Source organism: Protopterus annectens, chromosome 2.part0 (assembly GCF_019279795.1).
Source record: "Protopterus annectens isolate FY-2018-M chromosome 2.part0, PAN1.0, whole genome shotgun sequence".
Taxonomy (NCBI): Eukaryota; Metazoa; Chordata; order Ceratodontiformes; family Protopteridae; genus Protopterus; species Protopterus annectens.
In genome coordinates, this window is record NC_056728.1 from 1,931,897,295 (window position 1) to 1,931,969,383 (window position 72,089).

The following is a 72,089-nucleotide window of genomic DNA, read 5'->3' on the forward strand; positions in this document are numbered from 1 at the left end:
ACGGTTAATTCACCATTGAGCCATCACATGTCCACGCCCATGTGGGCCGTACAATGTCATCACAGGGTGGTCACAATAGCAGGTGGCAAGGCAGACACGGTGTACCAGGTGATGTGTCATGTGTGCATATGTTGAGTAGCACAGCCGCTCACATGTCTGCAACATACTGGTGCATGATGTATACTGTTACATGATGAATGGAACTGCACTGTCACCCACTACAGGGCCAGCTGGCACAGGTGTGGTGTGACTGGTGTAACCCATGTTTGCACAGGATACACACTGCTGTTGTAGGCAGCCATGCTGGTGGCCACCAGTGATATATGCAGTGGTCATACAAACATACCGCATACAGTGTTCAGGCAGGAATGTCAATTGTCGTGGACGATGTGCTGCTATGTGAATGTGGGTGTTTGTTGTGAATGTCACACATGCAGAAGACACCATCTGGTGCAGTCATGGTTGTCAACACCGGTACACACATCCACAGCAGTCAGAACCCAGTCCCGACAATGTGTGTCAGTCACCCTTGCACCGTGTGACATATGTGCACATGGCGGAACACCTCCCACTGTCATCTAAGCTGGCTACATGATGGCTGGAATGTGCTGTAGAAATGTACAATGCTGGTAGCCCAATGAAGTACCTGGAATCAGACACAGTACACTATGTCAGCCATGTAAACCATGCACAACAATGACTGCCCAACAGACACAAACAATGCATTGACACATGGAACATGTGCTCATGACAACCCCCACTGAGGTATGTTGCACATATAGATGTACAATTGTCATCTATGGCCATAGCATGGATGCAGACACACATACTCCACAGGTAGTACCATGTGATGTCGGTAGGGGGCATTGCTTGTGTATATGTCACAGTAGATGTACACAGACATGTCCTGCATAGCCGCCATGTATGGGTAGCTGTGGTATGTCACTACTGGACATGCCCATACAGAGTACCATGTCCCGCAGGAGATGTGTTAGGTGTGTACCACATGTGACATGCTGACAACAATCTGCGATGTGTATGGCTGCCGGTGTACCTGTGTGACAATGTCTGTGATGGGTGCAAAGGCACATAGTATCGTATTGTATGCACACAAGCCCCACATAGCTGCATAGCCTGAACATACAGTACAAGGAGTGTGTGGATGATAGCAACCCACAGGTGGAGATGGGTATGGACGGCCCACAACCACATGTGTGTGTACGGTGTTCACGTCCACGACTCATGAGCATCTGAGAGGCTAGCGCCACAGTTGTACAGGGTCGCATGTACATATGTTCCGCAACATCCCTGTATGTCCCACCACTGGCCTGTGGACCGATGGACAACAAGCAAATGTGCAGGTATGAGATGTGCACAGCACATCACAGATGCCTACCATAGAACAGGCCTACCATGTAGACATGTGCACAGTAGGTCTGCGCCACCTGCAGTCAAACACGTTAGGTGCCAAACCACACCAATAGTCCCGCCAATGTCACAGATCGCGGTGCATGCCTCTGTCTATGTATGTCTGTGGATGGCTCCGACATAGCAATATAGCCGTGTCACCATTGTGAACAACAATATGAATGGGTCGTATGTGTGAGGGGTGCATCATATGTGTATGGTCAGATCGACGATACCATCAGTGGGCCTGCTATGTGAACATCCATGTCCCCATACACGGATACCTCTGCTGAGGCCAACACCACATTCACACAGGGAGGGATGGCGGTGTGTAGTGCAGCAGCAGACATGTGGGTGGCAGCGGCAATGTATGTACACATATGTGTTACCCACATCAGTTCAGGCAGATATCCATGTGCATGGGATAGCGGTGTGTGTACACATACAGCACTGTGTCGATCAACATCCCAGCACATAGCACCTGCCAGGGCTACAGTGTATGCATGGATGTGTGATACCTGCATGCACCACACACACCCTCAACAAGCAGCGAACAGCATACCTCGCTGGAGGACAGTGTCCACACCATGGTGATAAACATGTGGAATGTCCATTTTCACACAGCTATGACAAAAGCAATGGACAGCCACCCTGCCAATACCGTCAGCCCCTGAGTGGGTCACACCCATTGCCATGTATGTGGCATACCCTGCCATATCATGCAGAGATGACCAGCAAGGCTGCATGAGCTATCACGGTCCCACATGGTGCAATGGACAAAAGGCACTCTCACTATCAACCATACACAGTAGTAATGTGGTGGCGATGCACCCTGTCATGTTACAGGTGCTGTGTGATGCTCTGCACAATGTGTGCGTACACGCTATGCATGGCCTTTCCTGCCAATGTGTCATGGTTACACATTGCTCCATGTGTATCACATACGTAACACAGGTGAGCTGGGGCAAGTTGTCCAGCACCAGTACAGTGCTGTGTGGAAGTACATGGCACAACACATGCATGTGCAGGTGTCCATGTGTATGTGTACAGTGCCGCTGCTGACGCTCACAATGGACACAGACCTGATGTGTACTGACATATACACAGTGTACAGGTGAACAGTAGCACAGACGACACATGGGGACATATGCCAACTGATATGGACATAGGTGCAGCCAGGTACACATGTCCATGGCAGGCTAACATCTACATGGTGCGTGCACAGTGTGATGGGGTGGCACACAGATATGATGTGACACCCAGTGCTCAATGGTGTGAAGCCACAACATCGGCTGTGTCACCGCCACGATGCCCTTCACAGATCACTGTGCAGATGTCGCACATGTCATAGCAATGCATTTCCAACAGTATGCCAGCACAGCAGTGTGAATGTGACCTGCCACCATCATTATGTCTTCCAGATAATGCCACGCTCCGGCTTCCACCATTTAGCCGACAGGAGGAGGAGGTCATCATACCATACCTCCAGAGTAACTACAACGCCCTGTTTAGCCATGTGCCACAGCAGGCACAAGAACGGCAGGAGATGTGGGAGGAGTTGTGCAGGAGGGTGAACAGCGTGGGCGGAACCAACCGCAGCTACCAACAAATCCGCAGGCACTGCACAGACCTGATCCGCCATGCAAGACAGCGTGCCGCTGCAATCGCCAGGCAACAACGTGGGACAGGTGGTGGGCCACCAACACAGCCCCCACTCACAGCTACGGAGGAGCTCCTGGCTAGTCTGGGGACACCCACGGAACAACACGCAGAAACACCTGCGGCCATCGTGGAGGTGGGTGTCTCCCGAGCTATGAGCCTGGAGCTGCATGGTAAGTCAGTGTTGCATGTTTGTATGATAGGCGACGTGGGTGTGGGTGTCATAGTACAACACATGATATAGCAATACATGCCAGGTATATGGCCACACAAGATGCAAACCATTGTATGCTATGTTGTGTTAGCAGACATGTGCATAGCACATGCAACCACACACATGCATGATGTGTCATGCACAGTGCTGACCGTGGAGATAGTAATGGCTAATGTGTATACCTTTGTGTAATGCCTTTACAGGTACGGCTGGCGTCGCAAGGCCAAGGGTCTGTTGCAGGTAAGTCTGTTGCCAGTCAAACGCATGTTCTGCTGTATTGATATTCCCCATGTGTCTAGGCATGACATGCTCACCTGTGTGTGCCCCCGACACGGTATACAGCTCGCACCACCCGACATACACACCACCCATGTACAGTAGATACACGCTACATCAGAGTGGTATGACACCACACAACCAATTGGTGTGTTACGTGCATTCAGCTATGCATACAATGGTGTAGGTGTTACACAATGGCTGCATGTGTAGTATGCATTGGTATGCCAGTGCAGTATGGACACAGTACCACAGAGTGAGCTGTGATCTGGCCAGAGCACAGGTGTTACCAATGTGACCCATGCCCCTGCATCGGTGCACACGCCAGACATGGCGCATGCCATGTCCCATGCACGTGGATGTCTGGCTGCAGCATTGTCACACCATGATATGACCTATGCACAACATAGCAGACATACACACTGTCAGCATATCCAGAGAATGTGACACGCCACACTAGTATGGGTGTATGTCACATGGGCCACCACAGGGCCGTGTGCACAATGTCTACCACACACAATTGTCAATGAGTCAGACAGACAAGGCCATGGTTGATACCTACAGGCATGTTGCCACACAGCACATCCACAGTGGGTACTCACCATTGCACCCTGTACACACATAGTGGGTTCATCAATGTAGTGGACCCGTTGGACATCTGATGTAGTACACCAGTGACATGACATTCCTCTCCACAGCTACTACAGGTGCCTCCAATGTCCACCATATATGTGCTGCTGAGCAGCTGAACTGGCTTACAGACATGGCAATGTAATGCGCCCAGGTCACGATCGCACAGACACATAGCTGTGTCCTGCTACTGTGCAGTGGCACAGAGCCCGCACCACACACCGCACAGCTATGCACACAGCTCACAGCAAACGTACCTACACAGACATCACTGTTACACATACATTGTATCTGTACACTGTACACATCACACTGCACCATGACAGCCATCATGATGTGGTGCATGCGGTGGGACACCATCTTCACACGTCCACATGATACCGCACATGTTTGCGGTGTACATTACATACTGTTGCCAGCCATGTGTACTCCCAACTTGCCCGTGGCCACACGGTGTATCACGCTGATGCATGCAAACTACCATGAATGTGTGTACTGCATGCCTACTAAATGACACCTGCCTGTTGTACTGTCCCCACCAGGGCAGTGTACATACTGCCACTAAGAATGTCTGGTCTGCATTCACTGGTCTGTGTTGTGTGAATGCTGCATGCCACCTGCATAATCACATGCATGCTGTGTGTGTGTGTGTGTGTGTGTGTGTGTGTGTGTGTGTGTGTGTGTGTGTGTGTGTGTGTGTGTGTGTGTGTGTGTGTGTGTGTGTGTGTGTGTCTGTATTGTAACCGATGGTATGTCTTTGTATTGACAGGTGCTGTAGGTGCGTTACCCTCCCGCGTCAATCTGATGCTAGTGTCCCCACAGATACTAGTGGTGATGAGCATGTGCATGAGGCACAGGCAGGGTCGTCACAGGCAGAGACTGTGCCACTGGAGAACATCACACATACGTCCCTTTCATCCCTGCACACAGTTCAGATGCCGACACATACCCCAACACCACTGCCCATAGATGCTGGTCAGTCAGCGCCTGTTGTCCCCGAGCAGGAATGTGTGGTGGCTGCAGAAGGTGTGGGGACACACGATGTTGCCAGTGTAAGGACTGGTGCAGTGCCACGCAGGCATGTGGCAGGTGCTGCCCGTAGGGGGAGCACCGCTAGACATACACCTGCCGTCCAGGTAGCAGCAGCTGGTATAACCAGACGCATGTTCCAGACTGTAATGGCGGCGCAGGCACGCGTGCAACGGCAGAACCAGGAGGGGCAGAGGCTGCAGAGGTCTGCAATCCGCACTAAATGACAGCATCCAGGCATTGGCGAATGCACAACAGCATCTTGCCGATGTTCTGGATAGGAGATTGGGCGATATGGCTGGTCTCATCGACCGAGGCTTGGCCATCCTTGAGCGTGCGCACTCCGTGCAGGAACACCAGGTAGCGGTGAGGCATAGGGCACGTGGGCGTGTGCCAGCAACACCACCTGCTGCAGGTCAGCGCAGCGTGCCACCTCCCATGCCCACACAGACAGTGATGGTAGCAGTAGCACTGCAGCTGCTACCACACCATCCACACCTGGACAGAGCAGGCCACGTGGACGTGGCCCTGGACGGCCCCGTCGTGGGCACGTTTCCAGCGGACATGTGACATCGGAGAGTGGACAGTCTGTACCTCCACCCGGTCGCGTCCGCATGCGACCCCAGGCAGTCGAGGGTCACTTCGTCGCCGGCACACAAAGGGAGACGTAACACCTGCACTGTACAGTCAGGGGCTGCCAAGCATAGCCCGTGTAGGCATCACAGATGACTGAACTGTGTACACACACACCCACACACAGCAGACACAACTGTAGGGCTCCACCACACCCACATGCAATCTACATAGTCATGCCCACTCAATGCACTGGCCCTTACACACACACATGATGTCATCCATTGGTACAGCCCATGCCTGTGGCACACATATCACCCTGTGCAAATGATTAAGTCTCTGCCGCGATAACTGTGAGCCACACCATCAATGCACGGTTAAGCTGACATATTATGATGCACAGGGTGGACACGATAGTGAGAGGTGTATGTGATACCTGTGTCCGCATAGTACGTGCTGTGTATGTTGTGGTGTGTGTGTATGGCTGGTGACAGGTGTGTATGTGATGTGTGTTCTGCACGGACATCATGCAGCAGACATACCATGCAGGACAGGTGCACCATTCATTGATATGTGTACACAGTATGTGTGGTGGTTACATGTGTAGCACCATGTCGGTGCAGTTAACCCGTATGATACTGATGGTGTACTTGCACGTGCCTACTGGGAGCACTGTAATTAGTTCCCCACATGTAGTCGTGGTGTACCCACAGGCATGTCTGGCAAAATCAGCATAGCACAGTTACCCACATCTGGCATGGACCCCTACATAGGTACATAGGCACACATGAACGTGACAGGATATGTGCCCTACGACATGTGTGGACCTAGCATTACTGTGTGTGGCATCTAACACCCCTCAGGATGGTGATGCCATATCCATCAGTCCCCAGTCCCTGGTCTAGCAGTGACACACAGAGGTTGACTGGCGATAACTATAGTCACACATCCACACGCCAGTAGCAGTCCTGGACAAAGGCAGTCAGGGCCTTTCCTTCACATGGCCTGGCACTCCTCCCGTGTTGTAGTGTGTGTCTGGCTGTTACCCTGTATCCCCAGCACGTCCCACTCATCTTTGGGTTGAGGTGTCTGACAGTCGCTTCTGTGCCCGTGTTCGCATGGGGCCTGGGAGGTGGAATGTGCCCATGTCACCCAGGTCAGACATGGCCGTGTATGTCGGGCACAGATCACCACGGAGCAGCTGTGCTGTGCAGATCCACAGCCAGTGTCCCCTTGGCCGTGCACCTTGTGACACATGTCCCAGCAGCGCCATCCCCGTCTTGTGGAACGTTTGCGGGCCTTCCGAGTGCTGCAGGCGCCAGGTTAGCTACAGGCCACATGTGCCATTGTACGCAGTCATTGCACTGGTGTGTGATGTGTACAGGGTACAATGAACACCCCTGATGTGGTTGCCATTCCATCCAGACCAGGAGGCCACAATGGAATGTCTTCACACCCACATTGCCATTGTGTGTGTTGACAGAGGTTGCCAACAGGTGTGGTAGCCATTACCCTGAACATGTCCACCATCTTCAATGGCATACCTACATGTGACATTGGGACTAACATGTTCTTCACACTGGGTAGGGCTGCACCTTCTCTGGCATTTGTTAGCAGGCCATGGCTCTGGCACCAGTCAGCCATGTCTATGACGCCCTAGGTGGATGTACGGTAACATGGGGTGCTGGGTATGTCGGCCGGTGCGTAGTCATCTGCATACCTTGTCTGCTACAATCCCCTATGATTGCATGCACATTGGAAGGTCGGATGCCATCTGGCAGGGTGCACAGGAGTGAGCCCTGTGGCCTCCACTGGGTCCAGATATGAGTGTGACAAAGCACCTTCAGCACCAACCCTGTGTGGTGTGACCTCCAACCTGTGTGAGAAGCATCGGGTGACATATGTCCCCACATGTATGCTGGCGAGCCTTTACATGGGTCCCATGTGTAGTGTGCTCTGAACGCCCCACCAGGTCATGGTACTGTGTGCAAACCCACATATCCCCATCAATGGCCTTGGTGAACACTCCAGACTGGACGAGCAGGTTCGGGAGGCAGGATCCGCCCTTGACTATGTAGTTGTGGGTATGTTCCGCATTGGCTGTACACCGCTATCTGTAACCATGACCACCTGTATGGACCTCCACACAGCTTTGCAGACAACACTTGTCAAGCGTATAGGGTGTGGCTGTTGACAGTCCATAGGAGCACTACCCTGGCATAGTGGGACCACAGATGCCATATGGCATCCATTGGGGACATAGCCCATAGTAAGGCTAACATGACACAGTGGTCGCATGTGTGGGCCGAGGGCCTCAAAGAGGATGGGTAGCACACAGCCAGGGAAACCATCGGTGCCCATTGCTGACGTGTCAAACGCCATAGAGATATGGGATCACCCCAGGCCATATGACATGTTTTGGAGGATACACTCTGGTGGGATGGATATGTTCCCTGTTGGGGATGTATGCATGGAACATGTCCTGTGGTATGCAGACAATGTCTGTGGGTGCAGTGACTGTTGTACCATTCTGGACCATTTCCAGGCAGGTCTGTGTGCCCCAACCATGTTCTTACCACAGTTAGGGAAGGCCCTGTGGTTGTCTCATGTGCCCTCTGCAGTACCACTCCCACGAGCGACCTGGATGTTGGTATGTGGGGCCGTATGGTGACGCCGGTATGAATGGGTGATGGTTTCCTGGTACTGTCATTGCCCTGCCATGTAGTAGCTCCAACTGTTGATGTACAGGTAGTCAGTGGCTGCGGTCCACCACACCATGTGCCTACCTGTGGTGGACAAGGTCCTGATGTCATCATGTTTGCCTGTTGCAGACATGCATGTGGGTGGTCGGGAAGGCATTCGGTGGCGTTTTCCGGTCTGGCCTCTGTTCAACATTGGCATGGAGGACATGTAGGGTACCACACCGTCATATGATGTGTGTGGTTTTCTGTGGAGAGGTCATCACTGAGGTCCCCATGCTGGTGTTGGTTACAGTGAGTGGATGACCAGTGGATCCACTATACGGTCTTGCATCACCATTGAGGGCTGTACATCCTGTGTGGGGCCTATCCTCACCATGCGTGATGGGCAGAACTGTCAGACATCCCCTGGTATGTATGGTGCATGGCTGTTTAACAGTGGCCAGGTGTGTGAACACCTGGGACTGCTGGCGACTGTGTTGCGCCATGGGTAATGTTCCCAGGCTATGTATGGGTGGTTCATGTCACACAAACGGTGCTGTTGTGAGAGCATGCCCACTCACCAGTGTCCTCAGGACATCTGTGAAGGTATCCTGTGTTTGTGAGGGTTGTCTGTAGCATGCAACAAACTGTAGGCCAGTCCTACACATGGTTAATTGCACCTACATATTCCCCGCAGCAACAACAACGCCTGTGGCATGACCGGTTACTGTTGTGTGGCCGGACACACAGGATGGTCCGTGATTCCGCCACCCATGCCGCCGCACCATGTGTATGCATGTCTGATCTGTGCCGACTCTAAGTGTCTGAGCATGCCCAGTAGGCAGCTGTGTAGATAGACACACAGCACAGTGCACACCGCAGCCGCCTGCAGTAATACCCCGGTGCATGCCTCTATCCCTACGCAACGCCACGCCTGTGGCATGGCCAGGTTTCTGTTGTGTGGCTGGACACACACGACGGTCCACATTACGCCACCCATGCCGCCGCGAACATGTGTATGCATGTCTGCCCTGTGCCGAGTCTAAGTGTCTGAGCATGCCCAGTATGCAGTGATGTACTGATCAGTAGTTACTTGTTATTCTCGACTGCAGCACTAACGTGTTAGTGTACGGCGACCTTGGGATGGTAACAGACTGCGTGACTGCGCACTCTGTCCGAACACCCGAGCGGGCGCATTGCCTTTGCAAATGATACCACTCACGAGGGGTATGCCTCCTGACAGCGCCTGCTCAGTAAACTCGGTAGCGCTGTGTAAATGGTACATGCTGTAGTGTGTTCATGTAGATAGGCGTAGGTTCGTCCCCCGTCCTTTCCGTGTGTGTGTGTGTGTGTGTGTGTGTGTGTGTGTGTCTGTGTGTGTTTCCATCTGCCTCTGCGACTGATTATGCTTTTAGACGCTCCGCAACACATGCCTTGGCTATTGCCAACTATTGTCTTGCGGCTGTCGCCAGCAGCCTACAACTCTGCCTGTGACAGCTCTGTTTAGCAAACTCGGTAGCGCGTTCTGTAAATGCTTCATACAGTAGTGTGTTCATGTAGATAGTCGTAGGTTCGTCCCCCGTCCCTTCCGTGTGCGTGTGTGTGTTTGTTTCCAGCTGCCTCTGCGACTGATTATGCTTTTAGACGCTCCGCAACACATGCCTTGGCTATTGCCAACTATTGTCTTGGCGGCTGACGCCAGCAGCCTACAAGTATGCCTGTGACAGCCCTCTGTTTAGCAAACTCGGTAGCTGCTCTGTAAATGCTTCATACAGTAGTGTGTTCATGTAGATAGTCGAGGTTCGCCCCCGTCCCTTCCGTGTGTGCGTGTGTGTGTTTGTTTCCAGCTGCCTCTGCGACTGATTATGCTTTTAGACGCACCGCAACACATGCCTTGGCTATTGCCAACTATTGTCTTGCGGCTGACGACAGCAGCCTACAAGTATGCCTGTGACAGCGCTCTGTTTAGCAAACTCGGTAGCGCCTTCTGTAAATGCTTCATACAGTAGTGTGTTCATGTAGATAGTCGTAGGTTCGTCCCCCGCCCCTTCCGTGTGCGTGTGTGTGTGTGTTTCCAGCTGCCTCTGCGACTGATTATGCTTTTAGACGCCCGCAACAGGTGCCTTGGCTATTGCCAACTATTGTCTGGGGGCTGAGGGGAGCAGCCTACAAGTATGCCTGTGACAGCGCTCTGTTTAGCAAACTCGGTAGCGCTGCTCTGTAAATGCTTCATACAGTAGTGTGTTCATGTAGATAGTCGAGGTTCGCCCCCGTCCCTTCCGTGTGCGTGTGTGTGTGTGTTTCCAGCTGCCTCTGCGACTGATTATGCTTTTAGACGCCCGCAACACATGCCTTGGCTATTGCCAACTATTGTCTTGGCGGCTGACGCCAGCAGCCTACAAGTATGCCTGTGACAGCGCCTGTTTAGCAAACTCGGTAGCGCTCTGTAAATGCTTCATACAGTAGTGTGTTCATGTAGATAGTCGAGGTTCGCCCCCGCCCTTCCGTGTGTGTGTGTGTGTGTTTCCAGCTGCCTCTGCGACTGATTATGCTTTTAGACGCCCGCAACACATGCCTTGGCTATTGCCAACTATTGTCTTGCGCTGACGCCAGCAGCCTACAAGTATGCCTGTGACAGCTCTGTTTAGCAAACTCGGTAGCTGCTCTGTAAATGCTTCATACAGTAGTGTGTTCATGTAGATAGTCGAGGTTCGTCCCCGTCCCTTCCGTGTGTGTGTGTGTGTTTCCAGCTGCCTCTGCGACTGATTATGCTTTTAGACGCCCGCAACACATGCCTTGGCTATTGCCAACTATTGTCTTATGGCTGACGCCAGCAGCCTACAAGTATGCCTGTGACAGCGCTCTGTTTAGCAAACTCGGTAGCTGCTCTGTAAATGCTTCATACAGTAGTGTGTTCATGTAGATAGTCGAGGTTCGCCCCCGTCCCTTCCGTGTGTGTGTGTGTGTTTCCAGCTGCCTCTGCGACTGATTATGCTTTTAGACGCCCGCAACACATGCCTTGGCTATTGCCAACTATTGTCTTGGCGGCTGACGCCAGCAGCCTACAAGTATGCCTGTGACAGCCTCTGTTTAGCAAACTCGGTAGCGCTCTGTAAATGCTTCATACAGTAGTGTGTTCATGTAGATAGTCGAGGTTCGCCCCGTCCCTTCCGTGTGTGTGTGTGTGTGTGTGTTTCCAGCTGCCTCTGCGACTGATTATGCTTTTAGACGCCCGCAACACATGCCTTGGCTATTGCCAACTATTGTCTTGGCGGGTGACGCCAGCAGCCTACATGTATGCCTTCGACAGCGCCACGCCAGTTAACTCGGTAGCGCTGTGTAATTGATTCATACTGTACTGAGTTCATGTAAATAGGCGAGGTTCATCTCCGTCCCTTCCGTGTGTGTGTGTTTCCCTTGCTTTAGACCATACATCTGTATAAGCAATTTGTTTCTGTGTTCACATTCAACTCTGTGATATTTTAAATCATGTTAGGACTCACATTGTTGTTTGTGAACATTCAGACATAGCATATGTCCTGCACACGCTGGAAACAACGAAAACGCTGCATGTTTTCATGAACTGTTCAAATGTTACGAAGACTTGGGTTGTGTCGAACCACGTTGAGTATTCTTGCTGCATGTTTCCGGTTTGTGTGTGTTGGATAGTACAATATCATGTAATAGGTGTTCATAGTATGCTTTCTGTGATGGTGACATGTGTGTGTTTCGTTAGCAGTACGCCTCTGCTTTCTATGCTGTGGCTACATCCCCATTGCTCGCATAGAAAGTGACAAATGGAAGTGTAAGGGTGGACATTTAAAGCCTGGATACTTCCATGTTATGTGTAAGTCTCACGGGCCAACGGGTGATAGCGCATACATGTCTATGAAGTACCTTTGGATACCATATGCACCTGTCGTGGACGAAATGTTTATGTTGACTGTTCCATCTACCTATGTGTGACATTGTTTGGGGCCATAGGGTGCCAGCAAGTCTTCCCTGTTCATTGGGTGTTTGCCATGTTGTATTGACATCAATCCTATTAATTCACACAAGGATGTCTTTCTTTGGTGTCAACGCCATAGTTTGACCTTCCTATGTCATTCCCAGCAGACGTGGAGATTGTGCCATTGGTATCTTTACACAGGTGACCCATCTGTTCCACTGTATGGAAGCGTTGGATCCCCATAGATGTGCTGGCACATGGTGTGTTGTGTACGCCGGTATCTGCCCAGCGGTCTTTCTTTGAATGGGGTGTGTGTACTGTACACCGTATCTGTATTCCCTGGGTTATGCCTTGCAACAGCTGTGGGATTCCCCCAGGTTGGCAGCTATGGGTGCCATCTTGGCCGCACGCTTGTCCATCCATGGGAACTGCCTACTGACACTAGTATCGGGCTGTCAACATTTCACAGCTGCATTCTCCATTTCCGTGGATGATCGGTATTAGTATTGCGGAGTAACGATATGTTATGGCCACGCCCCGCACACGGGCGGACGGTGAATCATCTGCCAATCCACACCGACACCCATATATGCATACCCACGATCCCATGTCTGCAACCGCCGACAGTACCCTTGCACACCCTTCATGTGTGCAGAAATGGGATGTGGACGACGTATGGATGCAGCAGCCTGGGGAGTCCTATTCATATGTCCTGCATTTCATGGACGGCTGTCATCACCCTTGAAGACACCTGTGGTGCACATATCTACCTGTGCCGTAGTAACGGCTGTCACCTCTTCCGTTCACACTATGTTGCTCACACTCACTTAAGGAGTAATATTTGGGTCCTGCAATGGACACCGATGTGCATATGTAAAGTTTAGGACATGTTGGACTGTGTCCATTCGCCAGTGGGTTTGACTGCCGCCATATGTTCCCCATTCCCGGATGTCTGTCCGCCTACCCATATTATGTAGTGCTACGTAACCCGTGTCCTTCCACAATCTACCCATAGGGTGTTACTGTAGTCCTGCAGGTTGGCAACAGCTTTACATAATCCTCACAGGTACCATTGTGAACTATCCGCCACTGAATTGTCAGTATAACACAGCCGGTACATGTAGAACCTATGAATTCATGACAGTATGTCGGTTATGTGTGTGAACTCCATATTTTAGCGATAGTATGGCCTTCCTACTTCACGGTGTTGGTGTGCCATTAATATGTGTTCCGCAGGTCGCAGGTATGTTCCGCCGAGTGGAGGCGGGTGATCCCCACATACTGGATAGCACCTTCGCTGCTGTGTACGCTGGGATTCGCATGGCAGGATGGATGTCTACGGGTGTATGTACTGCTGTTTCCATGTTTATGTCCTGTGTCATGCCCTACTACGGCTGTGTGATTCCACCAGGCTTGCTATTATGGGTGCCATCTTGTCCGTGACGCTTGTCCATCCTTGGGAAATGCCTACTGGACACTGATGTAGGGCTGAACACATTTCACACATGCCTTTAGCATTACCCTATGGGTGCTTTGCATCCTTACTGGGGACTAAGGCACGTCCTGTACCCGCAGCCTCCCACGGGCGGACAACGGATTATCAGCCAAACAACACCGAGACCCATTTTGCATACCCAGGATACCAGGGCTGCAACCCCCACGGCACGCATGACACATCCTTCATGTGCGGAACTGGGATATGGACGACATGTATGGACACGGCAGTCTGGGGACCTCTGTTCATATGTCCTGCATGTCATGGGCAGGTAGCATCAACCTTAAACACGCTGGTGGTGCATATGTTCAGCGGTGCCGTAGTCACGGTATGTACCGGATTGGCTTTTTCTGGCGATACTGGCAAAACAGTCAGAATTTTTGGAGTCCTACAATGGACACCGATGTGCATTTGTAAAGTGTAGAACGTGTTTGACTGTCCCCATCTGGCCAGTGGTATTGACTGCCGCTGTATGTTCCCCAGTCGTGGATGTCTGCTTGACTACCCATCGCTTGTATGACATGGCCTATCTATATCCACGCGTTAGTATGTAAATACAGCAAACCTTAAGGCCCTGCCCATCTTCATAAACGACATTATGGAACATATATCGGCTGAAACAGACACTGTCAAATACGATAGACTCCACAGTGAAAGGATACTGAGCTCTCTCAACTACTAACATGGGGCACCGCCGAGTACGGATGTCATGACATAGCCGCCCTAATTCACTTCCTTCAGAGTCGGTTTAAAGCGAATTAATCAATAAACCTGCTCATAGTTAGGTGGACAGTGCTCCAAGTCTTGATTATAACGTGACATATACATATCAGTGTTGCATGCCTTACTTCATGGAAACAATAATACGGCAACAATGTGTTAATATATCTACAATATTGGTAAATACAATCAGTATCCGGACACATAGTTGATAATTGGTGAGAGTGCACCTTAGGATGTAGTGTGTTGATCAGGTTATTGTATATCGATGTGTATATTAGTAGCATTACGATAACAAAGCATGGAATCAATAGGTACTATTTAAGCATATATTTCACAATTATGAATGTAAACGGGTGGAGGAGACATCGGTAACCTTCCCTGGTTCCACTGGATCACACACGACACGCATACCTCGCATGTCCGGATTAGGTTACGCGCACGCCGCATTACGCATATCCGTATTCCGCTTATATATGTTTACAGTGTCTGTGTGGTTACGTGGTTTTATGCTACTTGTGACTATTCCGTAACATATGTCTGATCCGTTGACGGACGGTGCAGAAAGCACTTACAGCTTTATATATGTAACAGTCTTTGCAGCATGGACGCTTTTACGCATTACGCACATCTATATGTTCTATAGTCATAATTCCAACGTGACTGCAGTCACGCTTGAGACTTACTGTGACCAGTGCACGTTAGCTGTTCGCTGTCATTAATATGCATACCCGGTACCTATGTACATTTACATATCACCCCCGCGCACACACGACGCCACAGGCATCCATTCCCCTGCTGGGAAAGGTGCGGTACTGCATGTTGAACATTCCTAATTCCCTCGCCATGGCCCAGGATGCATATGTCGTCACCACAGGGCTGTTCAGATGACAGCTGCTTATATCCCATATGCATACAGGCCTTCGATTGTCAGGGTGTTGCTGTGGTGCTTTGGGTTTGGTCTTGTCCGCCCACTGTACGGGACCGCCTGACCCTGTACGAATGTTAGATGAGTCACATGGGCACGCTTTTGTCCGTGTCCATGGTACCATGTCACGCCCCCAATTAGTCTTAACCGTGCGCCGATTGTCCGTGTATCCGCTGTAGATCTCGCTATACTAATTGCACACGGTCTGATCGAACTAACCTACTGCCATTACTAACCCTCCGTATGTATGGGCTGTGTCGCAATATTACAAGGGTTTAACATTGCGTGACGCCGTTCCCTGCCCCCCAGACATGTCCGCTGCTTTTTGGCCCGGTTCCGCTGTGCTACACATTTAACATGGCGTAACAGGTTGAACAGCTCAGACACGAGGACATCGGGTTGTCCGTCGTTGTCTATTATTGAATGTCTCTGTGGAGTTTGTTTCACAAAGCGACACATTGTCGGCATTGTTAACGGACATCTCGCTGCAGTACGCCCGCGACCGACGCTGGTGACGATGTCTGCCTTTGGCCGCTTAACAGGCATTATGCTGTGCCATTATGTCTGGGGATATATGGTTTCCTTCCTTACGTAGATGATGTGCCATACTAGCAATGACCCTAGCGATGACCCGCCTGGGTGTGGGTACTGCGGTATTACGGACGAGAAGAGTGGCGTTAGGGTAAGTGGTGACCTAGGCAGAGGTTGCCACCGATACGCCAGCCGCTACCCCACTCCTGGTCTACCTACACCAAATAGAGTCTGGAAAGGTGCCCCGAGTAGAGCAACACCCTAGACGGCTACCTACTTGGCCTATGCCTAAGGCCGGCTATGTGTGTGGTCCCTTGGGCATCGGACTCGGGAACGTGGCACAACTGCCGCTGGTATGTCCAGCATTACCCACATCCAGCCCCAAGGCAGTTAACACAACATCCATGGGTCCACATGGTGTCCCAGCTGTGCACTCCGGGAACTCTATGGGGAATTTAACCCACACTTCGGACAGCTGTGTAATCCTAGCCTCACCTCAGGATACGAACCTGAGTAGTAGCACAGGGCGACTGTAGTCACACTCCACATAGATGGTGCCTCCACTGACCCTGGGTATTACCATACCATTAGTTTGACAAGCCTTATCTGCAAAGCCATGGAGATGGATCATAATGGGACACATAGATGAGGACATAGGGGACCCGCATACTTTGGATACAACCCAGTTTAGCTTGGTCATAGTCAGATCATGCCCTTTACACGTGTTTCACTTTGTAGAATCAGTCACCAAGGCCATTGCTGAGGGTAAACCAGTCCATACAGCCTACCTCAACCCGCAGAGGCCGCCGACACAATACCCCCTCGGGTATACTTGATAAACCCGCCATCTTGAATGTAAATCCATACATCGCCTATGGGTTGCAAACGGCTAGGTCACAGAACACACATGGCCATAGTTGCTGGCGCCATGTCATACTCACAGCCAGTCACAGGTGGTGTCCCATGGGGCTCAGTCCTGGGTCCACTATTTCCAGCATCTACGCTTCCAATGTACACGCACACAGGGGGTTATGGGTGACAATGTTTGCATACGACTGCAAACCGGATGCCAAGGTCAGACACACATCTGACACAGATATCCTTCAGGAGTGCCTCACAGATGTGGATAAGTGGTACCAGAGACATGTCCTACAGCTAAATGCCAGGAAATGCATAGGCATACCCTTCGGGATGAACAAGGTTACCCCGAGCTACCATATAGGTGGCAGTCCACTGAACACGGAGGGGGTTACCAGTGATCTGGGGACACGTGTTGTTAACCGTTCGTTAGACACACATGTTGCTAACATAGTTGGGTAGACCTTCCACATTGGCCACATCATCATGAAGGGATTCACATCTAGATCAGGGAGGTCATTGTCCCTTGTACTCATCACTCAATAGGCCTATGGTTGGGTACAATGCCCCGCTGAGAATGTATCTGACCCAACACCTGCAGCAGCTGGAAAGGCACCAACAGTTCTTCGACAAACGGATGCAGGGTCTCAGGTATATGTGTTATACTGACCGACTGAAAGGATTCCAGCTGTATACAGTTGCATACCACTTGCCCAGAGGTGACCCGTGCCTGGCATGCACGGCTAGGTCGAACCCAGATCTGATGACTATGCTTCACGAAATAAGGTAGATCCTCAGAACCACAAGGGCAGCTGACGACACCTTGACACTGTCATTAATCGAACGTGTTGTTGGGACGGATTCATCACCCAGACACTCACTATGCTGTGGAACGACATCCCAGTACATGTGAGGGCAAGCACCTCGCTGGCCTTCTGTTAGTATTTACACATGGATGTCTGGATTGATTTATTTCTGTAACCTTGTAAATGAATGTTACATTAGCACATTGTGAATCTTTACATTTCGCTGGTCTATTTTACAGTACTCATATTCATACGGTTTATGTGTATATATTATGGTTCATTCATATTACTAGGTGTCTGCAGTTCTGTTAATATATTGGCACAATCCGTAGGACATATACATGTAGCTTACACAGTCAGACATTTGGAAAACATTTTATGTTGGTTCATGTTTCATATATGTACATATATTTCCATTTTCCGATGAATACTGTACCTTCAAGCAATGTCTGTTGTCCTCACTGTGTGGGATGTGTAACCCAAGTAAGGTTTGTTCGCTTGTCTGCCTTTAAGGCATGTAATTAGTACCTAGCACATCTAATGTACCAACCAATTAATGCTTGTAAATGTAGTAGGTTGGACTACATTGTATGTAGTCTGAATAAGTCTGCTTATGAAGCAGACGAAGCGTGCTCCAATACACTATGGTGACTGCCTTTAATTCTTGGTGTGCTCTGGTTGGTCACTGACGGTCCCTACAGTACCTCGCCTTTGCTTTGGACTTCATCGGCTGGTTGTCTGTGTTTCTTGTATGGGGAATGTCAACTGTAGTCCCTATGTGTATGACTTGTGTAATGCTTTACTACGGCAGTGTAATTCCACCGGGTTTGCATTTATGTGTGCCATCTTAGTCATACGCTTGTCCATCCATGTGAATTGCCTACTATACACTGGTATGGGGCTGTACACATTTCACACCTGCATTTTGCATTCCCGGAGTATGGTGTGCATTATTAGCGGAGAGTGACGATGTGTTACGCGACACGCCCCTCCCACGGGCGGACAAAGGATTGCCTGCTAAACAACACCGAGGCCAGATTCTACATACCCAGACTCCCTTGACTGCAACAGTGGACAGTACCCATTACACATCCTTCATGTGTGCTGCAGTGTGATGTGGACCTGGAGCTGTATGGACCCGATACCCTGGGTACTTCTGTGCATGTGTGCTGCAGTTCATGGCCAGCTATCATCAACATTGAACACGCTATGCGCCTATGTGTACCTGTGACGTGGTGACGACAATTAGATCACATGAGTAATGCAGGAAGCTAGCAGGCATGCTCTGAACAGAATTTTTGGGTCCTACAATGGACACCGATGTGCATATGTCAAGTTAGATGTTGCTGGACTGTGTCCACCTGCCCAGTGCTTTTCACTGCTGGTGTATGTTCCCAATCGCGGATGTCTGTTTGACTACCCATTCCACATGGTGCTACATAACCGCCTGCGTTAGTACTGTGAACAAATGACATACATCCAAAGATGGTGGTTACCAACTGCTTCATATAAACCTCAGACATCCCAATGGGACATATCCGACACTATATTTCCAATATAACACCACCAGAACATGTTGCTTACCTATGCATTCATGTAACCATGTTGTCTTCGTAGGTGGGAATGCCATAGTTTACACATCCTACGTGACGGTGTGTGTGTGCCATTAGTATGTGTTCCACAGGTCCCACATCTGTTCCGCTGCACGGTAGCGGTGCTCCTCAGTCTGTTGCTGGCAGACTGAGTGCTGTGTACGCCGGTGTTGGCACGAGTCCGCTCTGTATGTGGAATGTCAACTGTGGTCCCTATGTGTATTTCCTGTGTCATGCCTTACCGCTGCTATGTCATTTACCCGGGTTTGCAGTTGTGGGTGCCATCCTGGCCATACGGGTGACCATCCATGACAATTGCCTACTGGACACTAGTATAGGGCTGTACACATTCCACACCTAGATTTAGCTTTCTCCGGAGTATGGTTTGCATTATTAGCGGAGAGTAAGGCAGGTGCTACGACACATCCCTCCCACAGGGCGGAGGAAGGATTGCCTGCGAAACAACACCGAAAGCACAGAGTCTACATACCCAGAATCCCTTGACTGCAACAATTGATAGTACCCATTACACATCCGGCATGTGCGGAGGTGTGATGTGGATGCAGTTGTATGGACCCGTACCCTGGGTATTTCTGTGCATCTGTGCTGCATTACATGGACAGCTATCAGCAACATTAAACACGCTTGCGGTGCATATGTGTACCTGTGACGACAATGAGTTCAGGTACGTGGTGGAATAACACATTATTCGATTCTTTCCACAATTTTTGGGTCCTACAATGGACACCACTGTGCATATGTAAAGTGTAGAGCTTGTCGGACTGTGTCCTTGTGAGCAGTGGGTTTCACTGATGCTGTGTGTTCAGCAATTGTGTATGTGTGCTTGACTACCCATACTGTGTTGTGCTACAGGAACCATGTCTTCCGACACCAGAAACCAATGCTATACATCCATTGTTGCAGGTTAACAACCACTTTCATACCATACCCAGAGGTCACGATTGGGAGGTATTGCCACTTTATTATCGGAACAACACCCCCAGACTGTGTACATCATGGGAACTTTAGGCCAGTCTTACCGCCATTTCCAATTGTAATTGGCAGACACATGTCAATACATGTATGATAACACATATTGTCATGCAGAAGTTGATCTATGTTATTTGGACATTGGCTTCTGCTTTTGGCATCCGCTGCTGTGAGTGTTGCCAGTTAACATACACATTGCTTGCTCAGAGGCAGACTACACACTACTGCGCAGTACTGTGGTCTCCTTTAAGGACCCTGAGCCAGTGGTCAATGGTACAGCAGCCACTGCATAAATCACATTTGCCATCTACCAGTACCTACAGGACTGCATGAGCCAGTCATTCACTTACCCAACTGTGGTTCACTGTACCAATGCCAAGCATCCAGTGTGGTGTACCCCAGCCATACACAAAATGTACAACACGAGGAGGTGGCTACTACAAGGTGGAGCAGACACCTTGTGAGGTGTGACACCCTTGGTCATCATATGTGTAGACTTACACACTGTCATGAAATAGTCCAGGGCACATTCCACAGATATACCTACATGGACCTGGCTAACAATCATACCACCTTCAGTTGCTATGCTGGACACCTGGGAGCTCAGTCCCACATATGCTCTGACTGGGTTCACATAGAGGTGGGGTTTACTCAACATACACACATTGCCAACATACAGGCTGACAAGTCCAGTGAGGACATCTCCACACCCTCCCCACACATGAGGAGATGTGTGTACCACTGGTTTGTGGTCACCTAATGTTCTGTGACACACAGGTGGGACATGCTCTCTCCAGGGTAGTGGACATAGCATCGATGAGACCAGCTGGTGACCCCGCTGTGTACTCCACTATCTCGGTTATGAATTAGACCCACAGTTAGGACAGCTATTTCTTTGTAGCCTCACCTCAGGTAGGGTACCCAGGTTGTGTCACATGGCAACTGTAGTCCCACGTCAGAAGGCCAATACCTCCACTGAGGCTGGTTATTACTGTCCCATTACCCTGAGGGGAACTATCTGCAAAGACATGGGGAGGGATCATACTGTGGCTCGTACCTGACTGCATAGGGGACATACTTACTTTGCCTCACACACGGTTTGTCTTGTTCAGGGGCGGTTCATGCCTTTAAAGCATGGTTGACATTTTCAGGACAGTCGCCGAGGCCACTGATGGGGGTGTTGCAGTCCATACAGCCTACCTCAACCTGGCAAAGCCCTTCATCACATTACCCCCCTCAGGTATCGTTGATAAACCCATTGGCTGGGATGTGAACACGCACATCACAGAATGTGTTGTAAACTGTCTATGTGACACAACCCACACGGTCATAGTTGCTGGCAGCATATCAGACCTACTGCCTGTCAGAAGTGGTGTCCCATGGGGCCCTTCCATGTGTGCACTCCTGTCATACACCTACATCTTCATGGTACAGGCACACACAGGGGTGCTATGGGCAACAGTGTTTGTAGATGACTGCAAAACAGGTGCCATAGTGGGACAGACATCTGACACAGATATCCTTCGAAGGGGCCTCCCAGGTATGCATATCTGCTGTCAGGGACATGTCCCACAGCTAAATGCAACGTCATGCAACATCATACCTGTGGAGAAGTACTAGGTCACCCCTGTCCAGCATATAGGTGGCTGTCCACTCAGCACAGGGGTGTTTACCAGGAATCAGGGGACAGTGTTGGACGGTCACCATTCATTCCACACACACGCTGCTATCGTGGTTGTGTGGGTCTTCTACATTGCCCACCTGTTGGTGCAGGGATTCACATCTACATCAGGCTAGGTCATTGTTCCCTTGTACCCATTACGTGTTACACCTATGATCTACTACGTTGCCCCATTCAGACTGTGTCTGACCATACACCTACAGCAGCTGGGAAGCCCACATAGGTTGATCGTTGTACAGATGCAGGATGACACCATTTTGTGTAATGCTGCCCCACATGTAGGACCCCTGCCACATCATGTCACATACCTGCTGTTTGGTGTTGACCTGTGCCTGACATACAAGGCCATGTCAACCCATATGTCATGTGTATGCTTCACCTACTGTATCCACATCCCTCAGAATCACTAGGGCAGGTGACATTTACCTTGTCACGGTCATTCATGGGATGTGTTTGGGTGACACATATATCACCCAGACAATCATTATGCTGTGGATCTACATCACAGTACATGTGAGACAAACATCCTTCCTAGCCTTGTTCGCAGCTATGTTGTCCATTGGATGGAGAATTGCAGGTATAGGCCAGGGATTACATCATTATCACTGCTTGACGGAGATACAGCAATATCATGGGTATTTCATCTGAGGCACAGAAGGTTGGCAAAGTCATCCTAACTATGGTGTAGTATTATGGCTGGGCCTGGGACGATGGCCTACCCTGTACCTATGGCCGTGTGAACCTATATTCATAGTTTGTCACATGTACAATTGTCTATCCACTATAGTCTTTCGCCACTGTATATTTCTGTGGCACATGATTGTCCTCTGTATTACATGCAGGTATGCTGTGTACGTTGCACATACGGCACAGTTGATGACAGTGTATCTGTGTCCCTAACACTGTGATACTGAGGACTACCACACATCCTTCACAGCATTACATGCATATGTCCATTCTATTCTTCTTTGGCCTATGGGGTGTTAAGGCAAACATTACTCAAGTCCCTGTTTGTGCATGCTTCATGTTGGTGTTTGACCAGGCTCCGATGCAGTCATGTGTTGGACAGTAGTGTGTCTGTGTGTTTGCCATGTGTTTTTATTGCCAGTACATCTGTGGGAGGTGTAGTTGGCACATGTTCCTCTTTGCAGGGACACCCATCCTGGTGTTTGTGTCATGCATCTGCACTTGGCACGTGCCATATGTCCTGTACTATTCCCACAGTCGTATGCCTTCATGCACTACTACTGCGTGTTACTGGCTGTGTGTATGTGGTACACATGGACATTGTGATGTTTGTCTTGACCTATTCCAATGCTAGAACGTAAACATCTGTCAATTACGTCTTTTAAATCAAACTGTAACACTCATTCGTATTTTCAACATGACACTCATTAACACAGGAAGCTGGGATTAATAACATTTTATTGCTGTGCAGCAGGAGGCAAAGGAGTATGCAGTCAAAGTTTAGACATTTGTTCAACTCTATACATGTTACATCTGTATGAGCATTCTGTATACTATCATCCTTTGCACACATTAATGATGTTGTCAGTCACAAGGCATTTACATTGCTAGAGTACAGAACATTGTATTCCTACAACAGTGCTCAGGTAATGCTTATTACATGTTTTCCCATGAGGATAGCCCAACCTTGCAAGCCACATATTCAGTTAGACTGTACTTTGGTAAGTTCTGCTCTGACACGGTTCCAACACTGTTCATATTCAGTCCTCACTCCGTGTCCTACTAGGTTCCTGTGTCTCTCTGCTGAGCAGCTGTACTCTGTGTTACAGCTCACAAGCCTATCCTCCTCAGTAGAGGGATGACAGATATACCTGTACATACATGTATTATTCTCTGACCGAGCAGATGACTAATGCTGACTGACATACACCTGCTGCACTGGTTACTGCTAGGGTTAGGGTTCAATCACACTGCAGCTACACTACAAGCAATTACATGCATGAGAAGCTGTACTGCTATATTGTCAGGTAGAATAATATGCATTATACACTATTAGCTTCTAAATTTGCACGTCATATTATGTTTAAATATGTATTTTGCTAACATTCTCCCTCCTTTGATTGCTTCTACTCTATCCAGAGACATATACAACATTATTTCATTCCCTGGCGCCTTCCTCTGTGGAACGGTTAACTAGGCAAGTAATTTCATGTACATTGCAAGTAGGATTGCATTTTCTATTGACAAATCCCACTACAGGTCTTGATACATAGTCGCGGTACAGGTATGTTGCCAGAGTCCCTGACTAATACTTACATGCACAGTATCCCGCACTAGACACATGCTCCCAATATGAGCAGAACAACACAAATGGCAATCATGATATTCAGTATGACTGACCCCATCCACCCAATGGTTTGTGGAAATGGTTCGGCAGTGGGTTTGGGCCTGGTTCCGCCATGGATGACACCTGCTATATTACCTGTAGGTGGGCGTTGCTTTTGGTCTCTTCATGTGGTAGTTGGACACAGCGATCTTCTTCAGTAAGCGCCAAGACGCATCAATTCTCAGCGCCACGGTGCAGTCGCACTATTACATTTTGTGACACAACAGTTCTCATTGCATCCAGTTCATCAGTCACATGTTCAGGAGCGTGAAGTCACATTCATCCTTCCTCCGACAGTTTTTGATAACTTCCTCTGTTCCCTGATTGATTTCACTACTCCAGAAGCTGGGGGTGTTCCAGCCCATGTTGTGACGCTGTCACTGAAGTCCATATGAATCGGTATTCCTTTATCTCTTGCAGAGGACTGACATGTCAGAACAGCTTCCATTTCACCCACTGGCTTAGTAGGTGTCTCGACTGTGTTCCCAGTTCTTTCAGCTATATGTGTTATAGTTCGTTTCGCACCCACAGGCAATTGTACAGTATGTCATGTGACTGGAGCCAGATAACCCAAATAACAACTGCCGGACCAATTCCCAGGTAACCATTGCTATGCTTATTTCCCACAAACAACATTACTATATTCTACTTTATTACTGATGCGGGTTACCTCTGCATGTAACAAATTCCTGTCTCGAACAGAGGACTGTTTTACAATTCAGGATGTTTCTGCACATCCTTCAACATTGTTCTCATGATGTTTCAATACAAATTAGGAATGGTGCTACAAGTAGTACTGTGATCTTTGGCTGTTATATGACATTCGTAAGACACAGTTATGTTACAAATACTCCCACCAACTGAAACTGTACCATGTTTATGATAACATACAATTCCTTTTTGTGTAACAGGTAAGTACATTGCCACGTTGTCCTGTGATCTCACAGAACCTGTATCAAAGTGTAGATATTCACAAGTCTCAATCTATCCCCGAGGGGACAACATGCATCGGAAGTCCTCCATATGATGTAGGTATGGCAGTACAAACACAGCAATTTCATGTGTTCCTAGTCTCTATATGCACACGCATCATGCCTAGGTATCTGTTGAAGTGTGGAAGACACTCTGTGGCCAGTTCATCACGTATCAGTATTTGTATCCGTGTAGTTATATGCAGGTAAGGTCCCAGAAATTGTAACGTAAACACAAACATGGTTAATAGGTGTATAATCATTAGGACAGCAAACATAAATGTCTTTGGGGTTGCTTTGTATTGTTATACAGTCTTCCGGGTGATTCGGCTCTTTGGTATATCAGCTACAAGATGTCAATCAGACTTGATATCCTTTACCAGTTTGAGAAATGTGAGCTGGACCCAGGACGACCTCTCTGCAAACTTTACTGCGGTAGGCGCTGCCAACAGTACCCGTACAGACATTCGCACTGTCCACATGGCAATAATGTTCTTTGGATAACAGTGACATACACACAGGATACTGGTGTCAGCTATGCTTCCGCCTTCGCTTGCTCTTATCTGTAACAGACTTTAACTGAAGAACACTGTTACTAGTTAACAATCCTCTCATGTCACCTACTACTGAGTCATCGACCGCTCTGCAGGCATGACAGCTTTCCACTCTGGCACATGATATGCCATTCCACATACTACTTCAAGTGGGTGCAGCACTTTACATTTGGAACTGTTGTCATGCTCAGCAATGCTAGAGGTAGACAGCTCATGTAACTCGCCTGGATGTCACCCACCAAACTCCTCTACTTATTTCTCGATCCCATTCTACGGCGGCAGCAGTCGTGTTGAGGGTGGGTTGTACATGCAATTGACATTCATGGTAATAAGTAATACCCCAGGTAGCGTGATTGTCTGGTTAACTACATGTGTTCTATTGTCACTGTAGCTTCTTTACAGCATGCCAGATCTAGGGATACTTAATTTTACTGGCACCTTTGCCACTGCTGCTGCATCCGGATTACTGGTTGGGAATGCTTCTACCCATTTTGATTATATATATGTGTAATCGCTAAACAGTATTTGTTCCCTTCACATTGATGCAGATGTATGAATTCCATACAAATAGTACGGAACGGTTAGGGTGGTGTGGGTAAACTCACTCCCTTCGGTTTAAATACTCCCTGTGCATGATATCTACGGCAAACGTGACACGCTGCTGATGAGGTTTGTATGTGGTTCGTAATTCCGTATGTTAGGGGTATTCTGTTAACCAAATGTACCATCCCCCCTGTTGAGACATGTCTCTACCCATGGCTCCACAAAGCCGCATATCTGAATATATTAGACGTTAATATTGGCTTTATCACTGTGGATATGTGCAGTCCGTGGTTCAAGGATTGCTCCTCGCCATAACCACGCCGGCTTTTCTGCTTTCGTAGTTGCTGTTTGCATTGTTTGTACAGTTTCTACATCTAAACAGTCTGAGGTTTGTCATTCCTCATTCACACAGACACTTTCCAACTGTGACGCTGCTTGTTTTGCAGGTGCATGAGCTCATGCCTCAACTTTCCTACTGTTATCCTGTTGCTTTCTATGCCCTGCACATTTACAATTACCTACTTCAGTGGGTAACTGCATGTAGTCTAATGCATTCAGGTTCGTATGCGCATGATTAATCGATTTACCAGTGGATGTTATCATTCCCCTATTCTTCCACTGCTGCTCATAAACATGCACTGCACAGACAACAGAATGACTATTGGGACATATGTCCACACATCATTTTTCCGCTACAGTACAAGCACGTGTTAAAGCTATCTATTCTGCTGCTTGAGCAGACACGTTATGCTGCAGGGTTTGGCCGTCTACAATGTCATTATCAATAACTACTGCATAAACTACTTCATTCATTCCTGTAGGACTCTGTCTACATGATCCGTACACATTAACTGTCACCTCTGCATCATCTAAGGGTATACCAGTGTTATCATGTCTGTGTGTAGTTATTTAATCCATATCGTATAGGCAACTGTGTGGTGTGCCATACACAGGTGTCAGACGTGACGATGATAGGTTTCATGTTGTACAACGTCCAATCACCATGTGAGGTTGACTCAGTGGTATGGTCAGACATGACAAATGTCTAGCACGAGTCAGGAATTCTATCTTCTCTTGCAGCGGATTGATCGCAACTGCATGACACATTCTCACAGTGAGAGGGTGGTGTAGTAACATTACGGCCGGGCCTGTACTGCCATGGGTGCTACAACAACTGCCTGTACACAATGTGGCACTGACCATGCCACAGTGTCCAACTGCAGTGAGTAGTCAGCTATTTAGCGTTGCTTACTTCCCTGCTGTTGCATCAAGACTGACGCCATATATCTCCGCTTACAATCTACGGTCTGACAACATGTGTTATGATTATTCACGAGACCTACTACAGCTGTTGAGGCTATCAATCGATCTAGTCTGCATAACACTGTTTCTGCTACTGTAATCCGTGTACTATGTGTTGTGCTGCCATAAGTGTATTAAAGGTTAAGGCAAACAATACAGCGGATTCCACAGCATTGTTTGGTATCCAGATTTAACATGTGTTAGTCGGGCCAGACACGACATCATTCCCTTCTTGTTAGTTGGCTTGGGTGCTTATTATATTGCTACCTTCCTATCGGCATGTGATGTTCTACCCTACTTGGTAATTGACCTGTATTCTCTGTAGTTGCAATTTATGCTTGCTTACTTTATGTCCCTGTTCTGCTGATAATCTCATTAATGCTATTGTATCTTCCTTACATTGCTGCTGGGTAGGGGCCGCAAGCAGAATATCATCCAATTAAAGTGGAGCTTGACTGGCCCCGGGTGGAGTTGACACCGAATGTAGCTGGCCATCCCCTGCGCGAACATCGCTGTACTTTCACAGTAGCCCCGCGATAGCCGGGTATGGCTGTATCTGTCACCCTGACTGTACAAGCAAAGCAATACGGACTATGTGGATGTATAGGTATTGCAAAGTAAGCATAGCTTATATGTACCACGGTAAGATACTTCTGTGGCATGTTCATAGCATTGAATATAGTGTGTGGGTCTGGCACCAACGCTACCCTACGTATTCTTACATGATTTACAGCTTATACATACTGTACCATCCGCCATTCCCCTTTTGGTTTCAGATCAGGAGATACAGGGGTATTGCATGGTGAATAGCGATTACTTTGTGGATGGGGAATTCTCTATGACTTTGCAGATATCTTCTGGTGTCCACGGTCTATACGCCACGGGGTTGGGTCCTGGCCTTCCTGTCCTGCCTGATGGTTCGGTACTTCAATTAATTGACAGATATCCTCACTCTGTTTTAGTACTGTGTTCTTACTCGGGTGTCCCTAGGTATGTTACGTGTTCGGGATGTGGTTTCAATAGCTTCTATTACATTTGTTCGTTGTGCTACCTCTGTTGCCACAGGATACCGTGTGGGGACTAGCCTGCCCTCCCGCTTAATATCCTGCATGTGGTATCTGCGGTGGTAGGGTGTTGTGGGGGGGGGGCGATCGGTACTACTGTATTATGATCTTCTCTGTGTATGTATGATGCTTAGCCATTTGTAGTGTTCTATTCCCTTCGGTACACTACCTCAGTCCACCGATGTGCATGACGGATACCCAATTGTCGCTGTTTTGTCGCCTGCACATCTTAGGGCTGCCACCTTTTCCAATGCACAATGTGGGACATTAGTGTTCGGAACGTGTAATTTGCCTGGGAAATGCATACCCACGGCCAGTACATACGACAGGTATTCACGTTTTGCCAGGAGAGCGAACAATTGTTGTAGCATTTCAGTTGCTTATTCTGTTTATTATTATATTTTGCTGTTCCACATACAAATTTACTGTTTTATGCTACCATTTTGATATATATCTGGGAAATGTTTGTCCTGAGATATCAGGACATTTGACATTTGTTCGGTTTATTTACAGGACACGGCTGGCCAGAGAGGGCATATCCCTCTCAGGGTGGAACAGGTGTTTACCTTGGAACATATGCATCAAATTTTCAGGGATTACAATGTTTCAGTAACGATATGTTGCCTAATATACCATCAATGTCATATTTATTAGCCCATTTTGCTGCGTAACTCACATTATGTGCTCTCTGCGATTGCATATTCTTCACGCCACCCGTCAAACGCGGATCACATGATCTGTTGCTCCAATAATCTCCCATATCCTCTACACGATTGCTACGCATCTTCTGTCATAACACGGTGTCTCCTTCCCTGTATCCACTGTAGTGTCTATAATCACTATTTACTCTGCTGTGTGTTCCCCTGACCTATGTTCAGATTTAACAGTATGTGGGTAGGTCTTCGACCCGATATCACTACTGTTAACAGAAACACAATGTAGTCTGGTCCCTGATCTACAATAGACACAAAAGGCAGACACTCCTTACCTGGGCCTCCTGTTTAAGGCTGCACGTTTTCTTCTTGGGATCCAGTTTTCCGCTTTTCAGCCACAGATCAGACAGTAAACAGCCTCTTTACACACAACAATTCAGTCGGAGGTCTTTTCATTCAAGAAGAACCATTTCTGCATATTCTCCAGCGCACATGTCTAACCAGCCATGCACTCTGACCTGTAGCTTACCAAGGGAATTCGGATTACAAGGATCACAATGTGAAATAAGTTGTTAAAACCAGACTGTAGTTATCAGTAGGCTTTTCTAAGTGACAGCCGATAACACAGGAGGCTCGGGTTCAGAAAGTTTTAGTACTGTACACAGGCAGGCTAAATAATATACAGTCCAAGTATGTGAGTTTTGTCTGACTCTATACAGTAAGCAGTTTCTTTATATAGTGTTTACAATCAGCTTTTGCCCACCTTACTGACGTGGTCGGTCACAGGGCATTTCCATCACTATGGTCCGCAATAGTCTATACATACGTGGGTGCTGGGGTCGTGCTCTTAACTTGTTTTCTCATGGGAATAACACAGCCTTGCAAGGCACCTTGTACATTACAGTATCCTTTTGTGATTGTAGCTGTTTCAAGGACCCTAGACTGTTACGATACAGTGGACAGTTAATTTCTTAATACGCTGCTTTGTCTCTCTGGTAGGAGTTGTACTGCTATCTTCGATAGAGCTCACAAGGCCATCCTCCTCTGGGGAAGGAGTGCTGTTATGCATGTACATACATTTATTGTTCTGTAACCCAGCAAATAATTAATGATGACAGACATGAGCCTGCTGTACTGCTTACTGCCAGGTTCAGAATTCCATCACAGTACAGCTTAGCTTCACCAATTACATGCAGGCTTAGTTCTACTGCCATATTGTACGGTACAATTCAATACATTATATAGTATTTCGAGTGTAAACTGGAACTTCATATGTGTTTCTATATATTTTACTTAACAACATCCATCCGCCATATGCATGTTGTTCCGCCCTTTACCTTGACCGTGTGTATTTGTCCGTCCAGCTACGCTTAATGTCCACATGTGATGTCCCAGTTTCCTTCTTTGCCTGTAGCACCCTGTTAGGACGCCCTGTTTGTTAGGCACCTGTTCCGCTTATATGTGATCGACTTCACAGCAAAGATAATCATCGATGCGGTGGTCCAACGACCCGACTTGTCCACATGTGTACAGTTATGTGCACCGTGTCGTATGCAAACCTAGATGGTTTGGACGGGTACATACTACATGCCGGATGTACACATTCTGCTGACACATTCACATGCAGCCATTTACATATCTGTACCTGCGGTGGGTTGGGGACATGTGGGCTACGATTTGCCCGCGTGGCATTGCCTAACACAAACATCTTAACACAGTTCAGGTATGCACATTGTGTGTGGTTGTATAGCTGCACACGGATGCTAGCAGGTTTGGGTGCAGGGGTATACATGGGTGTGACTGACATGTACAATGAGGCTATTGTGTGGTACATCCGAATGCATGGGTTCTGCTTCTGGATATTACACTTCATCATACACCATCCAGTGTATGCAACAGAGACGTTGCTGGGTCTGGGATATGTTGCTATGCACATGTTTGCCTGTGTTTGAGGTATCTTGCTTCCTTACTGTTGTTATGTCAGCACAGCTACCCGGCTATGTACTGTCACTACTGCTTGTGACCATTATGGTTGGCACCTTTTCCAATGCCCATAGTGGGGCATGTTATGTGGGCACTTCGAAATTTGCAGGACTACACATACTCAGGGCTAGTGCAGTTGACAGAACTTCACTTGTTTGCCATACTATGAGCTTATTCTGTAAGCGCTTGGGGTCCTTATTTATTTTCTTATGCCATGTCTGTGTTCCATATCGTAATGTATATGTGTTATGCTACTATTTAGATGTATATTGCGGAATTTATGGCAGGGGATCGGAGGTCATTTTCCATTTTACGATTGTTGCAGGGACACGACTGTCCAATCAGGGACTGTCCATGGCACATTGGGACAGCAGGTAACCCTGGTGACCATGCCCATGTCGCTACTGGGGTTTCCACCTTTTCCATTTTCCGATCTGGGATATTTCCGACTCACATCTGACTTTACAGGCCGACACATACAAACGGTCACTATATAGCATGGAAATTCACTTGCTTGCCTAAATAATATGCTTATTATTGTGGCAATTTCCTTGCTTATTCTGTTTTTGTGTCATTTAGGTATTTCTGTTACAGAAATAACCAATTCATGCTACCATTACATTAAATACGGGATATCATTGTGTCCTACAATCGTAGCACGCAAGCCATTTCTAATACGTTGTTTCGGGACACAACTGTCCATGGAGTGACTGCCCCAACCAAAGTGGGACAGGTGGTGACCTTAGTCGCTGCTCCTATGTCGGTGCGGTGCGCTGACATGCGGCTGTACACCTTCTCTGAGTGTAAACACTGACAGTGCATTGCGGGACGAACGTGGTCTTATGCGTATCCTTTACTCCTTGGACGGGTACACTTATGCCTTCGTGGCTTCTATTTGCTTCTCCATTAATTTGGGACGGGGACTATGTTGCATACTGTACATGCGTTTCATTCTGCACAGGACCTGGCTGCTGCCATTACTATTGTGGGCGGACCATGGCTGTCAGCACATTAGGTTGCTCACCTCATGCTGGCTTAGACACGCCTCCAGACGCATCCTACCTGGGCTCGCTCACGTACACTACGCACGTGTCTGTGATTCCGGTGCACTCTCATTATTATGTATATGGCGCTACTGCGCCGGATATTCCATGCACCGCCGGCGCAGGCCTTACGCCGGCCTTGCGCCGAGCTTCATGAATCCCGGGGATATTATTTCTGCTGCTTACATGCCACATGCCACAAGAAACAAATGTTATATGAGCAACATACCACAAGAATAGGCAATGTGAAATAACCTTCACTCAAAACACAAGGAAGAACACAATTTACTGATGCTTTAGTTGCAGATGTAGACAGTTCAGCAAATACTTTCTGCTTATTGTGCAAGGATGTAGCAGACAGTTATTCATATGGGACAGACAATTCGCAGTTATGTAGGCCAAGGTGGAGGAAGTATAAACTTTCTTCCCAAACCTATCCCAGGCTTTTCCCAGTTTTTCAGAGGCACAGGATTAGCTATGGTAATGAGTTTAGCATTTTACAAAGAAAATAATGCATCATCTAGCCTAGGATTAGCAAAAAAGCATTTGTTAGTTTTGGACACTTTACATAATCTATCTGACTTTCTTGGAATAGGCCATTGATTGTCATTAACTGTCAGACAATTTACAAGCTACCATAAAAGTGTCCTGTATGACTGATAACACAGGAGCAAACAAACCCAGTCAAAATTGAACAAGTAATGAGGAGAATCTGGCATACATGCACATTAGGGTTATCTCCCTGCCCTTATTTGTTCAGAACAGTCCCTATTTTGGGTAGTTTTGTTCTGTGGTAAAAAATTTACAATGGCAAGTGTCCATTGATTTTAGGAGGAAAAAAAGTATTTCCTTACACATCTGTTAATAGGATCATAGGAAATTATTAGGCTATTGGCCCTGCAGCCTTATAAGCCTAGCCACAATTTTAGCCCATGCATAGACAAATCAGCACCCAATGCCCCTGTCCAATAGGGACACAGGTGGAATCCCAGGGATGTATTTTCTATTTCCTATCCAGTTATCCAGGTTGTGCTTAAAAAGGGGTAAAGAGGTACTCTGCTTGATGTGTGGAGGGAATCTATTCCATAGATGGGGGAGTCTCTGGGCCACATATCTGTCCCTCCAGCAAGTCCTATTGATGTCACAGACCTGGTTGAGGCCACGTGTGTGGGTTACTCGAGTGGAGCTTGACTTGCGGATATGCAGAAGTCCCATCAAGGGATTCATGGGCTTATGCTAATAGTTGCATAAACAATTATTTTGAATATGAAACTCCTACTTATTCTGTACAAGAGAATAAGCAACTCAAATGTCAAAAGTAAAAGGTTTTATTTTGGCAAAAAAGTGAAGTTTAGTCCTATGCACTTGCTGATGGGTATGGTTTGACCTGAACATCTTCTATTCTTACATAAATTCCCCACTTTGAGCATTCAAAAGTTGGCAGCCATAATACACACACACACACACACACACACACACACACACACACACACACACACACACACACACACACACACACACATGAGCACACATGCAAACATTTTTTTATATGTAATATGTGGACATTTACATAATATTTTTTGACTTTCGGCTTTTCCTGGTTAGGGGTCACCACAGCGGAAATCCAGTCCGCTCATCATTTGGCAGTGGATTTTTACAGTGCCAAGTTGCCAACCTGACACTCAACCTTCAACAAAGGCACGCCCATTCATGCTCACACCTACCTGCATGTCTTTAACGTCAATCGACCGTGGGGAGGACATGCAGATTATATATACATTAATATATATATATATATATATATATATATATATATATATATATATATATATATATATATGTATATATACAATTTCATGGAGAGAAAATTAAAAAAAATTCCATTTCAATTGGTCTCTTACAAAGGGAAAAAACAAATATACTTAAATCTTTCAGCTGTTTATTTTAGAGTGTGTCTGTCTGAAATGTGTTTTTACTTTTCTGTAAACTGCACACATGTATTAGTGCACAGTAATTTGATAACAACCTTGTCATATACCTAGCTGCTTATCTGTGAATGCTTTGGACTGTATGTATTTTTTTCTTATTCAGAGTTGTACCTCTGCTTATTTATTACCTATATGACATTGCTGATTTTGCTGTGAATGTTATGTTATCTGTATTCTGCTGTTTACCATTACCCGCTGCTATGTAAACCAATGCAAACGGATCCAAACAGAGGCACACCAGGTGTAAAGGTACCTTAACGCAAATTTATTTTATACACAATATGACAGCGTTTTCGCTACACAAGGATGGTAGCTTCTTCAGAGTAAATGAGTACAAGTTAAAACACTCTCTTAAAAAGGCAGCGGAGTGTTACGATATTTACATCACTTCCTGACTGCTTTTAAATTTAAAGCGCAAATGTCATCGCAAAAGCTGCAACATGCGCTCAGTAAATGTAACAAATAAAAATAATTTACAACTCAAGTTAAAAAATGCTAAAAAGTGATTAAAAGTGCTTAGTTCAAAACATCAATATACATTAGTCAAAGCACTTACTCAAGCTAATAACATTGCAATAGTATACGAGAAAAAACTAATTTCATCTATTGCAAAATGCAAATGATATAAAAAGTTTTTTTATATATGTTTATAATACCAGCATCTATTCAAAACATATTTATAAAAGATGTTACCCATTAGACTAAGCTTGCGTATAATGAATGTGCATATTAGTAAACCATGACCCCTGGTGATAGCGGAAACCATAGTCCACATCAGCTATTCTAGACTAAGGTGGGTTATAATATATGTTTCTTAGAAGGCAGGGAAAATAAAATATAAACAACATGTTGCTAAAGCAATTTTTGGAACTTTAGCATATAAGTGGAGGAAGGACAACTGATATGACATAAGGATAGGGAAACACTAAAATGCCTTGTTGTCCACCATTTAGTTACCTCAAATAAGATCTATATTTAAGGTAGGCAGCTATATTACAACATTCGTTGAGGCCAGGTAAGTTGAACGCATCCAGTTTAAGTTGCCATAACAGTTCACTAATTTCTAAAAGGATAGAGGTGGGCCCCCCCTGATGGAATCAGTAATATGGTCAATACCCATAAATACAAATGTGTGGCCCGGGTAGCTTACTGAATGTTTGGCCAAGGCGTTCTCACATTTCTTGTTTTTTATAGCATAATTGTGCTGGTAGATCCGATCCTTGAATCTTCTATCAGTCTTGCCGACATAATATGCTGCACAGCAAGAACAGAACGCTATATAAACAATGGATTTTGTATTACAAGAAATCCTATGGAAAATGTCAAACTTCCTCCCTTTGATAGAAAAGGAGCTGCCAGTCCTTATGAAGTGACATTGGTTGCAAAAGCCACATGGGAAAGACCCCTTAATTCTACTCTGTATTTCATGGCTTTGATGCTTTTGCAATAATTCCTTGAGGTTCGAGCCTCTTTTGTAAATAGTGCAAGGTTTTTCGCCTAATTTTTCCACCAACAAAGGGGTGTTAGAAATGAAATGCCAGTTCTTATTCAATATTTCTTGTATTAAATAGGAATTAATATTGAATGTAGTAATAAAACTACATGGATACTCCTTTGAAGCAGCCCCTTCTATGGTCAAAACACTAGACTGAATAAGTGAAGAGACTTGCACTTCATGTGTTACTGGCATGTCAGCTACAACAGTTGGTGATGTGGCCAGAATGGGGTTAAAAAAACCATTGGTTCTCTTAAAGTCCACTTCTTCTATAAGGTCATCAATTAGTTGAAGTGGGTAGCCACGATTCAAAAATAAACCTTTTAAAAATGTGCATTCAGATAGAAAGTCTGATGGATCAGTGCACATTCTGACAGCCCTCACCAACTGGCCTTTGACTATGGCTTTTTTGGTTTTGTAAGGATGTGCACTTGAAAAGTGCAAGAAAGAATTGACATAAGTGTCTTTTCTAAAATGACTGATTTTAACTTAGTGGACATAATGTCCCTTGTTAGCCTGACATCAAGGTAATCAATGGAGTCTGTGGCAAAATTGTGGGTAAACTTGAGGAAAGTTGTAGTCTGGTTCAGAAAGTGGACAAACTCAGTGGCCCGTTCAGAATTACCCTTAAAAAGGATAAATACATCGTCTAGAAAAATTGTATAGAAGACGAGCTCATCTTTCCACTCGGTATTATTTAAAATAAATTGTTTCTCCCAATATGCCAAAAATAAATTGGCTACTGAGGCCCCACAAGGGGACCCCATAGCCACACCTTGTTTTTGGATGTACAAGTCCCTTTCGAAAAGAAAAAAGTTAGAGGATAGTACAATATCCAATAGTTCTGTGATGTTATTGATGTCATTTTTACTAGCTCCCAAATTTGTTAGGAGCAAGTCAATCCATTCAACTGCCTCCTGGTGAGGAATGGAGGTATACAGATCGACAACATCAATTGTAAGAAAATTGATGGTGTTGTCTATATTAATGGCATTCAAGTTAGCCAAGAGTGTCCAGGAGTCCTTACATATGCTCGGAATGCCATCAAGGTATTTCGAAAGCAAAGAGTCAATGTATTTAGAACAATTACCCGCTGCTATAGTAGATGCAAAAATTGCCACTGCTTACTACTCTCTAGTACTTTTAATTATCTGAAGCACTCCATAGTCTTCCCCTTAGGGTTCTCACTCACTCCCTATATTCACTACTTACCTCCACCTCACCACCCTTGACACATATCAGCTCCCTCTCCCTTACACCCAGCATATCCTGAGTACACTCCTTGCTCTAGCCTCCCCACTCACATATCTGTCTTACCTGCTTCCCTCACTCAGAGACTGTCTACTTACTTACTCACACAAACTGACCTACTCCCCCACCCCCATTTGCATCAACTGGTTAACTTATTTCACGTGTATGTACCTACCATTGTCTGCTCTTTCTCTACCCATAACCTCTATCTTTCTCTCTTCTTATTTTTTCTAGGATAACAGTCTCTGCAGTATCCTAACCCTGTGGTGACCCAGCATGAACACCCTACAATCAAGTTCCCCTACATGGGTAGTTCCCTAAAGAATACCTGGAGATACTTTATGTATGTGTAGCCAAGCGAAATATATATTGTATTTAATACCTGTACTGCTACTCCTGTCCTGGCTGTAAGCTAGCACCTTCTCTGGACTGCTCCTTGGTGTCTGCCTCTTTTCTCTCTCTCTCTCTCTCTCTCTCTCTCTCTCTCCCCCTGAATGAATCAACCAGCCTTCTCCAGCTCTTTGACAACAGTGCCTTTCCTCTGCACATATCTTTGGTCCACCCTCCCTTCATCTGCACTCCTCTACTTTGGGTGCCTGGCCCCTGGTTTGGTACTCTAAACTTCTGCTGTACATCACTACTGGCCTATCCTGTCTCTTTCTCCCTGCACCTCTGCCTTCCTGCCTTCTTTTACTCTTACTTTGTCTAACTTACCTGGCTTTCCTGTTTCTAGTAGCTTAGTTTTCTAGGGGTGCATGCCCCACTCCGTTCCCCCTCGCTATGCTTGGGCTCTCTTCACTCCTCTGCCCTACCCCATTCCCACCCACCCCTACATCAGTTACACTTATACTCTCCATTCCCTCCCCTTCCTGCCTGCTCAGCCTCTACCAACACACTTCCTACCAGTACTCCTCCCCCATTCACCTCACTTCCATCTTTCCCCTTCCTGCCAGCCCAGTCTCTCACAACACACCTCTTTCCATAACTCCTCCCCAACTCACCTCACTTCCTTCCTCCACTTTGGTTTAAGTCCCCATGCTAACTCTCTCTCATCCCCCAACAATGCAACTCTTTCTTTCTTTTGCCATTCCACTACTCTTTTACTATCAGCCTTAACATCATTTCACTCATACCACTCATAGCTCCCCAACCCACATAAAGGTTCCCCCACCTCTACATCCCACACTAACCTCTTCATTACTTCCTACTCAGCTATCTCCGCATCACTATTTAGTATCTCCTCCTTTACATTTCACAAATTTAACCTCCTTTCCAATCATACAAATACCCTCAAACCTAAACCTAAACTCATCTTCCTTCACTTAGTTTATATTCCACTCACTCACCTTACACATAAACTTCTACTCTCTGGTGACATTCACCCTAACCCAGGCCCTCAGTCATTTCATCATTCCTCCAATTTTACCCCTTCTGCTCTCATTCCTGACCATACCCATACTGACTTATAACAAACACCTGCACATAAACATCTGTCCATATATTCTATAAATATTCAAAATCTAACAAACAAGATCTCAGAACTACATTCCTGGATAGCCCATACAAACCCTAACATCCTTGCCTTGTGCGTAACTTGGCTCAAGTCCCACATCACTAACAGTGAAATACTGCCACCAGGTTTCAACATCTATCGTGCTGATAGATCCCCTAAAAAAGGTGGCGGTGTAGCCATACTCTACTCAGACAGCCTAAACCTGTCTCCTATCACTATCCCCATCCCCAATTTCTATCCTGCTAAACTTCTCATCCTATACTGCCATCTCAACCCACACAAGAAATTTGCTGTCACCTCTGTCTACATCCCCCCTTGGAATAATATACCCACCCTTGAAAATAACCTATCCTGGTTTAGTCACAACTTAGACTATGAAACCCTCATTCTTGGTAATGCCAATATAGACTGGTCCAAACTTACTACTGACTCACCACAATCCATCATCAGCTTACATGGTTTCCATCAACTAATGACATCCCCCACCCATTTCAATAAAGACTTATCTTCCAGCTCTACCATTGACTGGATACTCACCAACTCTCTTCACCTCTACCATAGTCCATGTGCCCTACCTGACTCCTTAAGTGATCACCTCCCCACCTCTATCCTTAGACACACCTCCCAGACAAACAAACCACACTTATTTAGAGATTGCTGTAAGCTCCCTAACTTCAATAACACCCAGTTTAATTCCATGCTATGCAGTATTGATTGGTACATCCTTAAACATATCCCTCTTGATGATGCTGTCATTAAATTCAACAACATTTTGCTATATACCCTTAATTCCCTTGCTCCCTCCAGAAAAATCAGAATTAAATCAAACCATGCTCCATGGCTCTCTAAAGATACTAGAGCACTAATGCATACCAGGGATAGCATCTGGAAATTATGGCTTAAAACCAGGCATACTCCCCATCTACTTAAATACAAAACATTATGTAACCTAGTTAAGAAATTGGTCACCAAAGACAAGACCTCTTACTACAACTCTCCTCAACTGGACAACAGGTGTAACCCCCACAACTTCTGGACTACTCTTAACAAAATACGTTACCCTGGCAAGCCTTCTTGCCCCTCAACCTTCCCCAACAAATCTCCTCCTGAAATTGCTACCCTACTCAACAAACACTTCATTGACACTATTCAAAACCTTACACCCTCAAATACTAATACTGAAACTATCACTACTACCAACAACTCTCAGGCAGAATCTCTTCTCATTTAAACCTGTGTCAACTTCCTACATCAAATCCCTTCCTCTTAAGCTTAAACCATGCTCTCCCTCTACCGATAACCTACCTCCTACATTTCTCAAACTTGCTGCTGAATCTATAGCCTATCCTATGTCCATTCTTATTAACAGATCTATACAAGAGGCTACAGTTCCTACTATCTGGAAATCCTTCTATACTATCCCACTGCATAAAGGTGGCAACTCCACTGATCCATCTAACTATTGTCCCATTGCTATTCTTTCTCCCATCTCCAAGTTGCTCGAAAAATGCATACATTCACAACTTCTCAACCATCTCCTCCAAAACAACCTTCGCACTCCCACTCAGCATGGTTTCCGTCCCCACCACAGCACATCCACTGCCCTCCTCTTTTTCACTCATACCATAGCCAATGCCCTTGATAACAATCAGCTAATATCCTGCCTCTTCCTTGACCTTTCCAAAGCCTTTGACATAGTCTCTCACCCTACACTACTTTCTAAATTATCTAACCTCAACCTGTCTTCTTCCCCCCTTGCTTGGTTCTACAGCTATCTCTCAGGTAGGCAGCAATCTGTCAAATGGCTCTCCCCCTGCTCTCCCTTTATATCTGTTCCAACAGGTGTTCCACAAGGCTCTATCTTGGGTCCCCTCTTATTTAATATCTTTACAAATGAACTATTTACCTCTTGCAGACAATCTTCTCTTATACAATATGCAGACGACTCTGCACTCATCTCAATCTCCAGTAGTATCCCAGACCTTCTCACCCTTACTCAAAACTCCTTTCTATCCACAGTGAAATGGCTATCTGACAATCTGCTTATCCTTAACCCTAAGAAGTCCAAGGTCCTGCTCTTTCTCCCCCGCTCTTTTTCCAACCACAAATCTACATTTACCATAACATCCTCTAACAACACAATCATAAAACCTGAACCACACACTAAACTGCTAGGCATCATTATAGATGATGAGCTCAAATTTAACTTACACTTACTGAAAGGAATAAAAAAAACACACCAGAAACGTGTCTTGCTCTATCGTAACAAAAGATTTCTTACTCCAAATGCTAGACTTTCCCTAGCTCAGTCCTTCCTCCTGCCCACACTTCTCTATGCAGCCCCAGTACTAACAAATATACAAGCTACTACCATGAACAAACTGCAACAAACTTACCATAAAATTGCAAGATTCATTACTAACTCCCCTACAACTCCCATCACTGCCTTGTCCTGAACTCATTACAATAGTTCAAATTCCCTCAACTACTGCTACTTTCTCAATTTCAAGTGTTTCACTCCATTCTATACAGGCCTTCATCCTGTCCAGCTCTCACTACTCTTGTATTTACCTATACCCCTTCTAGAACCCTCCACACCTCTAACCAACAACTTCTGAATGTAGACCATCCAAAGAAGAACACAGGCAAACTGCAATATAACTGCTCTATAGCCCCCACATGGAACAAACTTCCTCTGAACATCTGCTCCATCATACACCCTGCACACTTTAAAAAGGAACTCAAACATTATCTTCTCAACACTAAATCATGTCTCTGCTTAGAACCTACCTGATATGTCCCCTTTATACAAATGGTGCTCCTTTCCTCTGAACTCCTGAAAGCACCTATACCTTCCTAAAAAACCTATGCAATGGATTCTGTTTCACTTGTATATCTCTTATTTGATCACTTGTATATAACTTGTTTTTGTATAAAAAAAAAAAAAAACATTAGGGGTTCATATACTCATTTATTTGAGAAAACCCTCTTGCTGTAATTTGAATATGTTTGAATCATAATTTGTATTAATATGTTATGGAGTTATAATTGGTTATGGTTCTTTCTATGTTTTGTTACCTATGCTATCCTAATTGTTTTTGTAATTGGAGCTTTTCTCCTCAGGTCTCCACTGAAAACAGGCTCCTGCCCAGCTGGACCAACCCAGTTAACAAATGTCAAATAAAATAAATAAATAATAAATAACAATTTCCAGATGGGAAACATTCTTTTTATCACCTGTTTTAGACCTTTACCAGACATCCACCCTTCCATTGACGCCAGCGCTAAAGGCACAACATTTATTCAAAAGCTTGGGAGATTTCAATTACCCTACCATTAACTGGGAAAACTACTTGAGTACAAACTCCCCGGCTCACCGCTTCCTGGAATTTATTAACTCAAATGCCCTGGATCAGCTGGTAAACTCCCCTATCAGAGGCCACAACATATTGGACCTGGTCATCACCAACATGGGCGACAGGTGCTCCGTACTGGAGGTCAACCCGTCACTTGTTAGATCAGACCATAAACTAATCACCCTGGATGTCCACACCCCACCACCACCCCAACCAAGGAAACCATGGTGAAAAACTTTTCTAAAGCAAACTTCACCTTACTTAAGGCAGAGGTGGTAAGTTTCACAGCCCCCACGCTAAAGGATAACACTGCCCAAGATGCAGAATCCTTTACAATTTCACTCTGAGCACCTACAAGGATGCATGGATTGTGCCATCCCTAGCAAAACCAAGACTCACTCCCCTAAGAGAAGGAAACCAGTCTGGTGGACCCCTGCCATAAACTGGTTATACAACAAAAGGAGGAAACTAGTTCAGAACAAAAAGCATATCCCAAGAAGGAAAGACATCCCTGATCAGTATCAGTAAGAAACTAAGGTCCCTCATAAAATCATCCAAGGCTAACTTCGAAAGGAAAAATAGCCAAGGATTTGAAAGATAACCACAAAGTCTTCTTTAACTATGTCAAGAATCTAAGTGGCAACTCACAGATATGCTCTGAGATAGTGCAAAATAGCACAAAATATACTGAACCTACTGATATTGCCAACCTACTGGCAAATATATTCAGTGCAAACTTCACCGCCCTGTCACCTTCAAAAGGGCCCACAACAATACCAGAAAAGTGTAGTGTCCCGGAAATCACAGAAGCACAGGTGAAAACAGCCCTTTCAAAAGCCAGAAACACAGCATCAATGGGGCCAGATGGTGTCCCAGTCTGCGTCTTGCACGAACTACAGAACAAACTAACCCCCCACCTAAACACGCTGTTCAACCTCAGCCTCTCCACAGGCTACATGCCCATAGAATGGCGCACAACAATGGTTATTTCGCTCCACAAAGGAGGGGCCACAACTGACCCTGGTAATTATCACCCTATAAGCCTGACTAGCCTGATCTGCAAGGCTATGGAGTGCATCATCATGGAATTCATTAACAAAGACATTGGGAACCCCCAAACACTTAACCCGACCCAGTTCGGCTTTGTTAAGGGCAGATCATGCCTACTAAACCTGGTTGACTTCTTCGAGACAGTTACCAAGGCCATAGACAAAGGAAAGGTGGTTCACACAGCCTACCTTGATCTCACCAAGGTGTTTGACACCATTCCTCACTCAGGTATTGTAGAAAAACTCACCAGCCTGAATATAAACCCCTACATCATAAGATGGGTTGCCAACTCTCTTACAGACAGAACTCACACAGTAAGAATAGCGGGCTCCAGGTCTGACTCTAAACTAGTCACAAGTGGTGTCCTACAAGGCTCAGTTCTGGGACCCCTACTGTTCAGCATATATTTCTCAGAAGTACAGGCAAACACAGGAGGACTATGGCTAACCAAGTTCGCCAATGACTGCAAACTGGGAGACATAAATGACTCTCTGGCTGACACAGACATCCTCCAAAAAGGCCTTACTGAGACAGACACCTGGTGTCAAAGTCATGGCCTCAAGCTAAATACCAAAAAATGCATAGTCATCTCATTTGGGAAAAACAAAACACCCACGAATTACCACGTAGGCGGCAGCCCCCTTAATACAGAAGAGGTAATAAGAGATCTGGGGACCCAGGTAGATAGTAATCTCTCCTTTGACAATCAAATTGCCAAAGTAGTTAGGAAATCCTTCTATGTGGCCTATCTAATTACTAAGGGGTTCGCATCTAGAAATAAAGAGGCTATAGTGCCCCTCTATTGGTCACTCATCAGACCCATCATAGAGTACAATGCCCCATTTGGGATGTACCTCACAAGACACTTCCAACAGCTAGAAAGACCACAAAAGCACCTCACCAAGAGGATTACTGGCCTCAAGCATATGTCCTACGCAGCCCGACTGAAAAAACTCCGTCTGTACTCAGTGGCATATAGCTTACTCAGAGGTGATCTCTGCCTGGCTTACAAAGCCATGTCCAACTCAGAATTGATGGACATGCTCCACCTAAAGAAATCCAAGTCACTGCGAGCCACGCGCTCTAGTGAGCTAAACCTCACCACAACAATAAATAGCACATGCTGGAGGGATAGATTCCTGTCACAGAGACTCCCCATGCTTTGGAACAAAATTCCTAACTACATTAGGCAGACCCCCTCACTAACTCTCTTCAAGAGGAAGCCTTGATGAGTGGATGGGTAACAGAAAGTACACCCCTGGGATCACTTCATTGGCTCTGCTTGACAGAGGCTCAGATAATTAATCAATGGGGCGGCAAATGCCAACACACTCTGGCTAGGCTTATAAATGCCCTCGGGCAGATAGTCTAGTACCTACCTATGAACCTATAAGGTTTTTTGAATATAAAAAAAATGAAGAGATTGTAAATGGGTATATGATGGTTGGGAGGGTGGCCTAATGGTTAAGGTGTTTGCCTTACAAACACAAGGTGCAGGGTTTGAGTCTCACAAGGGATAATTGGCTAGGCTTAAAATGGCTCACAAGAGCAGTTAGCTTAGTACTTATCTATGAATCTATGAATCTATGAATCTATGAATGATTGTTCTGGTAATTTTAGTACACTGTTATAGATATGACGAATGTATCTACCTGTGAAGTAATACTATATTTCGAAGGACATATACTAGTTAAGTATTTCTGTACTAAATTAAGTAATATAGCTTTAATTGGCATATACATTAATATAGCTCTCCCTTTGTGTATTTAATAGTTGTTATATTTAATAAAAGTCACACTAACATATGCTTAGATTTTTATATAGGTACTCATTCAGATGATGTAATAAAGTTCTGCTAATATGTTTAGGATCATATAGAAAGGCAGGATTTTGCTTGTTTATATGCATCTGATCTACATGATAAAGTTCATATAAGATTTTTTTACATTTATTTTAATACACAGTTTCTATATTTATTTGAAAGCCGTATCAGTTAGTAAATAATCAGTAACCTATGATTAGTGCAGCATATTGTCTCTATTTACAGAAGCAAAGGTTTGCATATATGAAATATAAATGCTAATGAGTGTACGATAGGGTGGATGTATCTTCATACAAAGGAATATCATGTTTGGAAGGGTATACTCCACAGATGTATTATTCGACTTAATTAAGGCAATATTCTTTAATTAGTATATGTACTGGAATATTTTTTTTTTCACTTTTATTAGATACTTTATCTACATTTAACAATGATTTGATATTAGTTATGCTAACATGTGCATAGATTAATATATTGATAGTTCACAGCAGAGATAACGTACACTCGGCACATGCACAATATAAAGCGCATTCCATTACCTGCTGTATCAACCATGAATAAGAGTGCATAGGATTCTAAAGAAAGGTAGAAACATGTCTTTTATATATACTTTTAATTTATATGATAATGCTCATATAAGTTCCCTTAGATTTATTTCAGCATACTTTGTTTTCTTCAAATTCATTTGAAAGTTATATTAGTTTGTAAACGATCAATAATGTGCAAACATTGTTTTCAATACACAATTTTTATCCTAATATGTGAAGACTTGTGTATGTGCAATACTTATGGATATGATTTTATGATGTAAATTTTTGGTTGTAAAAGGAGCAAGGATATACAATGTACTAAGAAATGTGCTAAATAAGGTTTAATAATTGCAGACGTTGATGTGAGCTAGTGCTTGTGGTACAGAATTCTATGTATATGTTTATGTTAGAAATGTTGAGCAAATATAGAAATTTTTTCTTGATGAATAAATAATGATGGGTAGACAGGTCAGTTAGATGTTTCGTGAGAGTTATATTTTGTATATTTTTAATGAATGAAATTTAAGAATGGGATATCTGCCTTTAAGACAGGAAGTTCCATTAGAAAAGATTCTCTGTTATTATTGATGTCTCTAATTCTTAATTTGTTCAGTGATATGATTGGTTGTAGCATTTTAAAACATTTTAATTAGATATAAAATGGTTGTGTTTATTGTGATGGTCTGAAGAAGTGTGATTCACATCCATGAAAGCGCTTATTGATACAGTTTTCTAATCTGGCCGTGTTTTGGTCATCAGTTTGTTATTCATTTGTATTTACTATAAAGCCTTGTTAACTGGGACATAACAGTAGTATCAAACTGTATTTAAAGAGTTACAGATCTACATATGGAATGTGGTAATGCAGAGGTAAAATGTCCCGTACCCCCCAGTGAGGGCTGATGGCCATGTGGCAGTATGTAGCAGCTATATATTGTCCCTCTAAAAACCCAAATGGTTTTCAACTTCCTGTTGCTGCTACTTAAAGATGACCATTACAACAGGAAATGGAAGTTCCAAATGCAGTATTTTTGGATTCTTCACTGTTTGTGACTGAAGGCCTGTCTACCAGTGAAACTACTGTAATATATGTGACAGAAGACTGATGCCATTGGTATGATCTGTATCACCAGGAGTCAGAGTCTGACTTCTATCTATCTGAGAAGCAACAAATAAGTCTACTGTGTTTTTTTTCATAGAAGCTTCTCTCACCAGTGCGTGTGTCCTTTATATGGAAAACCTCTAGTTTATGGAGGCAGGTGGTATTTGAATCTGTCAGAAAATGAACCTAAACCACACCAAAAATTGACCTATGTTGTGCAAACTATGAGTGAGGGGTATGGTGCAAGGTCCCTGGCCATGGCAGATGTCTGGAGAAACCCAGTTTGCAAAGAATGATTTGTATTACTTTGTCTGCTTTGTTGAAAGTATAAATTAGCAGTGATAATGCAGAGCAATACAATGCATAGTGTAATTAACAACAAAAAAATGTGAAGCTGAATAAAAAGGACGAAAAAAAACATGCTTCAGTATTTAATATCTACAAAGCAAAATAAAATACAAACCTAGTATCCAGAGAAAAAAAGACACTTAAGATTATTTTTTTTATACCACCAGGGCTGCTTCAACTACTGTATGGGTTTCTTGCTGAAGATATCCTTCAATTAACTGGAAACATATAAAAAGTAATGGAGCCTTTTATGTATTAAATGTTCTCTTTATAACATTGAAGTCAATCCATGACTTGAAATAAACATTTTGGCATTCTCAACTCATACCTGACAATACTTGTGTAGTAAAACAACGGTATAACTTTGCATTATAAAAGTAATTTGTTTGTATTTTAGCAATCTTGATATAATGTATTATTGTGTGTATTAATAAGTTAATAATCTTTCACACTGTACTGGTAATTATACCTATATCTATCTAATCTATCTATCTATCTATCTATCTATCTATCTATCTATCTATCTATCATCTATAAATATTGTGGGAAGAAATAGCCAGGAAATTGTTACGGCTAGGCTTGTATAGGCCCTAGGGCTGATAGCCTAGTACCAACCTATGAACCAATCTTTCCATCTCCCTCACTCTCTCTATATAATATATATATTTATATATATATATAACCAACCTATGAACCAATCTTTCCATCTCCCTCACTCTCTCTATATAATGTGTGTATATATATATATATATATATATATATATATATATATATATATATATATATATATATATATATATGTGTGTATATACATACATATACAGTGTCTTGTTTGATAAGTAAATATTAAACAATTTGTGGACACCATTTATAGTCAATTTATATGCTCTTGCTCTGTATGCCATATGCAGTTTGGCTCTCCTAAAACTCCAGATGCTACATCTCTGCCAGACATAGATAGGATTTGCTACTTGAGTTAGGTTAGAACAGTTCAAACAGGAGTATTGTCTTTATGATTAGTGATACGCCAAAACAGCAGATTATGACCACCTCACCTGTGAACTCAATGTAAAAGGAATAATGTAGAATGTAAGGGGTTTAGGAATGTGACTTAAGGAAAAAAAACTATGCAATCGGAGATATGCATGGGTGCACATAATGTTCTTGCAAGAGATATAAGTGACAAATGAAAGAATACGGAAATACTTGCTGCAGATGTAGTGTAGTGCCAGATCAGGTAAAGGTGAAAAATGGGAAACTGCAATCATTATTTACCAAAGCCTTAAATGAGCATTTAACAGGACAGGTATGTAAAAACAGTTTATAACCTGAATTTGAACTCTTCCACTGCCCTATTATTGGTGCATAAAATTGCAGGGACATTTAAGTTAGCATGGTACTTAATTCTAGTTAGAAGGCACTTGAATTAAGCACTGGTACTGTATTATTCAGAGCAGATGCATATAAGCATGGTGATGAATGATTACCTGTAGTCATTTTTGTTGTATGTTTTACATTTAATTTATTGTTAGTACTCCCATTGTTGTTTTTTCAAAGATCAGATTGTAACATTAGTTTGTTAGGGTTTCAATTGCCTGCTGTTTCTAGAAAGCTGTTTGCTATCGTCAGAATTTTTTCCTGAGAAATGTTAATGCTTGTTTCATCTCATTTAATTTCATCTTGCTAGGATAAGAGTTCCTTGACTATTTTTTTTCTGAAAAAAATTCTGGTGCTGTTCTGGAGCTGTTCTAACCTTGGTTTGGGATTTCATATTTTCTAAACTTTTAGAACATATCACAAAAGTTTTCTGCAGATATCTAGCTTTTATCAGTGTCTAGAACATGCATTCCACATCTACAGTGGACATTTCATCTGGATTCATATCTTATGGCTGTTATGGCCATCTAAGTTACAACTTTGTTGCATTACGTTTTTTCTCTAGTTCATGCATAAGCAGCTTGTGTTTTTAAAGAATTTGCAAGGAAATTCTATCATATTTTATTATTCTTGTGTTTTTTTGGACTTAGACTTAAGATACACTGTTGTTACTCTTCAGTCTTTCAAGTGAAGCTTTTCAGGAATTTTTTGATAGTTCTTTTATCAAGGTTGGGAAACATTAAGGCTGTAGTGATTTTGTCTATTTATGTTCAAAATTCTAGCCTATGTTGGGACTGTTGTTTGTTATAACAAGGATACTTTTACTGTTTTACCATTCAGGCATTTATGCTTGACTTGGTTTGGATTTATTGGTAGTGTTGTATATTGTCTTTAACTTATTGTAACTCAAGTGGCAATGTCATTATGAGGAGTGAAGTGTTTGAGTGCATGTGGATGAGATGACCTGCTTCCCATAGGTACTGCGTTGATTGGGCAGGGAAGTGAAAGAGTTAACTATGTAGAATGACAATGTATCAGTTGCATGGCTAGAGTTGTGAGATAAGTTCAGAAAGACTGAGAAGGTAGTGGGGAAATAGATGTGTTTAAATGAGCTTTAATCATGCAGGAAATGGGAAAGCTGTAGATTCTGGGAAGTGTCTATTTCATTGTTGTTGATATAGACTGATGACTAACCTTATCCTCATTGGACTTGTTGCCAGAAATCTGCTCAAATATACACTTTACCTTGTACTGTGAGAAAATATCAGTGACTATTGACTTCATGCTATATGATATCATGTCATTACTTCCTAGTAGGCTAAATAGTCAAAAAAAAAAGGCATCTCAGAGCATACGCAACAGCAATTACTCTTCATGCTTTAAAGGAGAAACCTATTGGCACATAAAACTTTATCCATAGTTAATTCTTCCTCAAATGCTATATCATACCAGAAATACTGTATAAAGTAGCTTAGTAATAAAAATACATAAGATATCCTAATCTGATAAAACTGTGGAAATGAAGGGTAAATATTTAAATATTACCATGACCAAATGCTGTAGTACCATAAGTTAGTTCATTACAATTCCATGCAGTGTTTCTGACACAACCTCAGTACTATTAATGACAATTTTGAGAAAGTATAATCTTATCTTTAGGCAATGTATATTTTCATGCCAAGATAAAATGATTATTTTGAATGGCTTAACATTACCTTCTTCCGTAAAGTTTATCTATTACTGATACAGGTTTGAAAGAGTGTTCACAGTTCAGAACTTGTAATAGACTTGGCAGTGTCCCCTTATTGAGGCTGATTATAGCCTAACTGTGCTAATGATATCTCCAGGGGCCCTTTGTACTCTCATTCTCAGAAAAAGGACCGAAAGATCTGATAATAAAGGAAGGGCAAATGTCATGTTATTGGGAAACAGAATGCACTGTGGGAGAGACAGCATTAACAACAAAACAAATGACAGCAGCATGTCAGCCCACTGGGACAAGTTGTGCTAGAACAAGTTATAAAATTATACTAATGCCTCAGAGTGATGCAGAGTCAATATATCACAAAAGGTCAAAATATGAAAAAAAAATACGTAGTTTCAATTTCTGACCACATTGATCCTTTAACAATGATGTCACATGAAACTGTTGAATTTCTCTGCGTCATACACCATAAAGACAGAGACATCACTGCATTTATTAATGTGTCTCAGACTCCCACGGCCTAGAAAGAAAGACTGGTGTTTTGAAGTAGAGCATTATTAACATGTCTTTCAAGAAGCAACTTATCACTGTACTCTCTGATACATGGATTTTTGCTTTACTATGAGAAAAAAAAAATCTTTTTTCCTCTTTTACTTTTGTCTCAGTGGCACAACACCAACACATGCCTTATTAGATTAGCTGTTCACTGCAGACCTGCACCTTTTATCAGTCTGTTTTTGTGCCAATAATAGTGCATTTCACTTGTGTCAGATGTGTGTTTTTTTTTTTTGTCTATTACATTATAACAATTTTACTAGACTTAGTAAAAAAGCAGTTTGATTTAATGAAAGTACTGATAAGCAGTGTTTCGATATTCTGGCTAGATAAGTGCACTCCTCCTCAGGCCTGCTAGATTGTGTCTTTGACATCAGAAAAAAAATGACCAATCAATAAACAACAGTGAATATGTGACTCTTTATTAATCAACTGATATAAGAATGTGCACTTACATAACAAATAGTGAATTCTGTAATAGTAGCAGCTGAAAAAAGAACCACTCGGCCACATGGCTTGAATCTTAAGCAGTACCACCAGGGTAGTGCAAAATGGAAGGCTTCACTATGTCAAAGCTCAAATGGCTAAATCATGCATGACTGATTTTCGAAATATGGCCCAACTCCCTCACTCATGACTGACGTAAAAATGCTTGATACACGTGTTCCAAGCGAGAGATGCTCATGGAATAGATGTTGACAGTGGAGACACTCTTGAAGCAAACACAAAAAACAAAGGCACAACTGGTGGGGTGAGTTTTGACCACATTTGCCAATAGGGAGATGGCTGAGTGATAGTAAAAGATGGAGACTGCTGTCCTTTAAGAAAACATCTACTTGTCCAAAATTATATATATGTGTGTGTGTGTGTATATATTTTTTAACGTTTTTAAATACACTGTTGTATCACTGTTTCACTTTGTATTTTGTTGCAGTTGTGGGTAGGTACAACAAGGAATACAGACTGAAGAACAGCCGGAGGTAAGTTTGCTACCGCCTGTGTTTTCTGCTTCTATTTCAGTATCTCTGATTATTTTTGCTGCCTCAAGTTTTGGAGTGTACCTTTGTTGGGGCTAGATCTTCTTATGCTTTCTCATTTTAGACGTGTTACTGACATGTTTAAGTCTGAAGCTTTGAAGAGGAGAGGGGCTGTTGTGTTCTTGGCTTGGTAAAGATTTGTTGCTGAAAACTATTTTCTGGAGTTTATGTTTGGTGTATGGTATTTATTCTATTGATTTTGTTTGGCACTGGAACAACATATTAAACCAGACTACCTGTCAGCATTTTATCTGTCTATGTTTTTTTTACTATTTTGTTAATAATTAATCCCCTACAAAAATTTAGCAATATGCTATTTGCTGATATCATCCTGATTGCAGTAAGGGATAACCCAAATAATCAAATATATAATATAAACATATCTAAGAGTCCTCTCTGACCCTGTCATAACATTCTCAAGCCATACAGACAAGACACTCAAGAAAGCACTTTCACAATTGAAACTTAAATACAAAATGTTATACATATTTTCCTTGAATGCAGGATGTCCTTAGCTAGAAATGCCCTCATTCCCAAAACTATTTCCTACTATTATGAAAACTACACAATACAAAAATGACAGGTGTTGGAAAATAAAATATGTTGTCTGTATTTCTAGCTGATAAACATACCCACCACTGCAATCTACTATGCTACTCAGCACTCTGCTGTTCACAGCTATCATGCTGGGTCAATACCCCCCTCTAAAATCACCCTTACAAATAGGAGAATCATCATACTCATTGCAAAGAAGTCAGGATGATGGCATTACTTTGATGAGGCCACATGTTGGCAATGTTAAAGCAAAAAGCACCTAACCTCTCTTCTACAGAACTCCAGATCCTCTGTATCCACCATCCATTGTCTATAAGTTCAGACGCAAAAAAAAAGGCTCTTCTACTCTTAAACATTGCAGCAAGAACTCTAGTAATCCACTTGCTACATTTTTTGGAATGAACTTTTAAAAAAAGCCCACTTACTAAGGTTGGACTGAGGACTTTATAACATCCCAAGAGGAACTTATAGAGCCAAGAAATTAACAATAAAAGGTTTTCTCAAGCTTTTGTGGTACATTACTCTTTAGATGGAGGACTCATAAAAGATGCCTTAAATAGACATTGTAAAATATTTGAACATATAGGGTTGATTACTGATGAGTTAGGTGTAGAATATGAATGGTTAAAGCATGTGTTCAAGGAGATTGAATATGTGAAAATCTGTATGCATTGAGATGAACTTTGTACTATGAACTCTGAGTAAACTGTGAATAGTGGAAAAGTACTGAAAACAAGAGCCTGTTTGAAAGCAGGACATGCGCCTTATATGGAAGTGTATCCGATTTTCTTTCTCTGCCTAGAGATGTAGTAATGTGAACTGCTTTAAGCCTATGGATAAAACACTGATTGGTTAATTGTCTTTTGTACTATTTCAATTGGTCTAGTTTATATTTTTGTACTGTCAGCAATATCACCAGCATATAAGCTTATGCATTCCTTTGTTCGGGGACGCTCCCTGGTACTTTCCATGAGGCTCCCACACGTGTGTAATAAATACCACTGAAAGAGAGGAAGAAGTGTCTTGTCTTCATTTAAGGTAAAACGTTAAATGCAACAATTGGTGCTGTTTACTCAGATCTGAATTGATAATGGCTGTGGTAGTTGGGGATTGAATGAAGTACTGCTAGTAAAAGGGCCCTTGACAGAATTTCTGTTCTGGCAGTGTTTCTTTCATTTCCTTTACTTGCCTGCTTTAAAAATGTAGTTTGATAATCTTATAGAAATGTAATAATTCCTCTCATTCAGTTGTTTTGAGGAAAGTGGCATTCATTTTTTTTCTGCTATTGATTGTGCAGTATGAGAACGGGTTAAAACGAAACACTGGCGACATAAGAGTGAAAGGATATATGAGAGTGAGGAAAACAACGTTTACAAAATGTCATAGCTACCTCTGTAAAATACAGAATAGCTTATCATGTGAAAATGAGAGCGAGTGTGGGAACCATAAAAGAGTCAGAAAGAGGTACACCAGCTGGTTATATGTATTTTTTTGTGTCCCAGGATAGTTGTATGTTTATAAGTCAGTGGGTCGCCCTCACTGAGGGCGATGGAAAACTCACCTTTCCACAAAATGGTAGTTTTAATAAAAATATTTTGATTAATCTCCAAGGGAAATTAAAGAGAAAATGGAGAAGAATACCAGGGTTGTGCTGGGCAGCATTTAATGATTGGATGACAGAGGCGAAAGAAAGAGAAAATGATTTGGTTATTAGTAGTTTAAAAGATAATCAGCAGAAATTAAAAGAGCAACTGAGGGAATTACAACAAACTGCTAGTAATTTAGATATAGTAAACAGTAAATGCTTGAAGGACCCACCCTTTAAGGGGCTTTATCCTGTGAAGGAATTAGCTAAATTACAGATAACTGAATCATCGGAAGACGATAACGCTTGGCTCCCCCCACCACCAACTGCACCACAGATTGCACCCCCGCAGTATCAGACCCCCTCGCTCAAAAAGGAGTGGAAGCACAGCAGCCAGATTCCACCAATAAAGATTCCACCCCTACAGAAAGAGAACAAGCTGTGGACAGTGACTCTAGTGAATCTGATCCAGACACAAGCGATAGAAAAAAGGGACCAAAAACACGTAGTAAGACTCATAAAGAAGCAAAAGATGTAATGTATTTTAAAGCTAAACCCTACTATAAAGGTAAAGGAAAGTGACATTTACACCGACAAAGGCATTTTGGTAACTTCCCAGCTATAATTGACAGTGGGGATGGGTATTTTGGACCAGATAAATTTAATCCAGATTCAGGATCAGAGTCGTCAGACGACAACAGATTGTTACCTTTGAGGGAGGTACCTAACCCAGCTCATGCTAGAAATGCACAGGAACCACCGACCATTGTAGTACCTGGGGCTTGGTCGGCGGTTGATTTTCAAGCCATTACTAAATTGTTACTGCCTATTCATACTAATCCAGCTAAGTTCCAGCGTGTGCTGGCGGGACATATTTGTTTACAAAATCCTATGATAGAAGAAGTTAGGGCAGTTCTTCAGTACGCCATACTGGCTGATCTGATGAAACGGATTTGGGACCATGCAAATGTCCCTACTCTGATTCCAAAACATTTACCAGAAAGGCTCATCCAGACTGTGCTACACTTTGCTGTGAAGGAAAGGTTAGTTTGCTTTTATTTTTTGTATTACTATATTGCCTTTCTATATTTTGAATACTGTAGTTTGTTTTCTTTACCTTGTGTTTTGCTTGCATTCTGTTTTAACAGCATATTAAAACTTCAAAAGAGACCACAGCTCTCTCTGTTCTGAGTCAGGCAGAATTTTTTCCCGCCCTTCCACCCATTTAAGTTGGCTTGTTAAATACCACTGTCTTTCTAGTTGCCCGCCTCTTATGTTAATCTGACCATATATCTCATTTCTCTCTACTTTCACTGGCTTAAGTGAGTAATCACAAAATCATCATTTTTGAAATCCCACCCCTTCAATTATTTAAATTTATAGGCCATCCTACAGTATTTCATAGTACCAAAATACAAAAGTGACCACCCCTTTCAATCCATCTTGCTGTTTTAAAAATAGTAACTCTCCACTAAACATTAACTTTTTAAACAGGTAAAACTCAAGTTACCTACTTTCACATCTAACTTCTCTAGTGCACACTGCAGAGTGCATTCTTTTCAATCTTACCTTTAAGCATCCCTGTGACTAGCACTTTCTCTAATACCTGCTGGAAAGCACTAGGAACCATTAAACTCATACAAACACTGAACTCTCCTTGTTAACAAGGAGAAATTAATAGTAGGCACTAAACAGCCTATAATTGCAAAGTACCTTGCTAAGGAAACAGCTCTTATACTTTACAAAGAAAAAAAAAAAGGCCCCAAACCAGGCATGTCCAAGGGACAGCTTCCGGTGATTTCTGCTGTCCACCTGGTGAATCTGGGCATACTGGGGCAATGCAGCAATTGCCTCATGTACACAGACAACCCTCTCCTCCTACCACCCAACACTACAATCTGTGAGAGATGCACTTACATAGCCAAAATGGAAGCAAAGCTCTCTCCACCCAAGATTGTGCTAAACAGTCAAGGGGAGAAGGTTAACACCCACACTACACCTCAAGCAACACATAGCCCTTCTAAACCCGCACCACCAACACCCACATATAGCAACACTAAATCCACATATGAAGAGCCCCTTAACTGTAACCTGCCCAAGCAACAAAGACCTCTGAAGCTGAAACGCAAACAAACACCAATCACAACCAATGTGTCACATAGTTCACAACACCAGTGTGCCACCCAGCAACAGCCCCTAAGGCAAGACAATGTACCTAACACTTTAGTCATAGGTGACTCTATAGTCCGGCACACTGATGTCCCTCTCACCAGGTTGAATAAGGAGAAAATTACAGTCAGCTGCCTGTCGGGTGCCAGGATCCGCCACATAACGCATGCACTCAAGTCACTCCACAACAAGTACAAATATGACTCTGTCATTGTCCATGTTGGAGTGAATGACTTGAGACGTACCTCCCTGGACTACATGAAAAGAGACATGGAAGAGCTCTCGGATCATGTGGCCCAGGAAGGTATGACCCTAGCCCTGAGTAGCATCCTGCCTTCGCCCAGAATGATACCACAATATAAGGATAAAATGATTGACTTCAACAATTGGCTAAGCTTATGGTGTCATTCAAAGGGGATCCAGTATCTGTCTGCTTGGGATGACATGATTGACAGACCACGATGCTTTGCCAGAGATGGTCTGCACCTGTCGCCCCTGGGATTCAGGTTACTGGCTAAGGCTCTTGCCACCCTTATAGTGCCTTTTTTAGGCAAACTTCAAAGGACAAAACCACCACCGTAACAGGTACAAGCATGCAAAATCTGAAGGTAATGCTACTCAATGCTAGAAGTCTAAACTCAAAATGCACTCTCTCGAGGCACTCCTAAAAATGGAGAACATCGATATCTGTGCAGTAACTGAGACCTGGTTCAAGGCTCCAGAGAGCACCCCTGCAATACCAGGCTACAACTCTTACCACACTTTTCGGCCACCAAACCAGGACCAAAACACTAAAGGTGGAGGAGTGTCAATATTCACCAAGGATATTCACACCACCAGGCTAGTTGGCCAACACAATGTGTCTGAAATTCTCCAAGTACAACTAACACTAGGTAAGACTGCAATCCAAATTGTAGCTTGCTACAGATCCCCCACCATACCCCAAGATTCTCACTACACCTTTCTAAACATACTGGAAAATATTAAGATAGAACCAAACACCCTAATACTGGGTGATTTTAACTACCCTGCCATTAACTGGGAAAACTACTCATGTCCCAACACCTTTGCGCAACGGTTCTTGGAATTCATAAATTCCAACGCCCTGGATCAACTAATCCATAGTCCCACCAGGGGCTCCAATATCCTAGACCTGGTCATTACCAACATGGGAAATCAATGCTCCATACCTATGGTCACCCCTCGTTAGTCAGGTCTGACCATAAGCTAATCACCCTTAACATCCACATCCCACCCCCCCCCCCCAGTAAAGAAACCACCATAAAAAACTTCTCCAAAACCAACTTCATGCTACTCAAGTCAGAAGTGACAAACTTCATGACACCCATGCAGACGGGAACTGAAAGTTCAACTGCTGAATCCTACACTAAGGCACTGTACAAGCACATCCACTCATGCATGAATCGTGCCATCCCAAATAGAACCAAAATGCTCTCATCCAAAAAAAGGAAGCTATTCTGGTGGTCCCCTGCCATAAACAAACTTTACAACAAAAGGAAGAAACTTTTGCAGAAAAGAGGAAAATCCCAGGATGCAAAAAACTCCCTTACTAGCCTCAGTAAGAAACTGAGATGCCTCATAAAATCCTCCAAAGCTAGTTACGAAAATAAAATTGCCAAAGATTCCAAAGACAACCACAAAGCATTCTATAACTATGTCAAGAATCTAAATGGCAATGCTCAGATCTGCTCTGAGCTAAAACAGAATGGCATTAAATATACTGATCCGAAGGATATTGCCAATATCCTGGCAGATCGATTCAGTGCCAACTTCACCCCTCTCACCCCTAAATGGCCCATCTCAATACCAGAAGATTGCCAAATTCCAGTAATAACGGCCACACAGGTACAAAACGCACTCTCTAAAGCCAAGAATACAGCATCCATGGGACCAGATGACATCCAGGGCTGTGTACTACATGAACTACAATATGAACTGGCACCTCACCTAAGTGTCATGTTTAATCATAGCCTCACCTCAGGTTTCATGCCCACTGAGTGGCGCAGAGCTACAGTTATCCCAATCCACAAGGGGGGATCCACCTTGGATCCCGGAAACTACCGTCCCATCAGTTTGACAAGCCTTATCTGCAAGGCCATGGAGCGTATTATCATGGAACTTATAAACAAAGACATTGGCAACCTTCAAACACTGGACCCCACCCAGTTTGGATTTGTAAAGGGCCGATCTTGTCTCCTGAACCTGATTGACTTCTTTGAATTGGTCTCCAGAGCCATGGACAAGGGTAAGGTGGTCCACACAGCCTATCTAGACCTTGCCAAGGCCTTTGACACCATCCCCCACTCTGGAATCATAGATAAACTTACTTAGTTGGGCATTAATCCTTATGTCACCCAATGGGTTGCTAAATGGCTTACTGATAGAACCCACACTGTAAAAGTAGCTGACTCCAAATCCAGCTCCAGACAAGTGACAAGTGGAGTACCTCAGGGTTCAGTCCTGGGGCCACTCTTGTATGGCATCTACTTCTCTGAAGTACAGGTCAACACTAAGGGACTCTGGCTAACAAAGTTTGCAGATGACTGCAAACTGGGAGCCATTATTGAATCCCCAAATGATGTGGATACTCTACAAAAGGGCCTTACAGAAACAGATGGTTGGTGCCAGAGCCATGGGCTCAAGCTCAATGCCAAGAAATGTATTGTTATCCCCTTTGGGAAAAAACATGTATCCATGAATTACCATATAGGTGGCAGTACACTAAACACAGAAAGTGTGATAAGAGACTTAGGGACACAGGTGGACAGTGGTCTCACCTTCGATAACCACATCACCACAACAGTCAGGAAATCCTTCTATGTGGCACACCTCATCACGAAGGGCTTTTCATCCAGAGAAAAGGAGGTCATTGTCCCACTGTACTCATCCCTCATTAGACCCATTATAGGATACAACGCCCCATTTGGTATGTACCTCTCAAGACATCTGCAACAACTGGAAAGGCCTCAGAAATACCTCACTAAAAGAATCACAGGCCTAAAGCAGATGCCCTACGCTGACCGCCTTAAAAAACTCCAGCTATACACTGTCGCATATCGTCTACTCAGAGGCGATCTCTGCTTAACATACAAGGCTATGTCAAATCCAGAGCTGTTGGACATGCTACACTTAAAGAAATCCCAATCCCTCAGAGCTACACGCTCCAGGGATCTAAACCTTGTCATCACAATAAACAAAACATGCTGGAGGGATAGGTTCCTGACCCAGAGACTCCCCAGACTCTGGAATAGATTGCCCATACATGTCAAGCAGAGTGCCTCTTTGGACCTCTTCAAGAGGAACCTTGATGATTGGATGGGAGAAAGGAAATTCACCCCAGGGATCACGTCAGTCACCCTGCTAGACAGGGGTCCAGGAAAGTAAATAATGTGGGAAGAAATAGCCAGGGGAATTGTTATGGCTAGGCTTGTATAGGCCCTAGGGCTGATAGCCTAGTACCAACCTATGAACCTATGCACACGGAGATAATGGGTTCGAAGTGGTCAGACAGTGTATAGTAGATGCCATCACAGTAATAGTTCCACCCACACCCAACTGGTCCAAAATCAAGTCAGTTCTTTAAAAAGAAGATGAACCTGTGGACAAGTATTTAAATTGTCTCACTGAAGCATTTGAGGCTTATTCTGGTTACCCTGAACCCACCAAAGGGCTGGCACAGAGCGGATTGTCGGCTGCTTTTGTAGATGGGTTATGCCCACAAGTAAGGGATAAGCTAAAGGAAGTATATTTAAACTGGCCTAGTCTTGGATTGCATGAATTAGTTACACAAGTGCAGTACCTCTCTGACCACTTAGCACAGGAAAAAAAGGACTTACAAGAGAAATTGGTTAAAGCGCAGATTCAGATGTGCACTGCCTTCGGGCAGCATGTACGGGGAGGATGAGGATGGGGAAGAGGGAGAGGTGGACGCCAAGGGGCTGGAACCAAAATAGACAAAACTGGCAGGAAAATCTATCAACCATGCCCCAAAGCTATAATAATCAGACAGAGTGTTTCAATGGTGGCCAAGTAGGCCATTGGAGAAATGAATGTCCATATCTGGCTGAGCAACCTGCCCACCCACTGATACATCACTTCAGTGGAATTTTAATTGGACTCCATCCAATCAGCAGTCATCACAATGAAGGTTCCTTGAACAAAGACAACAGCAGTTGTGCCCTTTCATACCCATGGATCACGATGGACCACATGTTATGTTACTTGTCAAAAATAATCCGTACCCCTTCTTGATTGATACTGGAGCATCCAAATCTATGTTAGCTGGCGAAGCAGCAATAAATGTCCCCCTCTCCAATAACGTAACTAGAGGGGTAGGTGTCTCTGGCATTCCCATTGAATATTCTGAAACCATAAAAGTCCCAGTAACTTTGGAACCTTTACAAGACAATCATGCATTTTTAGTAGGACCCGCAGCACCTTTAAATTTATTGGGAAGAGATTTGCTCTGTAAGATGGGAGCAACCATCTTCTGCACCGCTGAAGGAGTATATTTACAAGTACCTTCAGATAAACAAGATAGTATTTTGGCTATTTTAGATGAAAACGTCACTCTACAAACAATGTGTATGCAGTCTGACCTTGATAAGACTAACCATTTAAATTCATTACCCACTCATCTATGGACCACTCATGATAATGATGTTAGTTTTCTAATTTCAGCCACTCCTGTTAAAATAACCTTAAAACCCGGAGCAAAGTTACCTCGGGTACCACAGTACTCTTTGATGGTAGAGGCCACATCTGGTATTGCCCCCGTCATTTCTGCATGGTACAACAAGGAATTATAGTACCTACAACAAGTCCATGTAATACTCCAATTCTACCGGTAAAGAAACCTGGTAAACAAACTTACAGATTTGTGTAAAGCTGCCTTGCCTGTTTTTCCAATCATACCAAACCCAGCTACAATTTTAAGCTGTATCCCACTTACAGCATGTTGTTTTACAGTTATAGATATTCCATCAGCTTTCTTCTCTATCCCAGTACATGCAGATAGTCAGTATGTGTTTGCATTCACTTATAATGGCCAACAGTATACTTGGACCCGACTACCCCAAGGATATGTAGAATCTCCAACACTATTTTCCAGATAGATGCACAGACAACTGCAGGATTTACAATTACCACAACCTTCAGTATTGGTTCAGCATGTAGATGATATTTTTATCGCTTCACAAGATACCCAGTCTTGTATAGAGGACTCACTTCTAGTCTTAAGATTTTTAGCCAAACGAGGTTTTAAGGTAAATAAATCTAAATTGCAGTTTGCTCAAGAAAAAGTACAATACCTGGGACACATCACTTCTATGGGTTCACGTCAAATACTTCCAAGTAGAATTACCTCCATTCCGACTGCCCCCCACCATATAATTCAGACACAACTCAGGAGATTCCTCGGCCTAGCAGGTTATTGTAGACAGTGGGTGCCCAATTTTTCAGAAATTTTGGCCCCTCTTTTACAGCTTCTAAAAAAGGAGGTCACAGACCCTCTGCTTTGGTCCCCTGAACATGAAAATGCCTTTCAGGCTATTAAAAATGCTACCCACCCTGTTTACGAGCAGTGGCAGTCGCTGCTGTTTTGATCAATATGGCAGCACCATTGACATTAGGACATGACACTATACTTATGCGGTACAAGCATTACTTTTAAAAACAAAAACTCAATATCTTATTAAGGCTCACCTCACTAAATATGAGTTAAGTTTATTAAGTAATCCCGCTGTTCAAATTACACGTTGCCCACCACTAAACCCTGCTTCATTAATTCCAACTAGTGATGAGGGCAAACCACATGACTTTGTACTTGTAGTTAACACTGTTCTTTCTCCTAGACTAGATTTCCAAGATGTTCCTTTGCTTAATCCTGATTTAGTTCTTTTTGTAGATGGATCCTGTTTACGAAATAATTTTGGTGAACTCCAGGCTGCATGGTCAGTCTGCTTGCCATCAGAGGTTTTACAAACTGAACAATTACCACCTGGCACTTCCGCACAAGCCATGGAATTAGTGGCACTTTCACATGCTTGTAAAATGTCCAAAGATAGATCTGTTACTAGTTATACTGATTCACGTTATGCCCATGGTGTTGTTCATGATTTTGGTACCCTATGTAAGGAAAGGGGAGGTTTTGACATCCTCTGGGGCACCAATTAAAAATTACCTGTATATTGATCACCTCTTACAGGATTTATTATTACCTTCCAAAATTGCTGTTATCAAGTGTGCAGCTCACCAGTCTAACAACTCCCTAGTAGCTAAGGGAAATAATTTGGCTGACTGGGCTGCCAAGCAGGCTGCTCTTTCACATACTGTTCAGGGAAAATTACTGCAGACTATTTTACAAACAGTTACTTTAACTTTACAAAGTGAAGCATCGGAATCAGAAAGAAAAACATGGCTGGCCCACAGTTGTTTCCAACACTCTGATTCAATTTGGCAGCATTCTGATGGCAGATTGATTTGCCCTATCTCTATGTTAAATTCTCTTATAAAATCATATAATTTGCCAGCTCATGTAGGGGTACAAGCATTAATCAAACAAATTCAGAATTATTGGTTTACCCCAGGACTTTCTGCTTCTATTTAACATTTTTTGAGCACGTGCTGCATTTGTTTACAGCATAACATTTCAAAGGGCACTCTGGCTCCCGCTCATCTGGTGCCAAAACTAATGGGACCATTTTGTGCTTTACAATGGGACTTTATTGAACTCCCACCTTGTGCAAGGTTTAAATATGTTTTGACTATTGTTGATATTTTTTCTGGGTTGTTTGAAGCCTACCCCTGTGCTAAAAATGATGCAATTTCAGTTGCAAAACATTGTGTTATGAATTAATACCTCATTTTGGTGTTCCTTGTCACATATATTCTGACCATGGAACGCATTTTATAGCTAAGTTAGTTGAATCATTGTGTACCATGCAAGGCATTACTTTGAAATTTCATTGTCCATATAGACCACAGGCATCAGGTATTATTGAAAGCATGAATCAAACATTAAAAACAAGACTTGCTAAAGTCACTTCAGAAACAGGCTTGACTTGGGTGCAAGCCTTACCACTAGCCTTAATTTCTATGCGATCACAACCGCATCCTACTAAGGGTCTTTCTCCACATGAGATTCTCATGGGTAGCCCTTTGCATATAACCATGACACCACCACCACCTTTTTCTGAATATGATGCATTTGATAATGATATTCTTTTGTACTGCAAATCTCTTGTTTCTTTCTTACAGTTTCACCACCGACAAGTAGCAGCCGCTCAACATCTTCCTGATCCTTTTCTAGCATCTGCTCTGCAACCAGGGGATTGGATCTACGTTAAATCCTTCTCTAGAAAAGCAGCGCTCCAGCCATGCTGGAAGGGGCCCTTCCTTGTTCTTCTAACAACATCGTCTGCTGTGTGACTGCAGGGATCTCTAACTTGGATCCACATTTCACACGTCAAAAAAGTTGTGCCATCTGAAGATCAACAGCCTTTACCTTTTTCAACTCCAGATTCTCCTCCCATTGCTACTCGTACTCACAGTAGAACTGTTCCAGTACATGGCAATGCCTAACATTTATCCTTTTGGAAAACTCCGAACTTCTGAATATAGTATTGGGTTTAATGGACTTTGTCAACATGAATGCCCTGGACCAGCTAGTCCATATACCTACTAGGTGCAGCAACATCCTAGACTTAATCTTGACCAACATGGGGGAATGTTGCACCTCCACAACTATAATGTTCTCAGTGGTCAGATTAGACAATAACTACCTCCTCTATGTTTTTGTTTTTCTTTTGGCTTTTCCGGGTTAGGGGTCACCACAGCGGAACTCCGGCCCGCTAATGATTGGCAGTAGATTTTTATGGTGCCGAGGTGCCAGCCTGACACCCAACCTTCAACGAAGGCATGCCCATTCACGCATGTCTTTCGAATGCCACTCGACTGTGGGGAGGACATGCAGACTCCACACAGAAGGCACTCCAGCTGAGAATCAAATGGGAGAACCTCTTGCTGTGAGGTGACAACGCTACCGCTGCACCACCATGGCTTACTAATAAAGCTATCTCCTTTATAATAAAAATAAAATCAGAGACACCAGGGAAAACTTGACTTTTTAAGAATTCCAAGGCAAATGTCCTACTTTTAGGTGAGACCCTTATAAAATGTCAAGCCCCACCTAACCCAGGAAACACTGCTGCCTGTGTAAAGTCATTCACAAAAATGTTTTACAATCATCTATATAGCTGCACATAGGCAGCAGTACCTACCCAAAATAAGCACAGGACAAGCTCAAAAAACAAACAACCATGGTGTAATCCCAACATCAATAGGTTGTATAACAAAAGGAAATAAATCATGTCAAAAAAAGGAAATGCAATTCCCAGAGTGGTAAGAACTGCCTAATCAAACTAAATAAACAACTCAGGGGGCTAATTAAGTCTGAAAAAAACAGATGTGAGGTAAAAGTAGCCTTCCTGGCTAAGGTCAACTACAAGGCATTCGTCAACTACAAGGCATTCTTCAGCTAAGTGTGATATCTCAAAGGCAAAACACAACAATGCGGTGAAGTAATTGTAAATGATGACAGCTATACTCAACCATAAGATCTAGCAAATCTACTGGCCAATAATTTCTGCTCGAATTTTACCCCACTTTCTCCACAAACACCTCTTTAGAATTACCCTCAAACATAGCTCCCTCAACTATCACTATGGAACAGGTCCTCAATGTGCACTCCAAGTCCAAAAATACTTCATTGATGGAACTTGACAATATTCTAGGATGCTGTGGCTTCCAAACAGTCTTTGTGCCTAGCAACTGGAGAACTACAACTATTATCCTTCGAAACAAGGCCAGACCATAAGCCAGACCAACCTCATGACCTTCAGACATCAGATCCAACATAGTTTGGTTCTGTCAAGGGCAGGTCATGCCTAGTCAACCTGGTGAACATCTTCAAGAAGGTCACCAAAGCAATTGATGAGGGCAAAATGGTGCACACTGCTTACTTTGACCTGGCCAATGCATTTAGCACAATACTCCACTTAGGCATTGTAGACAACTTTTCGTAATTAGGTATAAGTAACAAATCTTTGGAGAGAATCTAAAATGCCAAGAGATAACTGATATGAATGCAGAGACCACAAGCAAACATTACATAGACGTTAGCTCAAAGTCAGAAGTGAACCAACTAATCAGGTGCTGTGGTATAAGCACACTATTTACTCACTTACCATTGCTGTCAGTAAGCATACTCAGAACAGCCAAGAAAGAGTTAAATAAGAGGGCTAGTAACCCAGGATAATAACTCCTCTCCTGAGCAAGCAGGCTCTTAATATGTTAGTAACTGGCTACCAGTTAACAAGGATCTGCAACATGTCCTTAATATGTTCATTGGGTAATGACCAGGGCCTTAAAAAGTCTATCTGTGCAACCTAAACCAGTTGTGTCCCTATGTATCATGGGCATGTATTAGGAGGGGGGTATGTTAATTAGGAAGTTTCTAGAGGTTATGTTAGCTTGGGCATAGTAACTGTCTGCCTCTGTCGATCAAAGACATGGGGGCTAGACCCAAAGTGAATGCTCAATTTCCTATCCATCAATCAAGGTTACGCTTAAATATGGTTGGGGTGGACTCTGCTTCACTTGGATGAGGACCCTGTTCAAGAGCATGAGGATTCTCTGAGACACATATCTGATTCGCAAGCATGTCTTCTTCATGTCACAAGCAAAATTTAATTCATTGGATCTAGTGGTTCTGATGCCACTCTTTTTGTGGATGTGCAAAACGTACATCAGAGCTGGATTTGAGGATGCCTTGTCAGGCATAGATTGCCTCTCAGTAACCTGTAGATGACCAAGTATAGATATAAGGTTTTAAGGTGATCCATATAGGAAAATATGTTTATACCCTGGATTCTCCTGGTAGAAAACCTTTATGGCCATTCCAACTGTCCTGCTTGACAGGTATCCAGGGAAGTAAATATTGTGGGAAGAAATATCCAAGGAATTGTTATGGCTAGGCTTGTATAGGCCCTAGGGCCGATAGCCTAGTACCAACAGGGCCGATAGCCTAGTACCAACATATGAACCTATGAACCTATATGCGAAAGGGGGCATTATATACAATGATGGGTTTGATGAGATCTAAATAAAGTGTCACTATGACTTCCTTGGACCTGGATACCATGCCCTTACTTATAAGTTGTGCAACATAGAATGATTTTCTTACTACCTTGGCCACATGTTGGTCAAAGGTCAGATTACTGTCTGCATATATTCCTAGATCCCTGACTACTGGCCCTTTTAAGAGTGTCTTATCGATGGAGTAAATAGCCTTGTGGCAGTTTTACCAAAAGGCACTAAAATGCAATTCTTGGCATTGTCTGTATTAGACCCTCCTGTAAGATGTTTGTGTCATGAGGGTAATCTATGATACATCCTTATTTGCAGTCATCTGTGAACCTGGTCAGCCAATGGTCCTTGACATTAGCCTTAACTTCTAAAAAATTGATGCCAAATAGGAGAAGTCCCAGAATGGGGCCCTGAGATACTCTGCTGATGACCGGTCTCTTAGTGGAGGTGGTTTCACCAGTCCTAACTTCCTGAGTCTTGTCTGTGAGCCAGCTGGCAATCCAGTGAATTATGTATGGGTTTATGTCCAGTTCAATGACTTTGTCACCTAAGCTGGAGTGGAGTATTGTATTGAACACCTTACCCAAGTCCGTTTAGGTGGTATGCACCATTATCCCCTCATCTGTTGTCTCTGTGATATTTTCAAAGAAGTCCACAAGGTTTATTAGGCGTGTCTTTCCCTTGACAAAGCCAGACTGGGTTGGGTCCAATGTCTTTGTTGATCAGTTCCATGATAATTCATTCCATGGCTTTGAATATTAGACTAGTCAGAATAATGGGTCTGTACTTTAAGGTGTTGGTTGATGGTGCACCCTTGTAAAGTGATATAACCATTGCAGTTCTCCATTCTCATGGTACAAATCATGTTTTAAGCCTAAAGCTGAAAAGTGACACACACACACACACACACACACACACACACACACACACACACACACACACACACCTACTACAGGCTATTCAGGAAGATAACCAATTCATCTAAAAAAAAAAAACAACAACTTGGAATGTAGAAGGAAACAAGATACATCAAGAAAAAAAATGGACAGGAGAACATATTAGCTTGATGCAAAACGTACCACATTTGGGAATTAAGCCAAAGACCCAAGCACTGTGACAAAGCAATGCATCATGTTACAACTGTGTACCCCCCAAATACAAAAATTATTTTCAGGTTGAGTTTAAACACAAACACAATTACAGCTAAGCTGCTGCATACACTCCATGGTTGCACAATGAAGCAGACAGACAATACTTTGGTAATATTAGTAACAGGCTCTTAAAAAGTGTTTTTATCATTTTTGCCATTTTACTTCCTGCGGTTTGAAATCATGCACCAGCTCCGTATGCCTGTCCAACACTATATTTGAAGAATTTACTACACAAATTATGGAGACCTAATTACAGATGGTGTGGGGGGGGGGGGGTAATACCTACATCCAAAGCAAAGAACTGCATACTAAAGCAGAGCTGTGGTGATTTCTTGAAAAGCATCACTATGCTAGCATATACCAGGAGTAGTGTTCGAAAAATGAGAATGGCATCCGGGCTAAGGCATGCTATGATGTCTGAGTCAGTGAATGCTCCCACATGCAATACAGAGGCATGTATCTGCAGCCATTGGTTGGTAGCAACAATAAAAGCAATGCAATAGCCAACAGGTGGACCACTGGTGGTGTGAATGGCAAAGTGCCAGCCCTGTTCATCGTAAATAATCAGGGAGGACTTGGGGTCAATAGAAAAGTAGGAAAGGGTAGAAAAGCAAAGAAAGATAAACACAGAAGAGCAACTATAAGGCATGAATAGTGAGGGGGTATTTTTTGTGGGGTAAAAGCATTTTCTTCTTCATTTTCGAAAAAGAAGTGTTGATGGGGAAGGTAATAAGGGATGACTATAGTTGGGATAGAGGGAGATTGGGGAGTAGCAGGGACAGACAAACATGGAGCAAAGGCACAGACAAACAGGAGTGACATCGACACAGAAGGTGGGGAGGACAGTGGATGGATACATGCTTACAGAAAAAGGACAAATGGTAAAGGGGAAGGCTAGGACATGAACACCGAATGGGGAATGACACATATGGAAGGAAAAAACAGAAGGGAATAGTGTGGATTCCTGAAATAGCTGGGTGCCAGTCTTATATTGCTATTAATTAACTGCACAGTATGGACCAGTTTCTCCTTTGGAGGCATGATAGGCAGTACCTGCTAGCATCCAGTTGGTGGTAAAAGTAAACAAAGATCAACCTTTGCAACTCATGCAGCAATCCTTCTGTAGACTCTTTCAGTGCATGCTCATGAAAGTCATCATGCCATCTTCCTGATAGTCACAGAAACAGGTCACCCTTAATTCCTACAAGTTACCTCCAGCACAAGGATAACTGTCTGCCTTCTGAAAGGCAGACCTGACAAACACTGGTGACCCTCCACCAGATGCAGTGACTAGCAGAAGATGAGTTGAGGAAGGCTTTGACTCCTTCTCTTTCACACTTAGAACAGCAGAAGGATGACACAATGGGAAACATTTACAAATGCGAACACAAACATACACACACACACACACACACACACACACACACACACACACACACATGCACACTTACACACATACACACGCATGCACTCTCATACATATATATAGACACAGACACACACACATACACACGCACACACACACACACACACACACACACACACACACACACACACACACTTGCAGTTATACAGAGGACTTCCACAGAGTGTATACATACCTTGCTGCCTGGAGAAGTGTTCCTGCCTTCTGCACCTCTCACATATGCTAAAGCAATACTCCTCAGCAGCTACTAAAGAAAGGTATACTGACAGGCATACTTGTAAAACAGTATAGATACCACTAGATAATTCTAACAAATTGAAATCTAAACCAATGCACAAAAAGTTATTAACAGACTAAATAAAAGCAAAACAGTCACCATGTCAAATTAACATTCAGTGGAAAGACAGCGAAAGGAACGTGACAAGTTTTGAAAGGAAAAATGTATGGATCTGAGCTTACAAGTCAGGAGGATATATTTCCACAAGACCAAGCTACTTAATTAAGATGAGAGAAAAATATAAGAAATGGAAATACGTTTGAACTATAACTGAATACTGAAATAAACAAACTGCACAAACAAATGAAACACAGTTTGAGCCAAGATTGGGAAACATTTGAAGAAAATTGTTATAAACATATTTAGCATAATAGGACACATTTTATAGGTATTTATAGATAGGAGTAAAGACAAGCAAACATAAACTGTGCAGAAATTTTAAAATTCATTCTCAAAACACAACAGATTTTAAATACATTTACAAAATCTTAAAACAGTGTGACTCTACAAAAGGGAAACTATTTTTGCTTGTAACATCCAGGTAACCTCAGATACTGAAATTAGATTAGACTGTATTAAAAAGTACTGTGAAACTAGGCTCAAATAAAGCACAGTAAAGAAACAGAATAAGGATTAATGACCTGAGAACACTTCGGTGTGAACTATATCAATGAAATATGAAGAGACTCCTTGAGGCTGGAGAAATGAACTAGTTTAAACCCAACTTTAAGAGAAAGGTAAATAATATAGACCCAGAGACAATAGTTACATAACTTTACTTTCTTGTTGTGCAAAAATAATAGAGAATGCTATTTTAGATAGATTAGTGACGGTCTTGCAAAGGGTAAGACTTGAAGCCATATATCAGCATGTATATTTTAAAAACAGATCTATAACTGCCTTAACATGATGTTCTGTATCAATATAACTATGAATTAAAAATATATATATTTTATTATTATATAATTTATACAGACTTTCTTTAGCCCTTGATAGGGTCATACCAAAAACACTGATCAATGAATTAGAACAACTGGGTATTATTGTAATATTGATATGATGGATAGCTACACAGCTTGCAAACTGGTCATGGCAAGTTTCATACAGCAATTGGACAGGTGAAATTCTAGGTTACTGTTAAGGTGTCCCAGGGGGCTCTTTTCATAGCTATGCTTGTTTAGTTTGAATGTTTCAGATCTATCTTTGTCATCAGAGGTGCTCTATAATCTGTATGCAGGAAACTTAGACATCAATAAACTGATTACATCTATTACAGAGAGGGAAGGCCTGCTAAAGAACTTGACTAAACTGACCATTTGGGGACAGAAGAATAATATATTGATAAATACATCTAAAACAAAGCACACGATTTCAGAGACATAGATTGAATGGTGAATAACAGTGTTTGAAACTATGGAGTAATTTAAGGACTGGGGTATATGGGTACACTCAGTGTTGAGCTTTTTAATCATGTTTGTTATCTACTTTTCTGAAGTACAGGCTAATACAGAAGGCCTTTGGCTAATGAAGTTCACAGATGACTGCAAACTAGGAGCCATAATCGAAACTTCTAACGACGATGTGGACATCTTACAAAAGGGCCTGATGGAGACAGATACCTGGTGTCAAAGCCATGGCCTCAAGGTCAATGCGAAAAAGTGCATTGTCATCCCCTTTGGTAAAAACTCTGCACCCATGAGCTACCACATAGGTGGTAGTCTACTTAACACCAAAAGTGTGATAAGAGACCTTGGGACACAGATAGACAGTAGTCTCTCCTTTGATAATCATATCACCACAGTAGTCAGGAAATCCTTCTATGTGGCACCTCATCACAAAAGGTTTCTCATCCAGGAAAAAAGAGGTAATTGTTCCCCTCTACTCATCACTCATTAGACCCATTATAGAGTACAAAGCCCCTTTTGGTATGTACCTCACAAGACATCTACAACAACTGGAAAGGCCACAGAAATACCTCACAAAGAGGATTGCCGGCCTCAAACAGATGCCCTATGCAGACTGTCTCAAAAAACTCCAGCTTTACTCCGTCGCATATCGCGCAGTCAGAGGCGATCTCTGGCTAACATACAAAGCTATGTCAAACCCAGAGCTGTTGGACATGCTCCCCTTAAAGAAATCCCAAATCCCTCTAAGCTACACACTCTAGGGACCTAAATCTTGTCACTAGAATAAACTGAACATGCTGGAGGGATAGAGTCCTGTCCCAGAGACTTCCCATAATCTGGAACAAACTACCTATCTATTTCAAACAAAGCTCCTCATCAGCACTCTTCAAGAAAAATTTTGATGATTGGATGGGAAATAGGAAATTCACCCCAGGGATCACCTCTGTGGCTCTGCTTGACAGGGGTACAGGAAAAGCATTTTCTAGGGTGGCAAAAGCCTGGGTACCTTTTTGGCTAGGCTTATATAGGCCCTAGGCCCAATAGCCTAGTACCTACCTATTAACCTAAGAACCTATGAATATTAAACAATTGGTTAGTGATTGCTGTATAACTATAGATTATATCAAAAGATTTATAACGTCTAGGAAATAACATGACATTATTGTTTGCAAGTTATTTTAGACCCAGGCTAAAGTATGAGATAGCAATATAGAAAACTTATATGAAAACTAGCATCAATAAATTGGAAAAGAGTATAGTAGATATATACTAAGGGCATCTATGGATGTGAAAGTTTTAAGTTATTATGATAGATTAAAATATCTAAACTTGCACAGTGCCTCATACAGATATTTAAGAGGTGACCTTATTCAGGTATATAGGGCATTTAGAGACAACTACTTCTGGGAATGTTTGGGGTAGTGGGTAATCATCAGGCAACCTGTGTAAGAGATTAAATAGGAATGAGAGTTGTACTAATTGGTTCTCTGAGAGTGTAACATATGACTGGAATAGACTAATTATTTTAATGCTAATATTTGTTTAGCTATTTGTAATATCAGCTCTGATTATGGGCTTGACTGTTTTGGTATATATTGGCAGGCCAGAAGGGCATTATTGCCCATGTCCAAAATATTTGTATGTATCTTTAAATGTATTACAAGACAGTGGAATTAACCAAACATACATCCTTAAAGTGGCTCACTCTTCTGAGCCTCACATTTTTATTTGTTGAGCAA